General features: G+C 45.9%; 1 protein-coding gene across 1 annotated transcript; it reads left to right on the top strand.

Annotated features, from left to right (window-relative positions):
- Positions 1 to 23,575: 23,575 nt before the first annotated feature.
- Positions 23,576 to 68,880, top strand: CLDN15 (claudin 15). Its single transcript, XM_072149987.1, has 5 exons — positions 23,576 to 24,210; positions 65,036 to 65,200; positions 65,396 to 65,477; positions 65,779 to 65,886; positions 66,402 to 68,880. Exons 1-5 carry the CDS (start codon positions 23,994 to 23,996, stop codon positions 66,526 to 66,528), a joined length of 699 nt encoding a protein of 232 aa, XP_072006088.1. The 5' UTR covers positions 23,576 to 23,993; the 3' UTR covers positions 66,529 to 68,880.
- The last annotated feature ends 3,209 nt before the right edge of the window (positions 68,881 to 72,089 follow it).

Below are 72,089 nucleotides of genomic sequence, written 5' to 3'. Positions count from 1 at the left end.
CCTGAATGTCCTCCAGCCCAAGTACATATGGAGAGGGTTGGCTGATGTATAGTTGGTCCTAAATGAGGTACCTAAGCCTGTATCTGCACAGAACAAGTGCAAGGTTCTTGTTGGTTATGAGCCTAGTTTTTAATTTTATAACAAATAAAGATTGATATTTTAATGTTCCTATTTACAGGCAGTAAAGATGTCAGCAATTTAAACATCAGGAATCCTTCAACTTTTCTTTGAAGTAGCATTAGATCAGTGTATGGTGAAGCTACAGAGAAATCTGCAGCTGCAAGAGTTACATTGTTCTCCTTTTACTCCATTCCCAATACATTCAGATGCTCATCCTGCATCAAGGGATCATGTGAGTTGCATAAAGGTTCCTCAATGGAGAGATGACGATTTCTGTGGGGGACAAAAGCAAAACATTTGAGTCTTAAAGGAAATCTACCACTTCATATAACCTCCATAAAGTACCACAATTGCTTTGTGGAGGTTAAAAAGCTTAATGCTGACATACCATTATCAAGGATAATAGCTGTCTAATTCTTTGTAAAATAGACTTTGATATTTATGTTAATTAGGCTGACGGGCTCTAGGGGGGTGTAACCAGAGCTTTTCTACTCTGTGGCTGCACAATACCAGAGCAATTTTAATTTGCCGGCTGCCTCCTCCAGTCCTCCCCTCCCAATGATGTCAGATTATTGAAGCAAACTGCAGGAATATGGAGAGGGAAGAGGAGGCAGTGGGCAGGCTAGAAGCACTATGGGGGACGCCTTTGAGAGTCCTTCAGCATAATTTACAAAAACAGTCTATTTTTGTAAAGTCTATTTTGCAAAGAATCAGCCATCTATTTTCAGGTTAGATGAATAAAAGTCACTGCAAAAGACAATTAAAAAAAAAAAAAAAACATCTCTCCGAAAGGCACAAAATACTCCATAGTCATTAACGGGTTAAAATGAAAATTGGTGAAAGCAACACAAAGAAATGTAATAACTTAAAAAGTGAAAGGCTTGTCTATACATACCCAGAACTAATCTAAAAAGTACAACATGTGACAAAAAAAATAAGAAAGCAACCTGTTAAAAACCAGGGTGACAATAAAGGCAGCAGTAAATCTTGGAGTGTACGTGAGGCAACATGACGCATGACTCAAGACTTCAGATCCAACACCCTGCGCGTGAGTGCAGCCTCCCCACTTCAATTGAAGCTCCACTGAAGAAGCCTTCTTGGCTCAGCCCCGCTCCTGACGATGGACATCCACGGCTTTCCGTTTGTGTTGGCCTGACAACCCTACACTCACACTTAAGTCTTAAGAGATTCTCCACAACCACAAAAGAGGTTTTGCAATCGCATCAATCCTGGGCTCTCCTCCAGACATGAGAACAATGGAATGGACAGGAGCCGGTGACATTGACGTTGATTTACTAGACAGTGAATGGGGCTATTTATAGGGGAGGAAGATGGATTTCACAACATGTGCGTCAACACTAGATGGGAAAACTACTGAAATCTACTTATGGTTCTACAAATACTTAATTTGTCTATCCTCCCGTTGAGATGTTCATCTAAAAGCCATGTGAGATGAGATATATACACGTATTGGCAACGTGCTTCATCTTGGCCACTAATGAGAAGATCCATTGTGCAAACAGTGTCACACCAGCCTAATCTCTTGGCCGGAGAATCTCTGGAGGATCTGCCCTGGCTTACTTCATACAGACAACATACAGAGATGAATAGGCAATGTGCCCAATGGTGGCACCGGGTACAGCTTATACACTTATTACCAAGTTTTCTACTAATAAAAGGTGGAAACACCTTATCAAGGGACAATGACTACACATAATATTTGTCTTAAGGGTATTCCGGAAATATGAACCTCTGATGCAAAAATCTATAATGCTATAAATAAATGACACAAAATCAAAGCTTAAATAGTTTGTGATTCACAAAATTTTCTGGCATTTCTAAAGTAGGGAGAGTTTTATGCAAGATGCCCACCAAGGAATACTACATGTCCCATGATCCCTCAGTTATCAGTGACAGCTCCTTCCTCTTGCTCTTTTACCGTAGTAATGATGTATGTAACTGCCATCACTTCACATCGGTGTCTCACCACAACGCCCACCATACTGGATGCAGTGCAAGCAACTCACCACGGCTAAACATAGTGATGACCACTTGACCTGCCATGGCATGTGATGTGGACAGGTGACCAGCGGCATCTTTGGTCTGCTCTCTCCTCTACAGGGACAAAGTCACAGGACTGATTAAAGTGCCAGTAACTTTTTAATTCTTCATTGTAGTGGATGTCCACAACAGGGGAATATAAATGATGCTTATTCCTGGAATATCCCTTTAAGCAGAGAACCTTTTTGTCCTTGCCAAAAGCAGGACTGAAAAGTATAGACCTCACTTCCAGCCTTCAGTGGGAGCAGTGGAATAAGGTGAATGTACCTACACTAGGTGGACGTCAGCCTCGTAGACCAATGTTGGGGAGGTTCCTTCTGATGGTTGGTGTGGACAATCATAAAATAGGCTGGGAATGTTATGTGAGATATTACGGGCAGTATACAATCACTTTGTACTATTTCTTACATAATCTTTATATAGTGCCATAATATTCCGCTGCACTTTACAGATCATTGAGTTCATATACAAATGAAATAAGACGGTAATATCTGTGCCGGCATCATCCTTGGTCAACAGGGTGCAGCAGAGGAGGTGCCGATAAACATTGTTCTCTCCTTGTTAGTGTGAACACTGCTCGGTTTCTTCAGTCTTGATTAATTGGGCACCACACCCAGCAATGTCCTTTTTGGTTGACTAATAGTTAACCTGCTGTGATGGACAGAATCCTTATCCTACCTGCGTGTGAACCACAATTCTTACATTACATGAAAGATCCTGGGAATTCAACCTCGGTGCTTGTTATAGTTGACCAAGCTCGTGCTTGTGACCTGCCGATATCTGGCACATTCTGACTCCTTGGCTTATCTTTATGGTATTCCCTGTTCTCTACTGATTTGGTACTTTGCTGTCCTCTTGGTTTCTGACTCGGCTCTGGCAACTTTTCTTATTCGTTTGTCCTCATCTTGTCGTTATGATTTAGTTAATCAGTGACTGTCACCCATTTACTGGCACAGGGTGAGTAAGTAGGTAGGGACTGGTTGGTGGGTTCAGTTTTTGGGCTCATGGTCTGTGCCCTTTTTTCTGTCCCCTGTCTACTTTGTTACAAAGACATTACAGATTTTCAGGTGAAACAATAGGAATGGGGGTCCTGCTTGCAAGAGCCAACAGTCTATAATCTGGGAGGTAAGGCGTAGAAAAAAAATCAGGGGTTCAGGGGCCAGGACGGGTTGTATCCAAAGTAGAGGAGCAGAAATGTATCCAAGAAATGCATTTTTCAAATTTGAATTACTTTTTTAGGAAATCACAAGACAATGCATTTTGGGGGTGCTGATCACATCACTGTTTTCCTGCAGTTATTTTTGGCAAGATGAAGAGGACAATCTGACATCAAGCCATGTAGCCTTGTGATTCTCAATGTATTCACCTGCTTCTACTTCCGGTTACATAACCCTATGGCTTGTCCATTTTGTTAAAGCAATTGAAATGCTGAGAATTGTGCGTCTTTCTATTTGTAATGGTCAAAAAGTCCTCTATCAACAAAAAAGTTTAAAAAAAAATTATGGGTGTCACAATATTTAGCACACGCCCCCTTTCCTTCCCCATGTAACTCTTTTGGTTCTAAAAAACATAAATATATATTTACAAAAGTCGGAGGGAGGTGTTTGGGGGACATGTAATAGGTAACTGTTTCGGGGATCCTGTGTAAATATGGGGAGTTCAGGATTGATCCTGTGGGAAACTGAACAATCCCACTTATCAGGGAGATAACGTTGTCTAAGCGCTGACGCTCATGTAAAAAATCAATAGTTAGAGACCTTGGCACAGCAATAAGTTATTTAGGAACATGTCCCAGGATGAATAGAGAAGGTAATACTGTAACATACAGAGAGTATATGGTGACTATAAATGGTAAACTACCGGGGGGGGGGGGGGGGGGGGGGCTGTCGGTGGACCTAGTACAATTGTTTTTTGCCAGACTTTTTGCTTGTTTTTCCAATGAATCACTTGTGTATTTAAGTAAATTATCTACTTTAGCAACTATGTCAACCTTTTTTTTTGGATTGTGATCTAATACTGGGAATGGTTGATTTTGATTTACGACAAATTCTCTGATGGGTCGGTCCATCCTGAAAAGCCTCCACTTTATGCAGAAACCTCTTTGTGGCCCCTTTTTTAAGTTTGGGTAGTATAACAAATGGCATGTGGACCGATTTGGGCACTTTTACTTACCTGTCCAAGTCGTGATCCCCAAGGTGCATTCACCGACAATGATGTACTGTGCCGCGATTCACGTAGATTCTGTGCCCGATATCCTGCATGTGTCTCTCCCCGCTCAGGTCCGCCGGAGTTCACCTTCTTCTTCCTGGTGCATGTAAGTGCTTGGCTTGCAACACAAATTTGAATGTTAAATCCCGCGCTTAGTCTGACGGCCCGCCCCCCGATTTGTGTTGTGTGAAAGTCAGCGCAATTGCGACCCTGCAATCCGATCCCATGCGACATAATCTCCGGCGCAATCCCCAAAAAATCGGGAAACCCGGCGAAAATGCGACCACGTGACCCTTAGTAAATACTTCCCATTGTGTCAGCAAACTGGTTTGATCGTAGGCTTGTCAAATGTAGATAAGCGGGTATGAGCTCTAGACTCACCTACAACCCCTGCCACCTACCTAACAAGCCTTGAAAACCCAATGGGTTAGAGAATTCTGGTCGACAATCCCTACACTGACTAAGTGCACAGGAAAGAGGACCAAACACAAAGGGACAGATAACAGACAGACAAGTGAAGTCTGACAGAACTTGGTCAAATCCAAGATGGTGGTAAAGCATAGAATGGAGTAACAAGAGAATGGTCACATAACAAAGCAGAGGTCAGATACATATGGGCAGATTTACTTACCCGGCCCATTCGCGATCCAGCGGCGCGTTCTGTGCCGTGGATTCGGGTCTTCCGGCGATTCACTAAGGCAGTTCCTCCGACGTCCACCAGATGTCGCTGCTGCGCTGAAGTTCCCCGAGGTCCGCCGGAATGCACGAGTCTATACCTGGTGAAGGTAAGCGCGAGTCCTGCAACACTTTTTTTTTTTAAATGTGGCGGTTTTTCCGAATCCGTCAGGTTTTCGTTCGGCCATGCCCCCCCGATTTCCGTCTCGTGCATGCCAGCGCCGATGCACCACAATCCGATCGCGTGCGCTAAAATCCCGGGGCAATTCAGGGAAAATCGGCGCAAATCGGAATTATTGGGGTAACACGTCGGGAAAACGCGAATCGAGCCCTTGGTAAATGACCCCCATTGTATTGCAAAGTGATAGCAGGCTGAAATAGAGAAATTAATCAGAAGACTAGTAAAACTAGCAAAACTGGGCAGATATATAAAGGACTTCCTGGACGCCTCCCCTTACAACTGACTGGACTGGCCCAATACAGCAAAAACCTTAAGGAAATGAACAGCTTCTTTGTGACAGAAGATGATGCTGGATATAACAAGGCTACTCCCACAAGGATTACAAAGCACTTTACCAATGGTATCTTATCATTTTTAGTCCATTTTAACCACTTTGTTACAATTCATCTTCAAAGAAAGTATCGTAATGTACCTGGTACCGGATCCTTTTTTAGTACCTACTTCAGAATATGTACAAAGTTATACATAACAGGAGGCAAGAACACCACTGCAATGGTGAGATTAGGGTAGGAACCTTCATTTCTCAGACACCTACCTATGGCGCCTTATCTAACCAGGGTTCACCAACAATATTCTGGCACATTTCAGAGACATGTAGTGTGTGTCCCCTACAGGGGAAGCAGACAACAAGAGAAGAGTATTGCCCAAGGAAGGAGGAAGATTCCCAGATGGAATGAGTAACCCAGTGGGTTTCACCATTGGGGGGGGGGGGAGGATTCCCACTGCCCTAGTCCCTAGTGGCACTTGTACTACTTTTGGACCATTTCCATGGTCCAAATGGGGTATTTTTTGGCCCAGAAGTAGAATGAGAACTTAGGCATAGAGGAAATGGTCTTCAAATTGATTTTCAGTAATTCGACATTTATGGCATGGTAGGTTACTTGAGAAATGACCCAAATAAAGTAAAAATAAGATTGTCTACTGTATGGGCAGCTTCCAATGAGGTTTTCGGAAATTTGACAAAGTGGAACATACTGTAGGCATTGTCTTTGCGTTAATTGAAGATGTAAATCATATTGTCAGGTTGTAATAGTAGGTGGACTACCATGACCCTTACTCCACATTCGAGTCTATGAGATGAATTACACATTGTGACCAGTCGCTTGCAAATTACACTAGAATTAAGGAGGCTCGGAAAACCTGATCTGTAAAGAACATTTGCCAGCTGCCATCACTCCCCTACAAGCCGTGGCATCGAATACAATGTTTCCATCCAATTAATTAATGGATTTCACAATAGGCGGCTGTGTGTGCCCGGGAAACCTAGAACGAGCATATCCCTCACTGTCACATCTCCACATCTATCTGTCCATGAGGCTACTGCGGAGACAGTGGGATACCCGGCTATCCCGTATGATGAGGAGAAAAGGGGCGTAACTACAGCGGTAGCAGCCATAGCAGCCGCTATGGGGCCCTCAGTGTCAAGGGGCCCCGTCATCTGACCTGACACAATAAAGAATGGAGGATGTGCACCATTATATCTATATTGTACTGCACATTGTCCAGCATAATATGTATATAACATACTGTGCTGTATATATGCAGTATCTGTGATGTGTATATGGTGTCTGTATACACTGTATGTGTGTGTATATGCTGTGTGTGGACATGAGTGTATTTATATGTGATTGTAACTCTCGTGTGTGAGTATACTAATATGTATATTTTTTAAGTGGGAAGGGGGACCCCATGCAGTAGCCTGCTAGGGGGCCCTGTCTCTCCTAGTTACGCCACTGGAGGAGAATCTGAAATTATGTTTAAATATTGGTTGAACATCTCCACATACAACAAATATGTCATAATTGGGAGCACACAAGTCGTAGTCAGGACCATCTTTACGTTGGGTGATGGCCAGTGCAATATATTTTGTTTCTGCCACCAATTTAGGGTAATGCCATAATAATAAGGAGAGTTGAGCGGTGCCGGGCTCCGGGTGTACACAGAGAGACACAAGTGCGCCCACGATTCGAGACGTGAATCCGTGACAGTACCCCCCCCCCCCCCTTCGGCCTCCCCCTCTTCTTCTTGGTCCAAAGAAATCTCTGGAGGAGAGTCCGATGTTCTCCTCAGGCTCCCAGGATCTCTCCTCAGGCCTGAACCTCTTCCAGTCTACCAGAAAGAACCACTTACCCCTTACGATCTTCATGTCCAGAACCTCATTAACTTCATAGATGTCTGGGGAATCCGCCTCAGGAGCAGGAGGACGGGATTGCTGGGAGAAGCGGTTCAGGATGACAGGTTTCAGGAGGGAATTATAATAATTCTTTACCAAATTCTTGCCAAATTGGCCCCTAATGTCATATTGGGGCAAATTTACTTACCCGGTCCATTCGCGTTCCAGCGGCGGCTTCTCTGAAGAGCATTCGGGTCTTCCGGCGATTCATCAAGGTCCTGCGCCCGATGTCCACCAGGTGGGGCTGCTGCGCCGATGTCCGCCGAGATGCCCGGGAGTTCATCCTCTTCATCGTGGTGCATGTGAGTATGGGTCGTGCGACCATTTTTTTTTTTTAAATGCGGCGGTTTTTCCGAATCCTTCGGGTTACCGTTCGGCCACGCCCCCCGATTTCCGTCGCGTGCATGCCAGCGCCGATGCGCCACAATCCGATCGCGTGCGCCAAAATCCCGGGGCAATTCAAGTACAATCGGCGCAAATCGGAAATATTCGGGTAACACGTCGGGAAAACGCGAATCGGGCCCTTAGTAAATGACCCCCATTATGTCCATATTGTGGTGCTATACAGAGGATAACTATAAGTGCCATTCTGTGTCGCACTCTGAATTTTGTAAAGTATTAATACTACCAAACAGTGCCCAAAAATATCAACAAATGTAAGAACAGCCACAACATTCTCATCCCATCATTCATGAGCTCCGAGGTCAAAATCTATTCATGGCCCATCCATTCAAATGCCCGAGAGCACCGGACGGGGGCAGATATGATAAGGTCATTGATAGAATCCCTTTAATCGATGGCTACAACATTGGCATCTGTGAAGTTTCGGAAGGGGCCCATAAACCATATGGCATTGAAAGTTATGCATATAGAGCCAGAACATGTTTTATCTTAATAAGGTTGTCCACAAATACAAAAATTTACAGGCTAAGTATAAGGGTCACTTATCCTGGTACACATCCTGTGTAGTCCCTGGAAGCCACTGTTGATGTGACTAGGACTAGGGACTGCCTATGAAACCCTGTGTCAGATGAAGGGGGTTGTGCAGTCACTACTGTATCCAGAAATGAACCTGAACTTTCTGCTACCTGCGGCGAGCTATAGAGCGGCGTCCCCTCCACCCCATCCAATAGTCATATATCAGGTTCTATTTTTTAAGCACATGGGTTTTCCATGCAGTATCTCGCACTCATGCTGGCATCTGTTATGAAGAAACGCTAATTTTAAAGAGAACCTGTCACCACATTTTTCACAAATACAGCTAGTGTAAAGCCCTACTAACTATCTGACCCCCTTCTTTTAGCTAAAAATTGTTTTACTCAGAACCCCCCAAATCAGAGTTGAAAACTTGGCTGGTATCTAGGAATCTATAGAGCAAGTCAGGGGCGTGGCCTAATGTCATGTGACCAGGGTGACATCATCAGTTCTTTTAACCTCTTAACATTAGCAAACTGCACCCCATCTACATAAAACAGCAGCCTCCATGGATTTCTACTCCTCTCCATGCATGCTGTTGTGATTTTATGAGATATATGCTTGATGTAAAGTTTGATAATGTTAGGAGGCTAAAGGACCTATGAAGTTGACACCCTGGTCACATGCCATTACTGCTGCATACAGAGAAAGCATGGGGAGGAGCTGCTGGATTCGGCCCAAGGAGGTCATGCCCACCTCGACTCGCTATAGACATCCTTGGATACCAGTTAAAATTATAAAGTCGAATATATGGGAATTTGAGGGGAACAATTTTTAGCTGAAAGAAGGGGGTCAGTTAGTTACTAGGGGTCTATGGGAACCTGCCACTGTATTTGTGAACTGTATTTGTGAATAATGTGGTGACAGGTTCCCTTTAAGTGTCAAGTTCAGCTAACTGCTCTCCTGAGGGTGCCCTCATCTTGATGGTGGTCCTAAGACATGAGGCTCATCTCGCTTCCACGCTCCCTCCATGGTAACCTCTTCCATAGGAGTGGTTGGAGAGGCTTGCAGATACGATCCTATTAGGGCCTCATACTTTGGTAATCGTTATTTTTTTTAGTCAAACGGTTTCATAATAATTGTCTCCTAATCAGTTCTACTAAATACATGTTCTATGTGGAGTGGATTCTAGATATCTAATCATAAAAATTCTTGAGAGTGGATTCTGGAGAACACATTTTATTAAGAGGATTTTAATTCCAAATAAAGGTGTTTGCAAGACCTTTAATTGTAGAGAGAGAATACTGTGTATACTTGAGTATAAGCCGAGTTTTTCAGTTTTTAAAAGTGTACTCACCTTCCGACACCCTCCTGGTAGGTCCTTTTCTAGCCATCGATGTTCCGGCTCCCTTTCTGCCGCCGCTCTAGCCCTGACGTCAGCGACTCGCTGACATTCTAGTGTGTGCGCCACCATCGGCACACACATTGATTTCAGCGAGCCGCTGACGTCAGGGCTAGAGCGACGGCAGAGAGGGAGCCGGAACATCGATGGCTAGAAAAGGACCTACCAGGAGGCCGTCGGAAGATGAGTACACTTTTTTTTTCTTATAGGTGAGGGGCTGTATACTAGGGACAGAGGGCTGCAAGCTATATACTGGGGGGCAGGGGCTGCAGGCTGTATACTGAAGAGCAGGGTGCTGCAGGCTGTACACTAGAGGACAGGGGGCTTCTGGCTTTATACTAGGGACAGGGGGCTGCTGGCTGTATACTGGGGACAGGGGGCTGCTGGCTGTATACTGGGGACAGGGGGCTGCTGGCTGTATACTGGGGACAGGGGGCTGCTGGCTGTATACTGGGGACAGGGGGCTGATGGCTGTATACTGGGGACAGGGGGCTGCTGGCTGTATACTGGGGCCAGAGAGCTGCAGGCTATATACTGGGGGGCAGGGGTTGCAGGCTGTATACTAGGGGGCAGGGGTTGCAGGCTGTATACTAGGGGGCAGGGGCTCCAGGTTGTATACTGGGGGCAGAGGCTGCAGGCTGTATACTGGGGGGCAGGGGTTGCAGGCTGTATACTAGGGGGCAGGGGCTCCAGGCTGTATACTGGGGGACAGGGGGGCTGCAGGCTGTATTCCGGGGGGCGGGGGCTGCAGGCCGTATTCCAGGGGGGGGGGGCAGGGGCTGCAGGCTGTATACTGGGCGCAGGGACTTCAGGCTATATACTGGGGGTTAGAGGCTGCAGGCTCTATACTAGGGACAAGGCGCTTCTGACTATATACTGATGGGGCATGCGCCAGCAGGCTGTATACTGGGGGCAGGCTTCCCTCGGCTTATACTCGAGTCAATAGTTTTATTTTCAATTTTTTTTGTGTTAAAATTAGGGGCCTCGGCTTATACTCGAGAATATACAGTAAGTTCCACTTCGCTCATTGTGAAGCAGCTGGAATTTTTTCCTCTGCATTTCAGAGCAATCAGTGCCATTAGTTTTGTCTCCAAATATGATAATTATTGTATTATCAGTGGGACGTTCCTGTGCCGTCTCCTCAGCCCACCACTAGTAGGGGGACTAATTAGGATACAGGAGCCCTGATTGCTTGGAAATGATGGAGGCTCAAAAGCGAAATCCAACTTCACCGGAATCAGTAGAGGAGCATCTCTTACAGGATGCAAGGAGTCGGTGGAGGTTGGGGTTCTCTGTTTAGGATGTGAGAAAGTAACTGTATTCAGTAAATTGGGAACCACAGTAACCTCCTGTCTATTGTGATTGCCAGGTGAGCATTGCACAAGGAATAGATGTGACTACGTGATGGCCTCCGGCACGTCTCATCGTTGAGGAGCCTCTTTGTTTTCCCATTTAAGAAAGAAAACAACACAGAAAAAATTGCTCAATTAGCCAAAAAAAAAACATCCTGAAGTGGTGCAGCTAAACCTCTCACTGAAGGAGATGCCTCCCGACAAGTCCTCCGACAGGTGCTTTATTTATTGGGTTGGGGAGATTAGATTCTTGGCCGGCGTGACTTCTCGGAGATAACCTCTATCATATGCCAGCGTTGTGCAGAATGAAATGATGCCTTTCACTGTCTGCCATTCTAATCTTAGTAAAGTTGCACAACTGAGATTCTGCCACGACAGCTTCCTGGATTAGACGAGAGAAGGATAAGTCATGTTGGCCGTAGCACAGGATAATCAGAGCGGGGTGGTAGGTACTAGATGAAACCTCACATAACACCTTTAGCTGTACTGAAGGCAAAGGGTTAAATAAAAAAATTCAGTTTTAGTTTTTATGTTTCTTCTGAAGATTCTAGGATGCAAATGCACATTAGATAAACTCCCACAGTGTCCAACAGATGGTGGAAACGGCATTAAGCTTATAGGATTGTAACAGGTCCAGTCCTTTGATCAGTAGGAGATAAGACCGTGCGGAAGCGATTTTGTCTACTTCACCTGTTTCTGCTTGTAGTTGTTTTTCCAAATCCTTATCTTAGATGTAAAATCATCTTGTGATGCTGCTGTTTAGGAACAGACAAAAAGATGGATTAGGAAAGACAGACATAGACAGCTCTAAAGCGAGAACCACTCTCCCTACCTATTAGCTGATCCTACCCTAAACAGTAGGTGACAACTGTTCAACATTCTCTTCTTGCGCCGTAGTGAAAACACTTAAACACATGAGGACCCGTGTCACAGCAGGGTTATTCAATAAGGTATTCACCACAGGTAAGTTACAAATCCCATATCCAGACAATAATCGATAAAACGTAAAATGTTGTGGTATCAATAAATACAAATAAAATTGTGCGGGTTTTTTTTTGTGCGCTGAAGTTTATTAAAAATACAGATACTTATGTTACTTGTCAACCAAAATAGTATAATGAGTTGACTCCATACAATTGAGTATTGGACTGTATATGTTTAAGACTAACTAGAGGAGGAATGTGAGTGGAGGAGGCATCTGTCCATCACCACTAGCTTAACAGTCTGTAGCCCAGAACATAGTCAACAGGTGACAGTAGGTTGTGATGGAAATCAATGAATACAGACAGGAATGAAATCCAGAGATCTTTCACTTCATATAGGTCATGTGATCTCATAGTGACCCCTGTGCATTTGTACGTTTTATTATGCGCAGTCACTATCGCAGTCTCTAGGGTTTCTGGATTATTGTATTGGATTATTTTGCATTGATTTTACCACATAGAATCTCCTCTTCGTAGTAACTATGAATGATTAGACAGGCTAGAGACACTACATCCTCCCTGAGTGTATACTTATGGTTTTTTAGGAAGATATAGGCAAAATTATAATCAACCTCTTCTCCGAGCGGGCGGAGATAGTATAGATGGCATGTGATGTTGTGCTGTGACATCATGGGATTGATAACAGACTGCACAGAGAAAGAGACAACAAGAAACCTGACAGCGGATGTGGTATCTGATCAGAGTAACACGAGGCTCGACTGCCCCCCCCCCCCCACCCACTCACTTCTGTCATGTGCACTCCATGAATTTCCCTCAGTTTTTATAACCAGATGCAAAATGGACAACCTAAAACTCTGCAACGCCTACAAGGCTAGAGATGAACGTGAGGCGGCAGGGAGATTGTTCTCCAGCAGAATACACTCTTTCTTTTCCTCTTATGCTATTTTTATGTTGTTGTGAAACTCATTGAGTGTGGACAAAGAAAGCCTCAAGACACCAAAAGTGTTTCTCAGGTCACAGTGAAAGGAGGTTCTGTATAGATTATTACTTCAATCCCTGAGGGCAATCATTAGCCAAAGGCGAAGACTCAATGCATGTTATGAGCCTTCATCTCCGGCGTCATCTCTGCTTACTAGACACTACATCTCAATTAAGCAGCAGTTTGTACTCCAGAGCTGCTCTTCCAAGAATCAGCCATTCTGGAATTTTTTTCCTGGTCAACTACCTCTTGCTTCAGTCTGAGTCAATGGAGTCTGATCCAACGTTCATATCATAAATATGTATAAATACCCTGTGGTTATCCACCATGACTTATGGGTGGAGAGTGTAAATTCTACCACAAGCCTCCCCTAAGCACTCGATGGGGTTGTTTTGGCACACTTAAAGGGCATCTACCACCAGGATGAAGGACTGTATGCAAATGAGGCTGAGGGGCTCCAGGCTCTGTAGGTGTTAATGGAGCCTGGAGTCCCTCAGGCTCATTTGCATACAGTCCTTCATCCTAGTGGTAGATGTCTTTAAGCTTGGTGGCCATGCATGCTATCAAAAAGATTGAAACTCTTTCATCTAACAGTGGCTCATATTTTCAGCTCACATTAGTGCAAGATATACACAAAATGACTTTACAGAGCTGGATTTCAAGGAAATCTATGACATGGATGTAGTATTGTTCTCCGCTGGATTTCAAGTAAATCTACCACATGGATGGAGTATTGTACTCCAAGCACACTTACCAGCTGGTTTGTCCCCACTGAAACAGGATCTGTGCCTCCATTATCTTCTAATGGTCTGGTTTTGATGAAAATCAACTATTAAAACTATGCAAATGAGCTGCGGTGGTTCCTGTCTACATCATCGAAGCTCCTTCTGGCTCTGTAGTCTGTTATTTATCCACAACGGCTGACATCACCTGCCCTCGGGCTGGGGAGGGGAGGAAGGAGGTGGGCGGTAATGCCGAACAAAGGCATATGAATAATAAGCAGAAGACGGAGCAAGAAGGGGCTTCTGTGACATAGACATAAACCCCTGTGGCTCATTTGCATAGTTTAAAAAAATAAATTTTCTCCAAAACTAGGAGAGACACAACAGCGAGTAAGTATCCTTGTTGTACAACGTTGCATCCGTGTGCTGGATTTCCTCGAATGAGCTACCAAACATCTCCTACTGGTTCTTGTTTGCTCCCACGTTCTATTCCTCAGAACCACCGGCCCGGAATAGCGGTGTATTGTGATGCACCATACACCAATGTTCCTGAACCAATGGTTACAATAAAACCAATAAAAGATGTTGCTTATTTTTTCGGATAGCACAGAAGCACAGGATGCACTTGAGTGGTTAATAGACATGTACAGGGGGTTGTCTTTAGCTTTGCCTTTGGGTATTCTTGTATTGTTAGTAGGCCACCTCATACGAGCAGAACAATGTGTGCCGACACCAATCATGTCATCCAGTCAACGCCTTTATACCTTCTCATAATGTAGAAACAATTAAGCATGTGAACAATTTCACACCTCCTCCATTGTCAGACACATGATGTATTTATTACCCGGACACATTCTCGTCATGCTTCCGATACTTCTCTACCTCTAAGGGGGTTGGATTCATCTGTAAACAGCTGAGAAGGAGCCACGGCTCGTAAAGTCAACGCTCACGTTTTATTCCTGAAACTCTTTGCCGATCTTGCGTTTTCCATCGCCTCTCACTTCCTGGAATCTATTTATAGAGTTCTTGGTTAATGGAGTGGAGATAGCTCCACTTCAGATGTAAATAATGCACTTCTTACCCTGGAGAGCACTATTTTGGTTTGTCTTTGTTTGCTCTGAGCAAACCTTCTGAAACTTTCTACAAAACTTCCAAGTCCTGAGTCAATATTATTATCACCCAAGTAATTATTCATTAAACATCTAGAAGGCATTACTAAACTTGAAACAACCGGGAGTAACTCGGTAGTCGTGAGGGTAACATCCACCGGCTCAAAATATTTACTTTTACAATTTAAGTTAATTGTAAAATTTAAGATTTGAAATTTGTAAAATTTGAAATCTTATTTTGTTTCAGAATTTTTTTTAGTTAGGTCAACATTTCATATGATATAAGGGATGTTTTGTGTGTGTATATCTCTATCCTGTCCAATGCTTTACTTCTATGATACTTCAGATTTCTGTCTTTAAAGAGTGGCACATTGGGGCATTCGCAACATGGTTTTATCAATAGACTCCCCCTAGTGGTGACAGCTAACAGCTCTCGTTCTGTCATTTAACTCTGAGTTATTTGGAGCATAGTAAAAGAAAACATTTTAAAGATGTAGAGCTACACATCAGCAATAATTCTAGGATCTACTGTATTTCGACTATGGAAAAAAGCGTAAAAATACTTTAAATCAGCTCCTACTACATTGATACTTCTATGAGGCGACCTAAAGTTGCAGAGATTTAACTTTATTTAACAAAACGGGGCAGATTTACTTACCCGGTCCTGTCGCGATCCAGCGGCGGGTTCTCTGTGGAGGATTTGGGTCTTCCGGCGATTCACTAAGGTAGTGCGCCCGATGTCCACCAGGTGTCGCTGCTGCGCTGAAGTCCGTTGCAGTTCACTGGAGTTCACGATCCGTTGCTGGGTGCAGGTAAGTGCGTGTCAAATGACACTTTAAAAAAAAAAAAATCTGTGTTTTTTTCCGAATCCGTCGGGTTTTCTGACGGCCACGCCCCCCTATTTCCGTGCATGCCGGCACCGATGCGCCACAATCCAATCGCGTGCGCCAAAAACCCAGGGCACTTCAGGGAAAATCTGTGAAAAACGATAATATTCGGGTAACCCGCGGTAAAAGGGGTCAGAAGGGATCTCCCAACCCCTCGACTACCTCTAAAATTTAAGGCAACGACTAAGGATGTGAATCATCTGAAACGCATCAGACCAAGTACCTCTAGTGGTGCCACCTTGTGTGTTATCTAAACAAAAGTTTGTTTCAACTGCCCGGATACTAGATACATTTTAGCAATTGAGGAACAAAGTGATATTTATGGAAGCCAAAATCCCCATCAAAGCAACTTGGATAGAAGCGGGTTTGAAGCTCTGGCTTTCTTCTGGCTCACATATGATACGATATGATGGTACTTTATTGATCCCCCCGGGGGGTATTTTGTACACAGTGTTCTGGCAATTGTTACACAGTTAAGGAGAGGCTTAACGTTACAGTTACACAAATTCACCGCAAGAGGCTCAGGGTGAGGGGGGGGGGGTCAAAAGCCAGAGCGGGCAGCCACCTACAGAGGAGCCATCTTGACAGTGCATCTTTCTAAGTGCCACTACACGTCATCAAGATTTGGAATGGGTAGGCGATGGAGGAAAGAGGTAACAGCATGACTTTGCTTTTCAAAAAACATTTCAGAAGAGAAGTGTTAGACAAGTTCTTACAGAAAAAGTGCCTTTGTTCTCTTCTGGTTCAATTCTGGCATGATCCAGTTTGTGCACTTAAATAGCTGCACTTAGAAAGATGCACTGGGTGGTCACCAGTGGTCAGGTATGACTTGTAATCGGAAATGTATACTTTACACCCAAGACAAATTAGTTAAAACTAGCAAGTGTTAATCAAGAGGGCGGAGAGACAGAGAAACGAGTCAGGAGGTCTCCAGGGAACAGCAGGGACATAGATATGCATTCAGATATACCAATCAACATGAAAGATGCAGAGAAAAACAATGCTGCAAGAGATGCTGGGACTTTTGATGGCAAATTAAGTAGACATACTTGAGGATGAGAGAAATGAGTAAAGGTGAGATCTGGCGATGACATTATGATGATGATGATGGAGAGCAGGGTCATATTCTGTAATACTACATTTTGGTGTAGTTCAGTTTGTGCACTTAAATAGCTGCACTTAGAAAGATGCACTGGGTAAGACCATAGTCATGCACTGGGTAAGACCATAGTCATGCACTGGGTAAGACCATAGTCATGCACTGGGTAAGACCATGAGTGCCTTCACATTTCTTCACCCCGTCCATCAAGTTGAGCTATAATACAATGTAGCCAACACTGTTTACAGATGGTGGCATTACATAAAAGATAAGATATTAATTGTTACATTGTTGAATAAATATCTATTTTCCGCCAATTTGTCCCGTGAGATTGTGACCCAGGTCATGGAACCAGCTGAGGGATTGTTTTACTTTCACAGGATTGTTTGCTCGTGTGCTGCCATGTTTTGGCAGAGCCGCACGTGTGAGCGGTTTGCAAATTCTGTAGCACTTAACTCATAAGGCAAATTTCCTTTGTCCAAGTGTCGAAAAAATGCAGGAAGTGAAGAGTGGAAATTATTACCAGTAATACTTAAGAATACAAAGGCCAATGAGCATTCTCCAACATGGCAGAGAGGCCATTGGTATGTACTTCCATGTGGAAGAAAGGCGGCAATCTGGCCTTCACTGGCATAGGCAACTACATTTGTCTTTCCTTACTATAGTTATCTTATCCAAAACCTACCATTCGTGAGGGCATCAAGCATAAATGGGCCAGCTGACAACTTTGTAGAAATTAAAGTTCTATTATGTGAAGCTTTGCTTTTTTCATTGACTATACAGCTGGCCTAAATAGTCACCAAACCTGGTGCTGTGACTACTCCTCTAAGCACCTTCATTGCTTTTTAATCTATCCTGATGATTCTTTGCTAAAATGGCCGTTGTCTTCTGGATTGAAGCTGCCTTTAAGCCACCGATAAGCTCCATTATCTCAATTATGGTTGGTTGTTTAAGGGGGGAAAGGCATCTTTGACTTTAGTCAACTTTTCTGAAGAAGTCAGTAGACATTTTAGGACAGACCTAAGAACCGAGAAAACTAAGGTACCTGGAATAGAGAAGAGGACACCAGATATGTTGACTATTCATGCTTATAGTCAAGCTTGGTTATTGGTTGGAAATTTTTTTTAGAAATTGTCTGACCATAAAAATTACTAGTAAATTGCAGCCAAGAAGAAAAGCTGGCCTAGCAGTCAAGGTCTTCGAATAACCGATTGACAGCAAAGATGTCTTATACTTGTCTCGCACCAAGACCCTCTGCCATTTGTACTTACTTTAGTTACCCACCATTGTCTGATGATACCTTTAAATACAACCACACCAATAAATTAGTGGTCAACTTGTGGATGGCTTCTCAATGAAGAGAATGCGAACTTATGATTTGTCCTTCCTAGGGGCTCATTTGGTCGTTGCTTAGGGACTCTTCTCATCCTGGTTGGTAGTTCTTTTCCAAGTTCCATTCTTGGTTTCCACTTCATAGTCTCAAGCTCCGGTACAATTTTCCGATTCCAGTTCTGGTTAATTTACAAGGATTCTACCCTTGTAATGAATCTAGAGAAATTATTTCTTGGGTCCGTTTTTTGGTCTCCATGTACACAAGTCAAAGGCTACGGAACTTCTATGGCCATTCTTTTGTCTAATTGTGCCAAGGTGATGGTAGAATTGACTCCCACTTCCTTTACCGTATTTATGGCACTGCCCCTTTGTATCAGTTCTGAGACATTGATTTGATGTGTGTTGAATAGGGGCCAGTCACTGTGACTCATGATTTTAAGCTCTCCAGGTCTTGGTTGGGTAGTGACCAGACACAATGCTTCCTTCCACCTGTGACAACAGCTGCTTCAGAATTTAGTTACAAATCTCTTTGCCTTGTGAAAGAGCCAAATATTTCTTAAACTTCTATTCATAGATTAAATTACCAGCTGTTCCTGGAACAATGGGTATGAAGATTAATTGTGACATCTATATGTACCAAAGGTCCCATTGTCCAACCCATGATTCGGCTCCTGCCTAGTTACTTTAAGAATACAGCTATGTAACAATTTGGTTTGATCAACCGCGGCCAAACATTTTGAACGAATGAACTAATGAGGTGGCTTTGGACCAGATACAATCTTTGTTTCTCTACCGACAAGCATCTCATATTATAGTGTCATACTATGGAATAGCAATGGCAGAAATTATCCCAACAGCCAATTCAGATGTACTGAAGAGTGGTCGTGATGGATGGACCAAGATGTATGAAGAAACAGATTAATGTCCATAATGGAAGAGAGTTTATGTTTTTAAAGGGCTCAAACCTGGTTTGGTCCCATCATGTGACTTCATCTGTCTTATTTCAGAAGTTTCATTCTGCTGGAGAAGACTCTAGATCCGATGGCAGGCTTCTTTACTCTGCCCCAGGCGTATGTTTTTTTGTTTAGACTTTTACTTTAAGAAGAACCTTGTAAAAATGTTTTCTTTTATATATGAAAATTTTCTCTAGAGGCGACTGGGACGGGAGCTACGAAAACTCCATGCCCCAGTAGCCTCCCTCAATCCCCCCAACCAGAGAGAAGCTTTCAGAGCTTTTTTTCGTCAATTTGACTGCATTTGGAATTTTTTTTCTCCAGATTCCCCGTACATGACATGGAATATTAAATACAGACACTAGCAAGTACAGAAAACAAGACCTCACACAGCTCAATGCACAAAAAAAATCTGTTAAGAATTTTTGAAGGTGTGGAGCGAAAAATAGAAATGCAAAGGGGAAATAGGGAATCGGCGGGAAGGGGGTCGATAAAAGTCACGTTCAGCACAACTGTCCGGATTTTATTACATTGTATTTGCCTTGATTTGTAACTTGATAACAATCAGATTTTATCGTGATCATTACAGAAAATAGATGAAGTTTATTGCACGTGTCGCGCTGATGACACCTCTCTGCCGCCACTCACAGATAAACATTATTACTACTCGCACTTTGAACTATGATCTCAATACTAAGAGCTGTCTTGTCTTTACTTCTAACTGTTGTTATCTCATGGATTCCTCATCTTCCGATAGAAGAGTCCAACGACATGGAAAGGAGATCATCATTTCCAAGAACACGTAACGTAACGTGATGATAACTTAGTAGCTGTAATAACTGCATCATTAGGGGCGTCATAAACTCTTATGACATCTTGTTTTCTATTGGTTGAATTATTGGCTGTATCCTAGAAAGTCAGTTCCAGGCTAATAGTATTAATAAAATCCATAGAATATGTCCTCAGTATCAGATTGGTGAAAAAAAATCTTCCTTATGGTGTAGAGGTTATCTCAAAGGGTGTAGACAAAAAATGCAATTCCCTAATACCAAGCATGACTTCCATGAAGCCTAATGACATGATGTGGGATTAAGCCAAAGCAGTACCATATATACTCGAGTATAAGCCGACCCGAGTATAACCCGAGGTACCTAATTTTAACACAAAAAACTGGGAAAATATATTGACTTGAGTATAAGCTGAGGGTGGGAAATGCATTGCTCACAGCCTCCCAGTATATAGCCATCCAGCAAGCCCCCAGTAGTATACAGCCAGCCAGCCCCCTTAAGTATACAGCCATCCCCTGGTAGTATATAGTCTGCCAGTTCCCTGTAGTATATAGCCTGCCAGCCCCTGTAATATGTAGCCGGCCAGCCCCTCTAGTATATAGCTTGCCAGCCCCTCTTTGATATAGCCTGCCAGCCCCTCTAGCATATAGCCTGCCAGAACCTGAAGTATATACCCTTCCAGCCCCTATAGTATATAGCCTGCCAGCTTCCTGTAGTATATATCCTGCCCCCCTGTAGTAAAAAAAAAAAATATAACTTTACTCACCTTTAAGACGTCCCCCGAAGGTCCTCTTCTCCTTCTGATACTCCGGTGTCTCCTTGGGTCCTCTTTGGGTCGTTCCGCTCTTCTTTGGGTCATTCCTCTCCTCTTCGGGTCTTTGAACTTGGCCGGCACACAGAATGACGTTAGCCGCTTGCCGACAACATTATTTGGGAGCCGTCTGCATTGTGAGGGACCCAAAGAGGATTGGAATGACTCTAAGAGGAGCCGAAGAGGAGAGGAAGAACCCGAAGAGGAGCCGAGGAGGCACCGGAGCATCGTAAGCAGGATCTACAGGGGGTGTCGGAAAGGGAAGAATAGTGTTAATTTTTTTATAGACTCGAATATAAGCCGAGATAAGGTTTTTCAGCAGAAATTTTGTGCTACACAACTCGGCTTACACTCGAGTATATGCGGTATATCTATTCCAGAAGGAAAACATATTTGCATATTTCCCAGAATGCATATTTAACATCAATGGCTATAAGTCTCCACATGCCTTTAAGATGGCTTTTTCCTTTCCTGACCCTAGTCAATAGCCTCTCGCTGTACTGAGGAGACCCAACCAGGTTGAAATATTGTACAGCGCTGTCTACAGCTGGGAATCTGGAATATATATAGTGGTCTGGCTTAATCCCACATCACGTAAAGGAAACCTGAAAAGGCGCAAAACCAAGGTTGAGCCACAGGATTAAAATTTTAAGAAAGAAATAATGGGCAGAGAGGGAGACACAGACAATTTCATTCTGTGTCTTGAGAATGGGAGTGTCAGGTGGCCAAGGCTTGGCTTGATGCTTAGGTTGAGCTATAAACCCTCATCTATAACAGAAGATTGAAAATATAATAAAGTCTCCATCCATAACTCTCACATGACTGTTTAATATCCCTATGGAATTTTTGACAATTTTTTCACAGCTATTGAAACTGGAAAGGGAAAACATTATCCATCCAGGTGTTTACGTGTTCAGTCGAAACTATACTATCTCTAAAAGTTCTATAAATAGGACAGATGCCCGGCCGAATGTGCTGTGAAGATATAGACTTTGTACACCTGCCGGACTAATATTTGCAGAACACGGCGTATTTACCGTTATATTCTATAGGGTCACGGAGCCATAAGCTGATGATGAGTTGGTGAGATGTGAAGATCTTCTGAAGACCCGTCTTTCTGACCTATAACGAGACTTCATAATCATGAATATCGGACAGTCCAACCATACTCAACGCTACATCCAATGCAAATAAAAGGCAATAATGACACAATTGACTTTATCAAATGTATGTAATGTATTAGTTATAAGGTACCGTAGTTACTACTGGACACATCAACATTGGTAGACATCTCCATCACCAAGGGTTGTCCGGATAGGGAGGGACTTACCCGGGCTGTCCAGATACGGAAGGCTTTCTTACAACTTAACAATCAGCAGAATTCACCAGGATTTTATGGATTTTGGGTTTTGAGGGCATTGGTAAAGCAAGGAAGCTTCATGTTCCCACTTCTTCACTGATCCTCTGTCGTCGCTTTGTGTAGAGTTGTGCTTTGGACTGTGCCCGTTGAGACATGAATGGGTGCAGGATATAATTAGTTTATAGGTCCTCACCGCCACCCAGCACAGACTCCTCCACGTCCCCTTGGCATTGAGGTGGCATGAGGGGGAAATAATCACAGCTCCTAGCAGTTTGCAAGGAATTGCAATTATTTCAATGCTTGTATGTCAAAAAACGAGTGTACAAGCTTTGAGTATAATAAACAGTGGCACTCGAGAAACGGGGAAAGAGTAGGAGGGCTAAATATATTATTAGTGGGGGAAAAAGTAGGGCTATTATGAGTAAAGGGCTACTGTAAAGGAATTATTAGGTGGTGGGTCACATAAGGGGGTATTACACAGTGTGGGGACCAAAGGGAGGGGGTATTATACAGTATGGGGGTAACAAGAAGTTAGCATTAGTGATGGTAAGTATTGTACATAGGGAATATTCAAGCAGCCGGCTACCCTTCCCTACACCACTCTAACCTAAATTTTTGGTTTTAAAGGGACATGATAAAAAAATAAGAGGCGTGGCTACTTGTTTTTCAAACGAACTATCACTATTTGCCATTATACAATGTTGGGCCACAAACAGTGAGCATTATACAATTTGATTGTAATGAGGCAATTATATATACATATTGGAATATCAACCATGTGAGGTGGTTTACAGGATTACTGTGTATATATATATATGAGAGAGAGTAATAAAGCACATGTGATTTAGTTTCTACCGTGTAGATAGACTATAATATTGTATATAAGAAGTAGCGCCCCCCATATTATACCTATATTTTGTATAATGTACTGATAAGGTAGGTATATATAATAAGTACTGATGTATATGAGGCATATTATCGCCCCACATTTCATGTAGATTGTGTGTAAGGCATCTATCCATAATGATGCATAAAGTATGGGCCACAGGATTTTGGGCATTGGGTCATCTAGCAACGCTTGCCCCTCTTTCGATGTCGGAAGACTTAGGGAAGATTTGGAATTGTAAGGAATTGTTTGTTAAAATCCAACATGTCCAGTTCTCCCATTTCTTCTTACCCTACAATGGGGGTTACAGCAGGCAGCTATATACACCCCCACAGTAACAAACCACTGTATTAACTGTTACATAGTGTTATTTGGACGGGTCAGGGGTGTCATCTAATGCTGGGGACAGAGTTACTAAATGAAAGTGTATTGGTACATAGTGCCTAAGGGGGATGAGAACAGAGTATACAGACTTGTACATTCCTACAATGTGATTGCTCTGCACCTGTAAGTCGTATGCAGCTCGGGTACAATGTACCAGTGTCCTGCGGAGCCTCCTGTATCAGCTGTTGTCTCCTATAGGTGTGGTGTGAGAGAATGCTGAGGAGGAGCTCCAGGTTTACACACCTTCACATAGCTGTTCTGTGCATGTACAAGACAGAACATAACATCTCTTCTCGTTCTGCATGACAGCAGCTAGGGAGTCAATGACGAGACTGAGAGCTGGAGGTCTGAGGGACAGAGGAGGCAAAAAAATAGGTCTACAGGGGTAAAGGGGTCAGTGTTACAGGACTAAGAGGTTATTGACAGGCTGAAGAAAAGGTCATAAAAGCAGATAACAGATCAACAGAGGTCAGAGAAGCAGGTCAGACCTGCGGTGGTCAACATCTGAGAACTTGGATGGTAGCTCTACAACAGAGGCACCAACGATAAGACTTATTCCACTTCTGCTTCATCTTACCAACCACCTGCAGACATGTCTGCCGTTTTGGAGGCAGTAGGGTTCTTCTTTGGAGTCATAGGCTCCACTATGTTGGGGATTACTCTCTTCAATGCCAACTGGAGAGTGTCAACGGTGGATGGAAATGTCATCACGACGTCCACCTTGTTTGAAAACCTGTGGATGAGCTGCGCCACCGACTCCACAGGAGTGTACAACTGTCGAGACTTTCCATCTTTGCTGGCTTTGTCTGGTGAGTTATTATGAGGGCTTCTGGGGGGGGGGGGTTATACAGTATGGATGGGTAGTTGGCTCATGTATGGTTGAAGACTTTGAAGAGATGAGTCATGGTTGAGGGTTTTGGAGTCATGCATGGTTGGGGCTATAGATGGTTGACAATTATTGGTGTAACAATAGTTTATGAATTAAAGGGAGTGACTGGAGATTGAAAAACATGACTCCTTTCTTCCAAAAATAGCCCCTCTCCTGACCATGGGTAATGTGTGGTATTGGAACTAAGCTCAGAGTCAAGCAATCCTAGCACTTACCATGGTCATGGTGGCACCACTTTGGCACCACTTTGGACTTCATGGGATTTCATGAATAAGTCAGATGAGTAGAGTTAGAATGTAAAGAAGAAATGGACTAGAATGATACAATAGAAAGTGTGAAAAACATTGAAGTCAATGGGCGACCATATGGATGGTGAAGACCAGGGAGACAGAGGGGATCTGAATATTGGGCTGCAATAAGAAAACTTAGACCTAATGAAGGTTCTAGTTTATAATATTACGGAATGAGGACATAGTAGGGAAGGTTTCCAGTCTATATTGTAGCTATTGTTATACGGCACCCGTGAGCTTCTCTCTCCATATGGTTAATATATGGTGTAATATGAGGGAGGGGACATCTTCCCCGGGTATGGATTGTGTAGTGAGGCACTTATAAGGTAGGAGACCTCTCACATCACGGCATAAGAACGTGTCACATTAAGGCACCAATAGGACACGTTACCTCTCCATAGTGTCTGGATAGTGTAATGGGGCAATTATATATACATAGTGTAATATGGACCATATGAAGTGGATTACAGTATATATATATATATATATATATATATATATATATATATATATATATAGAGAGAGAGAGAGAGAGAGAGAGAGAGAGAGAGAGAGAGACAGAGAGAGAGAGAGAGAGAGAGACAGTAATAAAGCACATGTGATTTAGGTTCTACTGTGTAGATAGAGTATAATATTGTACATAAGTACAATATCACCTGCATATTATACCCATATTGTGTATAATGTACTAATAAGGTAGGTATATATAATAGGTACTGATGTATATGAGGTATTGTATCCCACACATTTCATGTAGATTGTGTATGAGGTACCTATCCATAATTATGCATAAAGTATTATGGAGCTGATGAGGTAGGTGACCCTCGTATACTGTATATATAGTGTAGTAGGGCACTTCCGAAGGAGGCAGTGTAACCAAAATGTAAGTGTGGGGTAATAAGACGCTGTGTTGGGTGGGTTCCTCCCTGTTGTGGGACACGTCATGGTATTGCCGGAGCTGTGGGCACTCCATAACTTACTGTAGACCCTCCTATGGATGTTATCTGTGTTTAAAAGTTCCATTGATCGGACATCCCAGAATGCTTTGCACTTCTTTACATCTGACCTTGGCTCCTTGTGGTTATCTAAACCTGAGTGTGACTATTTAATTCATTGCACTTTTCTGACCTCCTGTAACTGGATGACATTTTGCAGGATGTAGTTGTGGTGGGAGATGTTGACTATTCCATATGGGGGCATCGGGGGAGTCGGGGGGGGGGGTCTTTTATGTGATTACAAAGTTATATAAAGTTATATTTCTTATAGACCTTGTTGTTTTACATAGGACCTTTTGCTTCTTCCAACAAACTCCAACTTTTCACAAAGTCTAAAAGATGCCATTCCACTTATATCGGGGTAGTTGGGATTTTTCCTGTAACGCACGCCATTCCCGAGATATCATTGTTGTTATTATTAAACATCCAATATGCTAATTAGGTTCTATACTGTCAGGTCCTAGGGGAAAGGTTGTCAGGACCTCCCAATTGACAATAGAGAGCCTTAATGAAGAGCAAGGGTTTCTCTGGAATGGTGAGGACTGGAGGAAAAATTCCAACTGGGATGGAATTTGGATCTTGGCCTTCTAAAGGATGTAAACCTTATGGAAGTAGTAGGATTTTCTCTTTAAATTCGGCTTCAATCGCAATAGTAACTGATCCTCAGCTGTAAGAGGACTGGGTCACGATGGTTTTGAGTATTAAAGACCTCAGGGAACGGCTGGCTCTCATCCTTGGGTTGGCAGAACTCGTATGGCCAAACCTTGGTCTCCTTGAAGAGACTGCAGTTCTGCTACTAATCACTGGAATGGGAGCAGACGTTTCATGGAAAGGTCACCATACAGTGAACAGAGCTACCTAATAGGTTCTGGCACCAGGTGCAGTCCACAACAGCCAAACTTTTAGTGTCCAAGTGCCAAGCACCCAGCAATCTGATGAGAACTTCTGGAGATATTAAAATGGCCAATGACGAGACAACCCCTTTAACCATTCAAACACCAGATGTGGTATATATGAAATACATGAGAATGACTTTGGTTATTTAAGTCTGGGTTTAAGTATGATAATAGAAGACGGGTTTCCATCCTTATATTGGTTGTGATAGGGACTGGCCACGATCATTAATGGTCCACACATGGTTTGGTGTTTTGAAGTGGTCGATGTACTTCTGGTTGAGAAAGGTAGACCTCTTTTTGTCTTACCAGAGCTCCTCAATATGACAACTCGGATTCTTCATACTCCACCCTGTGTTTGACACCTGTCTCTTTGATTTTGACATCTGATGCCTCTTTGGGCATCAGCCAGAACAGGTACATTATATACATTTTAGTCAAACCAAACAATATCAACAGAATCCGCCAAACCTCTTCTGTCTATTTCTGAGGAACCTTTACCCCCACCAGGTATCATGAGTGTGAGGACACAACCTTGTTCTATACAAGTGTTCTTCATGTCTTGGAGCAGAAATACAAATATATCCCAGTGTCATGTGATTGCTCCAATAGAGTTTGGCTTGACCTTGATAATACGTGTCAGAGCCTGGGTCTACTGGAGGATCCTCTTATACTTTGGTCGGCAAGTCCCATCCTACAAGTCCAACCTCTTCCCTGATCTCAGGCATTGGGGGAGCAGTTGGGCAATAGCATGCTGATCCTTTGCTGAGATTAGTTACAATCAGCGGCAGCTACTTACCACACTTGCAGGGGTATGGGTGCCTCAGGAAGTACAGCTGTTTGCTGACATTGATAACTCCCTCAATAAGAACCTTACGACCGAGACCCAGTATAGTCATCGCAATTAAATAAGGCATGTGATGCACCAACATCTCCATATGGTTTGCCCCTTTATTTCTGCAGCTCGGGGCAGTGAATTTTTGCCAATGGAAAACTCCACTAATGTCTTGTCTTGGCCTGGAGCTGGTTTTGTGGTCAGAGAAAACATCACTTGTCAGAGACCAAATTCCTCTTCTACATGTCATACGTAATTACCCAGAGACAATTAGTCACTGGCGTTGCTTAGTTCGGAGAAATCACCCTGCAATGGGTTTAATTAGCTATAAAGTCTATTACCGGGAATTTACGTAAGACAACCTGACAAGCTCAGTGTGGAAGAATACAATGTATTAGATTGTTTGTAGCCTTTGCGCCCACACAGTATAACTATCAGGGGTCACATCCAATACTGGTGCCACTGGAGAGGTAACCCTGTTTTGATTTTATTGGTTTTTCGTTGGTTTGATACATTAAACACTCCTTTGGAGGCAATAAATATTTGTATATTCCTCCATGACATTAATCCAAGGTGGAGTGATGCCATAAAATCATTAAATAAATGAATAAGTTGAGGTGTGAATGTAAAGCAAGATCTTGCTAAAAACATTTTGATAAAAACTCAACATTAATGACCTGCTGTGAGTTTGATGTTTGTGGGGACCAACTTTTACTTGAGATGATGTTCAACAAAAATCCTTTATGATATAATGGGACACATTTACTTACCCGGTCCCTGCGCGATCCCCGATCCGGACTGTCCGACGAGGATGAAGTCTGTCGCGATTCACTAAGATCGTGTGCCCAATATCCTGCATGTGTCACATCCCCGCTCAGGTCTGCCGGAGTTCACCTTCTTCTTCCCAGTGTATGTAAATGCATTGTCTTGCGACACACTTGTAAAGTTAAATCCCGCGCTCAGTCCGAATCCGTCAGATCATCCGACGTGCCCCCCCCCCATTTCTGTTGCATGAAAGCCGTCGCAATTGCACCAAAATGCGAAAAAACCAAAAACGCGTGCCACACAATCTAAATACCTGTCACAGCGGCGCAAATCCGAAATTCGACGTTTGCATTCCGCGGACCCTTATGTCTGAGATTTTCCATCGGATTATTACCATCATCCTCTTGCTTATTTCCTCTAAAATTTCCAAGCAAATTTGTCTTATCCGGTTGGTCATTTGAGCATCAATTGGAAGTGCTGGCATGAGGAATCCATTTTACTTTGCTTTGAAACGTCTAAACAGAAGGCTCCTCTGCTTATTCTTCCCACAGTTACCACTGGAAATCCAGCATCACATGGAAGCCATCTGTATGAATTAGCTTCAATGTAATGCTCGGATGACCAAAGTCCACTAGAGAAGATGAAGAGCATCTTTTTATGATGGATCCCGGCATAAATGGAGGTTTTCGACATTGAAGCCCACTCCATGATGTCCGTATGCACTTATAGAGATGACATTACTCTATAGGAGTCATGGTGCACCTCATGGTTATCAAGAAGCCCTACTTTATCTTAAAGTCCTACTTTGTCTTACAGACTAACTAAGGATAATGTTCCATATGACTCCCGGGGGGAGGGGGGATTTATCATGTACGTGGCACTGACCCACTTTGCAGCTTGGTACGGCCACTTCATATCCCTTCACATGACTTAACGCGGAGTTGGTGCAAAGGGAAAAATAATTGCTACTCCTGGCCGTGCACCAGGAATTTTTATTATTTCAGTATACCAGAAAATGGTTGTCCTAACTTTACCATGCAGAACGCAAATGTCTCAACCCTACCTCTGGTGGGTGGGAGGATACAAGAGTATCTAGAAAGCCACACAAACAATGTAAGAATGAACAAGCTCCAAGCAGAGGTGGCCCTTGGATTTGACTTCAAACTAAGGCAATCAGTTTCTTAAAACTAATGTGCCCCATTGAGCAGATGTTGGCGCTAGATGTGTCTATGGAGATCCCTGTCACTGAGATCACTGGTACTCATCTGGACGGTAGCCGGGACGTAGAATCACGTGAGGTTTAGTCACGATAGGAAGCTTTGTATCACCAGTTGGTTTTCCTTCCGGAGCTTCTTCTTCTTATAGTCTAGCCATTGTACTAAATCTAGTAATGTTCTCCTATCTATGATGTCCACATCTAATGCCTGTGGTCCTGCAGATAATCAGTGTAGATTGTGTCTATCTTTATGTTGCTCGTCGAGTTCCCGTTGGCCCTTCCCTCTCGTTTGACCGGTCAAGCAGATGGCCAATGTGACAAAACCAAATCAAAGTCCTCAATGATAAGGATGTATACATAAAAGCCAGGTGTAAACATACAGTAGATATGCAATTACGCAACCAGAACGGTGATGTTACATGAAGAATTTACTGAACATTTCCGTGATGTAGTTTGTTATCAGTTATGAAATGCCTTGACGTAATGAGAAGAGACGATGGTCATGACCAGCGCCGGCCATACATTCCATAGTATGAGATAGTCGGCTGAAGCGGAAGAGCAATGATTGGTTTCAACTATGGAGTATTATTATTACCTATAGAGTCTTTCATTAATACGTCTTCACCTTCTAAATCCTGGCAACATGGTGAAGGCATCTGTCGGGGGTTTACAAAGGACTACTTCACTACTTCTATTACTTTTTTAGTACTTCCGACTTACCGTACTCTGTAGACTCCGCCTGTATACATCATTACCTGAGAGTCAATTAGAAATTCTGTCTAACTTATACATTAGAAGGATATCCAGATGAGTTTGACCAATGGGAACATAGTCTTACCACTGCCCCTCTGACTACTTCTTCTCCTGACTGCCCATGACCAGTAGACAGCCGATGAGCAGAACACATGTCCAGCTGATGCCAAGTGGTAGATTCAGTAGACCTTGGAGCCTTGACTCAAAACGCACCCAACTTAAACCTACTAAATAGAGGCCCGGACCCAAACAGAAAACTAAACAAGACCCCTACATACAGACCAATGGCCGAACAGACACAAGACCCTCTCTGTACAGATAAAGACTAAGCCTCCAAACATATTCAGACATTGAACCACCTAAACTCAAAGCCCAGATCAGATTCCGTGTACTTACTGTAAGCAGGTCACACTCCTCTGCTCAGTCTGGAGGACCTGCATTGGTCATGTGACCATGTACAGGTCCTTCTAAAGAGATTTTATATCATTACATATAGAAACTTAGTCACAATTTTAAAGAAATTTGCAGGAAATACCACAAGAAATCTTCTTGAGGCCACAGCTCCTTCACCAGTTATACTTTGGATCCCTCGTGGTACATATTTAGGATCACTATATATTTGGTAGCAGTGTTTCCCTCCATCTGTAAATTCCTGGGCTGTTCATAAAAATACACCACGACATACTCAGTATCACTATGGGGTGTCAGCCGCTCTCCTATCTCTCTTATTATTTTCCCAGCTGCTACATTTAGCGAGAGGACCTTGACACAGGGAATGTGCGGAGCTCAGCGATACTCCCCCCCCCCTCCCCACACCATAAATCTTTCCATTATACACTAGAAGTTATAACCAGCCATAAAATAATTGCTTTTATTGACTGCTATAAGTTCATTGTCTGGTGTCATATTCTTGCAGGGAGCCAGGAACCTACTAGAAGCCCCATACCCTGCTAGTATACGCAGTACATCTCCTATCCCTCCAACATGTATAGCTAACAACCCACAGTACTGCTTCTCCTATCCCTCCAACGTGTATAGCTAACAACCCACAGTACTGCTTCTCCTATCCCTCCGACATCTATAGCTAAAAACCCACAGTACTGCTACTGCTATCCCTCCGACATGTATAGCTAACAACCCACAGTACTGCTTCTCCTATCCCATCCGACATGTATAGCTAACAACCCACAGTACTGCTTCTCCTATCCCATCCGACATGTATAGCTAACAACCCACAGTACTGCTTCTCCTATCCCTCCGACTTCTATAGCTAACAACCCACAGTACCGCTCCTCCTATCCCTCCGACATGTACAGCTAACAACCCACAGTACTGCTTCTCCTATACCTCCGACATGTATAGCTAACATCCCACAGTACTGCTTCTCCTATCCCTCCGACATGTATATCTAACAACCCACAGCACTGCTTCTCCTATCCTGCCGACATGTATAGCTAACAACCCACAGCACTGCTTCTCCTATCCCGCCGACATGTACAGCTAACACCCCACAGTACTGCTTCTCCAATACCTCTGACATGTATAGCTAACAACCCACAGTACTGCTTCTTCTATCCCTCCGACATGTATATCTAACAACCCACAGTACTGCTTCTCCTATCCCTCCGACATGTATAGCTAACAATCCACAGTGCTGCTTCTCCTATCCCCCCGACATGTATATCCAACCACCCACAATACTGCTTCTCCTATCCCTCCGACATGTATAACTAACAACCCACAGCACTGCTTCTCCTATTCCTCCGACATGTATATCTAACCATCCACAATACTGCTTCTCCTATCCCTCCGACATGTATACCTAACATCCCACAGCACTGCTTCTCCTATTCCTCCGACATGTATACCTAACAACCCACAGCACTGCTTCTCCTATCCCTCCGACATGTATACCTAACATCCCACAGCACTGCTTCTCCTATTCCTCCGACATGTATACCTAACAACCCACAGCACTGCTTCTCCTATCCCTCCGACATGTATACCTAACATCCCACAGTACTGCTTCTCCTATCCCTCCGACATGTCCTCCGCTCTCTGGGAATGACCTCTTAGGGTTTCGGCGCTCGGAGTATTCTCATGAGTCCACATTGTAAATTGTAACAAGGAAAGTGTTCGTGTTGTGTGAGGGCGATCGCCTCGTGTAATAGCGATGGTGACCTGGAGGCGTGACCCCTGGGAGAGTCTGGGGCCTCGCGTTTACGTTCTGTGTACTCAGCGCTCGGCTTTATGGTGTCATTGTCTGCGTCTGACTACGAGGAGATACAAGGTTTATAACCGGACGTCACAGATTTACACAGGAAGAAATAACGGAACGCAGAGAAAACCGCTCAGAGACACTGCACACACATCTGTAGGGGGGTGTGCATTTCTGTGTGTTACTGTAGATGTAGGTGTAGAGGATGCCCCATGTCTATGGTGATGGTAGAACCTCCTCTCCTCTAGGTGTAGAGGATGCCTCATGTCTATGGTGATGGTAGAACCTCCTCTCCTCTAGGTGTAGAGGATGCCCCCTGTCTATGGTGATGGTAGAACCTCCTCTCCTCTAGGTGTAGAGGATGCCCCCTGTCTATGGTGATGGTAGAACCTCCTCTTCTCTAGGTGTAGAGGATGCCCCCTGTCTATGGTGATGGTAGAACCTCCTCTCCTCTAGGTGTAGAGGATGTCCCCTGTCTATGGTGATGGTAGAACCTCCTCTCCTCTAGGTGTAGAGGATGCCCCCTGTCTATGGTGATCATAGAACCTCCCCTCCTCTAGGTTTAGAGAATGCCCCTCTCTATGGTGATGGTAGAGCCCCCTCTCCCCTAGGTGTAGAGGATGCCCCCTGTCTATGGTGATGGTAGAACCTCCTCTCCTCTAGGTGTAGAGGATGTCCCCTGTCTATGGTGATGGTAGAACCTCCTCTCCTCTAGGTGTAGAGGATACCCCCTGTCTATGGTGATGGTAGAACCTCCTCTCCTCTAGGTGTAAAAGATGCCTCCTGTCTATGGATGGTAGAACCTCCTCTCCTCTAGGTGTTAAGGATGCCCCCTGTCTATGGTGATGGTAGAACCTCCTCTCCTCTGGGTGTAGAGGATGCCCCCTGTCTATGTTGATGGTAGAACCTTCTCTCCTCTAGGTGTAGAGGATGTCCCCTGTCTATTGTGATGGTAGATCCTCCTCTCCTCTAGGTGTAGAGGATGCCTCCTGTCTATGGTGATGGTAGAACCTCCTCTCCTCTAGGTGTAGAGGATGTCCCCTGTCTGTGGTAATGGTAGAACCTCCTCTCCTCTAGGTGTAGAGGATGCCCGGTGTCTATGGTGATGGTAGAACCTCATCTCCTCTAGGTGTAGAGGATGCCCGGTGTCTATGGTGATGGTAGAACCTCCTCTCCTCTAGGTGTAGAGGATGTCCGGTGTCTATGGTGATGGTAGAACCTTCTCTCCTCTAGGTGTAGAGGATGCCCCCTGTCTATGGTGATGGTAGAACCTCCTCTCCTCTAGGTGTAGAGGATGCCCCCTGTCTATGGATGGTAGAACCTCCTCTCCTCTAGGTGTAGAGGATGTCCCCTGTCTATTGTGATGGTAGATCCTCCTCTCCTCTAGGTGTAGAAGATGCCTCCTGTCTATGGTGATGGTAGAACCTCCTCTCCTCTAGGTGTAGAGGATGTCCCCTGTCTGTGATAATGGTAGAACCTCCTCTCCTCTAGGTGTAGAGGATGCCCGGTGTCTATGGTGATGGTAGAACCTCCTCTCCTCTAGGTGTAGAGGATGCCCGGTGTCTATGGTGATGGTAGAACCTCCTCTCCACTAGGTGTAGAGGGACCCCCTGTCTATGGTGATGGTAGATCCTCCTCTCCTCTAGGTGTAGGGGATACCCCCTGTCTATGGTGATGGTAGAACCTCGTCTCCTCTAGGTGTAGAAGATGCCTCCTTTCTATGGTGATGGTAGAACCGCCTCTCCTCTAGGTGTAGAAGATGCCTCCTGTCTATGGTGATGGTAGAATCACCTGTCCTCTAGGTGTAGAGGATGCTCCCTGTCTATGAATGATAGAACCACCTTTCCTCTAGGTGTAGAGGATGCCCCCTTTCTATGGTGATGGTAGAACCTCCTCTCCTCTAGGTGTATAAGATGCCCCCTGTCTATGGTGATGGTAGAACCTCCTCACCTCTAGGTGTAGAGGATACCCCCTGTCTATGGTGATGGTAGAACATCCTCTCCTCTAGGTGTAGAGGATACCCCCTGTCTATGGTGATGGTAGAACCTCCTCTCCTCTAGGCGTAGAGGATACCCCCTGTCTATGGCGATGGTAGAACCCCCTCTCCTCTAGGTGTAAAGGATGCCCCGTGTCTATGGTGATGGTAGAATCTCCTATCCTCTAGGTGTAGAGGATGCTCCCTGTCTATGGTGATGGTAGAACCGCCTCTCCTCTAGGTGTATAAGATGCCCCCTGTCTATGGTGATGGTAGAACCTCCTCTCCTCTAGGTGTAGAGGATGCCCCCCGTCTATGGTGATGGTAGAACCTCCTCTCCTCTAGGTGTAGAGGATGCCCCCTGTCTATGGTGATGGTAGAACTGCCTCCCTTCTAGGTGTAGAGGATGTCTCCTCTCTATGGTGATGGTAGAACCTCCCCTCTAGGTGTAGAGGATGCCCCCTGTCTATAATGATGGTAGAACCACCTGTCCTCTAGGTGGAGAGGATGTGCCCTGTCTATGGTGATGGTAGAACCACCTGTCCTCTAGGTGTAGAGGATGTCCCCTGTCTATGGTGATGGTAGAACCACCTGTCCTCTAGGTGTAGAGGATTCCCCTGTCTATGGTGATGGTAGAACCTCCTCTCCTCTAGGTGTAGAGGATACCCCCTGTCTATGGTGATGGTAGAATCGCCTTTCCTCTTGGTGTAGAGGATGCCCCCTGTCTATGGTGATGGTAGAACCTCCTCTCCTCTAGGTGTAGAGGATACCCCCTGTCTATGGTGATGGTAGAATCGCCTCTCCTCTAGGTGTAGAGGATGCCCCCTGTCTATGGTGATGGTAGGTCCTCCTCTCCTCTAGGTGTAGAGGATGTCCCCTGTCTATGGTGATGGTAGAACCGCCTCTCCTCTAGGTGTAGAGGATGCCCCCTGTCTATGGTGATGGTAGAACCGCCTCTCCTCTAGGTGTAAAGGATGTCCCCTGTCTATGGTGATGGTAGAACCTCCTCTCCTCTAGGTGTAGAGGATGTCCACTGTCTATGGTGATGGTAGAACCTCCCCTCCTCTAGGTGTAGAGGATGTCCCCTGTCTATGGTGATGGTAGAACCTCCTCTACTTTAGGTGTAGAGGATGCCCCCTGTCTATGGTGATGGTAGAATCTCCTCTCCTCTAGGTGTAGAGGATGCCCCCTGTCTATGGTGATGGTAGAATCTCCTCTCCTCTAGGTGTAGAGGATGCCCCCTGTCTATGGTGATGGTAGATCCACCACTCCTCTAGGTGTAGAGGATGCTCCCTGTCTATGGTGATGGTAGAACCACCTGTCCTCTAGGTGTAGAGGATTCCCCTGTCTATGGTGATGGTAGAACCTCCTCTCCTCTAGGTGTAGAGGATACCCCCTGTCTATGGTGATGGTAGAATCGCCTTTCCTCTTGGTGTAGAGGATGCCCCCTGTCTATGGTGATGGTAGAACCTCCTCTCCTCTAGGTGTAGAGGATACCCCCTGTCTATGGTGATGGTAGAATCGCCTCTCCTCTAGGTGTAGAGGATGCCCCCTGTCTATGGTGATGGTAGGTCCTCCTCTCCTCTAGGTGTAGAGGATGTCCCCTGTCTATGGTGATGGTAGAACTGCCTCTCCTCTAGGTGTAGAGGATGCCCCTTGTCTATGGTGATGGTAGAACCTCCTCTCCTCTAGGTGTAGAGGATGCCCCCTGTCTATGGTGATGGTAGAACCTCCTCTCCTCTAGGTGTAGAGGATGCCCCCTGTCTATGGTGATGGTAGAACCTCCTCTCCTCTAGGTGTAGAGGATGCCCCCTGTCTATGGTGATCATAGAACCTCCCCTCCTCTAGGTTTAGAGAATGCCCCTCTCTATGGTGATGGTAGAGCCCCCTCTCCCCTAGGTGTAGAGGATGCCCCCTGTCTATGGTGATGGTAGAACCTCCTCTCCTCTAGGTGTAGAGGATGTCCCCTGTCTATGGTGATGGTAGAACCTCCTCTCCTCTAGGTGTAGAGGATACCCCCTGTCTATGGTGATGGTAGAACCTCCTCTCCTCTAGGTGTAAAAGATGCCTCCTGTCTATGGATGGTAGAACCTCCTCTCCTCTAGGTGTTAAGGATGCCCCCTGTCTATGGTGATGGTAGAACCTCCTCTCCTCTGGGTGTAGAGGATGCCCCCTGTCTATGTTGATGGTAGAACCTTCTCTCCTCTAGGTGTAGAGGATGTCCCCTGTCTATTGTGATGGTAGATCCTCCTCTCCTCTAGGTGTAGAGGATGCCTCCTGTCTATGGTGATGGTAGAACCTCCTCTCCTCTAGGTGTAGAGGATGTCCCCTGTCTGTGGTAATGGTAGAACCTCCTCTCCTCTAGGTGTAGAGGATGCCCAGTGTCTATGGTGATGGTAGAACCTCATCTCCTCTAGGTGTAGAGGATGCCCGGTGTCTATGGTGATGGTAGAACCTCCTCTCCTCTAGGTGTAGAGGATGCCTCATGTCTATGGTGATGGTAGAACCTTCTCTCCTCTAGGTGTAGAGGATGCCCCCTGTCTATGGTGATGGTAGAACCTCCTCTCCTCTAGGTGTAGAGGATGCCCCCTGTCTATGGTGATGGTAGAACCTCCTCTTCTCTAGGTGTAGAGGATGCCCCCTGTCTATGGTGATGGTAGAACCTCCTCTCCTCTAGGTGTAGAGGATGTCCCCTGTCTATGGTGATGGTAGAACCTCCTCTCCTCTAGGTGTAGAGGATGCCCCCTGTCTATGGTGATCATAGAACCTCCCCTCCTCTAGGTTTAGAGAATGCCCCTCTCTATGGTGATGGTAGAGCCCCCTCTCCCCTAGGTGTAGAGGATGCCCCCTGTCTATGGTGATGGTAGAACCTCCTCTCCTCTAGGTGTAGAGGATGTCCCCTGTCTATGGTGATGGTAGAACCTCCTCTCCTCTAGGTGTAGAGGATACCCCCTGTCTATGGTGATGGTAGAACCTCCTCTCCTCTAGGTGTAAAAGATGCCTCCTGTCTATGGATGGTAGAACCTCCTCTCCTCTAGGTGTTAAGGATGCCCCCTGTCTATGGTGATGGTAGAACCTCCTCTCCTCTGGGTGTAGAGGATGCCCCCTGTCTATGTTGATGGTAGAACCTTCTCTCCTCTAGGTGTAGAGGATGTCCCCTGTCTATTGTGATGGTAGATCCTCCTCTCCTCTAGGTGTAGAGGATGCCTCCTGTCTATGGTGATGGTAGAACCTCCTCTCCTCTAGGTGTAGAGGATGTCCCCTGTCTGTGGTAATGGTAGAACCTCCTCTCCTCTAGGTGTAGAGGATGCCCGGTGTCTATGGTGATGGTAGAACCTCATCTCCTCTAGGTGTAGAGGATGCCCGGTGTCTATGGTGATGGTAGAACCTCCTCTCCTCTAGGTGTAGAGGATGTCCGGTGTCTATGGTGATGGTAGAACCTTCTCTCCTCTAGGTGTAGAGGATGCCCCCTGTCTATGGTGATGGTAGAACCTCCTCTCCTCTAGGTGTAGAGGATGCCCCCTGTCTATGGATGGTAGAACCTCCTCTCCTCTAGGTGTAGAGGATGTCCCCTGTCTATTGTGATGGTAGATCCTCCTCTCCTCTAGGTGTAGAAGATGCCTCCTGTCTATGGTGATGGTAGAACCTCCTCTCCTCTAGGTGTAGAGGATGTCCCCTGTCTGTGATAATGGTAGAACCTCCTCTCCTCTAGGTGTAGAGGATGCCCGGTGTCTATGGTGATGGTAGAACCTCCTCTCCTCTAGGTGTAGAGGATGCCCGGTGTCTATGGTGATGGTAGAACCTCCTCTCCACTAGGTGTAGAGGGACCCCCTGTCTATGGTGATGGTAGATCCTCCTCTCCTCTAGGTGTAGGGGATACCCCCTGTCTATGGTGATGGTAGAACCTCGTCTCCTCTAGGTGTAGAAGATGCCTCCTTTCTATGGTGATGGTAGAACCGCCTCTCCTCTAGGTGTAGAAGATGCCTCCTGTCTATGGTGATGGTAGAATCACCTGTCCTCTAGGTGTAGAGGATGCTCCCTGTCTATGAATGATAGAACCACCTTTCCTCTAGGTGTAGAGGATGCCCCCTTTCTATGGTGATGGTAGAACCTCCTCTCCTCTAGGTGTATAAGATGCCCCCTGTCTATGGTGATGGTAGAACCTCCTCACCTCTAGGTGTAGAGGATACCCCCTGTCTATGGTGATGGTAGAACATCCTCTCCTCTAGGTGTAGAGGATACCCCCTGTCTATGGTGATGGTAGAACCTCCTCTCCTCTAGGCGTAGAGGATACCCCCTGTCTATGGCGATGGTAGAACCCCCTCTCCTCTAGGTGTAAAGGATGCCCCGTGTCTATGGTGATGGTAGAATCTCCTATCCTCTAGGTGTAGAGGATGCTCCCTGTCTATGGTGATGGTAGAACCGCCTCTCCTCTAGGTGTATAAGATGCCCCCTGTCTATGGTGATGGTAGAACCTCCTCTCCTCTAGGTGTAGAGGATGCCCCCCGTCTATGGTGATGGTAGAACCTCCTCTCCTCTAGGTGTAGAGGATGCCCCCTGTCTATGGTGATGGTAGAACTGCCTCCCTTCTAGGTGTAGAGGATGTCTCCTCTCTATGGTGATGGTAGAACCTCCCCTCTAGGTGTAGAGGATGCCCCCTGTCTATAATGATGGTAGAACCACCTGTCCTCTAGGTGGAGAGGATGTGCCCTGTCTATGGTGATGGTAGAACCACCTGTCCTCTAGGTGTAGAGGATGTCCCCTGTCTATGGTGATGGTAGAACCACCTGTCCTCTAGGTGTAGAGGATTCCCCTGTCTATGGTGATGGTAGAACCTCCTCTCCTCTAGGTGTAGAGGATACCCCCTGTCTATGGTGATGGTAGAATCGCCTTTCCTCTTGGTGTAGAGGATGCCCCCTGTCTATGGTGATGGTAGAACCTCCTCTCCTCTAGGTGTAGAGGATACCCCCTGTCTATGGTGATGGTAGAATCGCCTCTCCTCTAGGTGTAGAGGATGCCCCCTGTCTATGGTGATGGTAGGTCCTCCTCTCCTCTAGGTGTAGAGGATGTCCCCTGTCTATGGTGATGGTAGAACCGCCTCTCCTCTAGGTGTAGAGGATGCCCCCTGTCTATGGTGATGGTAGAACCGCCTCTCCTCTAGGTGTAAAGGATGTCCCCTGTCTATGGTGATGGTAGAACCTCCTCTCCTCTAGGTGTAGAGGATGTCCCCTGTCTATGGTGATGGTAGAACCTCCCCTCCTCTAGGTGTAGAGGATGTCCCCTGTCTATGGTGATGGTAGAACCTCCTCTACTTTAGGTGTAGAGGATGCCCCCTGTCTATGGTGATGGTAGAATCTCCTCTCCTCTAGGTGTAGAGGATGCCCCCTGTCTATGGTGATGGTAGAATCTCCTCTCCTCTAGGTGTAGAGGATGCCCCCTGTCTATGGTGATGGTAGATCCACCACTCCTCTAGGTGTAGAGGATGCTCCCTGTCTATGGTGATGGTAGAACCACCTGTCCTCTAGGTGTAGAGGATTCCCCTGTCTATGGTGATGGTAGAACCTCCTCTCCTCTAGGTGTAGAGGATACCCCCTGTCTATGGTGATGGTAGAATCGCCTTTCCTCTTGGTGTAGAGGATGCCCCCTGTCTATGGTGATGGTAGAACCTCCTCTCCTCTAGGTGTAGAGGATACCCCCTGTCTATGGTGATGGTAGAATCGCCTCTCCTCTAGGTGTAGAGGATGCCCCCTGTCTATGGTGATGGTAGGTCCTCCTCTCCTCTAGGTGTAGAGGATGTCCCCTGTCTATGGTGATGGTAGAACTGCCTCTCCTCTAGGTGTAGAGGATGCCCCTTGTCTATGGTGATGGTAGAACCTCCTCTCCTCTAGGTGTAGAGGATGCCCCCTGTCTATGGTGATGGTAGAACCTCCTCTCCTCTAGGTGTAGAGGATGCCCCCTGTCTATGGTGATGGTAGAACCTCCTCTCCTCTAGGTGTAGAGGATGCCCCCTGTCTATGGTGATCATAGAACCTCCCCTCCTCTAGGTTTAGAGAATGCCCCTCTCTATGGTGATGGTAGAGCCCCCTCTCCCCTAGGTGTAGAGGATGCCCCCTGTCTATGGTGATGGTAGAACCTCCTCTCCTCTAGGTGTAGAGGATGTCCCCTGTCTATGGTGATGGTAGAACCTCCTCTCCTCTAGGTGTAGAGGATACCCCCTGTCTATGGTGATGGTAGAACCTCCTCTCCTCTAGGTGTAAAAGATGCCTCCTGTCTATGGATGGTAGAACCTCCTCTCCTCTAGGTGTTAAGGATGCCCCCTGTCTATGGTGATGGTAGAACCTCCTCTCCTCTGGGTGTAGAGGATGCCCCCTGTCTATGTTGATGGTAGAACCTTCTCTCCTCTAGGTGTAGAGGATGTCCCCTGTCTATTGTGATGGTAGATCCTCCTCTCCTCTAGGTGTAGAGGATGCCTCCTGTCTATGGTGATGGTAGAACCTCCTCTCCTCTAGGTGTAGAGGATGTCCCCTGTCTGTGGTAATGGTAGAACCTCCTCTCCTCTAGGTGTAGAGGATGCCCAGTGTCTATGGTGATGGTAGAACCTCATCTCCTCTAGGTGTAGAGGATGCCCGGTGTCTATGGTGATGGTAGAACCTCCTCTCCTCTAGGTGTAGAGGATGTCCGGTGTCTATGGTGATGGTAGAACCTTCTCTCCTCTAGGTGTAGAGGATGCCCCCTGTCTATGGTGATGGTAGAACCTCCTCTCCTCTAGGTGTAGAGGATGCCCCCTGTCTATGGATGGTAGAACCTCCTCTCCTCTAGGTGTAGAGGATGTCCCCTGTCTATTGTGATGGTAGATCCTCCTCTCCTCTAGGTGTAGAAGATGCCTCCTGTCTATGGTGATGGTAGAACCTCCTCTCCTCTAGGTGTAGAGGATGTCCCCTGTCTGTGATAATGGTAGAACCTCCTCTCCTCTAGGTGTAGAGGATGCCCGGTGTCTATGGTGATGGTAGAACCTCCTCTCCTCTAGGTGTAGAGGATGCCCGGTGTCTATGGTGATGGTAGAACCTCCTCTCCACTAGGTGTAGAGGGACCCCCTGTCTATGGTGATGGTAGATCCTCCTCTCCTCTAGGTGTAGGGGATACCCCCTGTCTATGGTGATGGTAGAACCTCGTCTCCTCTAGGTGTAGAAGATGCCTCCTTTCTATGGTGATGGTAGAACCGCCTCTCCTCTAGGTGTAGAAGATGCCTCCTGTCTATGGTGATGGTAGAATCACCTGTCCTCTAGGTGTAGAGGATGCTCCCTGTCTATGAATGATGGAACCACCTTTCCTCTAGGTGTAGAGGATGCCCCCTGTCTATGGTGATGGTAGAACCTCCTCTCCTCTAGGTGTATAAGATGCCCCCTGTCTATGGTGATGGTAGAACCTCCTCACCTCTAGGTGTAGAGGATACCCCCTGTCTATGGTGATGGTAGAACATCCTCTCCTCTAGGTGTAGAGGATACCCCCTGTCTATGGTGATGGTAGAACCTCCTCTCCTCTAGGCGTAGAGGATACCCCCTGTCTATGGCGATGGTAGAACCCCCTCTCCTCTAGGTGTAAAGGATGCCCCGTGTCTATGGTGATGGTAGAATCTCCTCTCCTCTAGGTGTAGAGGATGCTCCCTGTCTATGGTGATGGTAGAACCGCCTCTCCTCTAGGTGTATAAGATGCCCCCTGTCTATGGTGATGGTAGAACCTCCTCTCCTCTAGGTGTAGAGGATGCCCCCCGTCTATGGTGATGGTAGAACCTCCTCTCCTCTAGGTGTAGAGGATGCCCCCTGTCTATGGTGATGGTAGAACTGCCTCCCTTCTAGGTGTAGAGGATGTCTCCTCTCTATGGTGATGGTAGAACCTCCCCTCTAGGTGTAGAGGATGCCCCCTGTCTATAATGATGGTAGAACCACCTGTCCTCTAGGTGGAGAGGATGTGCCCTGTCTATGGTGATGGTAGAACCACCTGTCCTCTAGGTGTAGAGGATGTCCCCTGTCTATGGTGATGGTAGAACCACCTGTCCTCTAGGTGTAGAGGATTCCCCTGTCTATGGTGATGGTAGAACCTCCTCTCCTCTAGGTGTAGAGGATACCCCCTGTCTATGGTGATGGTAGAATCGCCTTTCCTCTTGGTGTAGAGGATGCCCCCTGTCTATGGTGATGGTAGAACCTCCTCTCCTCTAGGTGTAGAGGATACCCCCTGTCTATGGTGATGGTAGAATCGCCTCTCCTCTAGGTGTAGAGGATGCCCCCTGTCTATGGTGATGGTAGGTCCTCCTCTCCTCTAGGTGTAGAGGATGTCCCCTGTCTATGGTGATGGTAGAACCGCCTCTCCTCTAGGTGTAGAGGATGCCCCCTGTCTATGGTGATGGTAGAACCGCCTCTCCTCTAGGTGTAAAGGATGTCCCCTGTCTATGGTGATGGTAGAACCTCCTCTCCTCTAGGTGTAGAGGATGTCCCCTGTCTATGGTGATGGTAGAACCTCCCCTACTCTAGGTGTAGAGGATGTCCCCTGTCTATGGTGATGGTAGAACCTCCTCTACTTTAGGTGTAGAGGATGCCCCCTGTCTATGGTGATGGTAGAATCTCCTCTCCTCTAGGTGTAGAGGATGCCCCCTGTCTATGGTGATGGTAGAATCTCCTCTCCTCTAGGTGTAGAGGATGCCCCCTGTCTATGGTGATGGTAGATCCACCACTCCTCTAGGTGTAGAGGATGCTCCCTGTCTATGGTGATGGTAGAACCACCTGTCCTCTAGGTGTAGAGGATTCCCCTGTCTATGGTGATGGTAGAACCTCCTCTCCTCTAGGTGTAGAGGATACCCCCTGTCTATGGTGTTGGTAGAATCGCCTTTCCTCTTGGTGTAGAGGATGCCCCCTGTCTATGGTGATGGTAGAACCTCCTCTCCTCTAGGTGTAGAGGATACCCCCTGTCTATGGTGATGGTAGAATCGCCTCTCCTCTAGGTGTAGAGGATGCCCCCTGTCTATGGTGATGGTAGGTCCTCCTCTCCTCTAGGTGTAGAGGATGTCCCCTGTCTATGGTGATGGTAGAACTGCCTCTCCTCTAGGTGTAGAGGATGCCCCTTGTCTATGGTGATGGTAGAACCTCCTCTCCTCTAGGTGTAGAGGATGTCCCCTGTCTATGGTGATGGTAGAACCGCCTCTCCTCTAGGTGTAGAGGATGCCCCCTGTCTATGGTGATGGTAGAACCGCCACTCCTCTAGGTGTAAAGGATACCCCTGTCTATAGTGATGGTAGAGCCTCCTCTCCTCTAGGTGTAGAGGGTGCCCCCTGTCTATGGTGATGGTAGAACCGCCTCGCCTCTAGGTGTGGAGGATGCCCCCTGTCTATGGTGATGGTAGAACCTCCTCTCCTCTAGGTGTAGAGGATGCCCCCTGTCTATGGTGATGGTAGAACCTCCTCTCCTCTAGGTGTAGAGGATGTCCCCTGTCTATGGTGATGGTAGAACCTCCTCTCCTCTAGGTGTAGAGGATGTCCCCTGTCTATGGTGATGGTAGAACCTCCTCTCCTCTAGGTGTAGAGGATGCCCCCTGTCTATGGTGATGGTAGAATCTCCTCTCCTTTAGGTGTAGAGGATGCCCCCTGTCTATGGTGATGGTAGAATCTCCTCTTCTCTAGGTGTAGAGGATGCCCCCTGTCTATGGTGATGGTAGAACCTCCTCTCCTCTAGGTGTAGAGGATGCCCCCTGTCTATGGTGATGGTAGAACCTCCTCTCCTCTAGGTGTAGAGGATGCCCCCTGTCTATGGTGATCATAGAACCTCCCCTCCTCTAGGTTTAGAGAATGCCCCTCTCTATGGTGATGGTAGAGCCCCCTCTCCCCTAGGTGTAGAGGATGCCCCCTGTCTATGGTGATGGTAGAACCTCCTCTCCTCTAGGTGTAGAGGATACCCCCTGTCTATGGTGATGGTAGAACCTCCTCTCCTCTAGGTGTAAAAGATGCCTCCTGTCTATGGATGGTAGAACCTCCTCTCCTCTAGGTGTTAAGGATGCCCCCTGTCTATGGTGATGGTAGAACCTCCTCTCCTCTGGGTGTAGAGGATGCCCCCTGTCTATGTTGATGGTAGAACCTTCTCTCCTCTAGGTGTAGAGGATGTCCCCTGTCTATTGTGATGGTAGATCCTCCTCTCCTCTAGGTGTAGAGGATTCCCCCTGTCTATGGTGATGGTAGAACCTCCTCTCCTCTAGGTGTAGAGGAGGCCTCCTGTCTATGGTGATGGTAGAACCTCCTCTCCTCTAGGTGTAGAGGATGTCCCCTGTCTGTGGTAATGGTAGAACCTCCTCTCCTCTAGGTGTAGAGGATGCCCGGTGTCTATGGTGATGGTAGAACCTCATCTCCTCTAGGTGTAGAGGATGCCCGGTGTCTATGGTGATGGTAGAACCTCCTCTCCTCTAGGTGTAGAGGATGTCCGGTGTCTATGGTGATGGTAGAACCTTCTCTCCTCTAGGTGTAGAGGATGCCCCCTGTCTATGGTGATGGTAGAACCTCCTCTCCTCTAGGTGTAGAGGATGCCCCCTGTCTATGGATGGTAGAACCTCCTCTCCTCTAGGTGTAGAGGATGTCCCCTGTCTATTGTGATGGTAGATCCTCCTCTCCTCTAGGTGTAGAAGATGCCTCCTGTCTATGGTGATGGTAGAACCTCCTCTCCTCTAGGTGTAGAGGATGTCCCCTGTCTGTGATAATGGTAGAACCTCCTCTCCTCTAGGTGTAGAGGATGCCCGGTGTCTATGGTGATGGTAGAACCTCCTCTCCTCTAGGTGTAGAGGATGCCCGGTGTCTATGGTGATGGTAGAACCTCCTCTCCACTAGGTGTAGAGGGACCCCCTGTCTATGGTGATGGTAGAATCGCCTCTCCTCTAGGTGTAGGGGATACCCCCTGTCTATGGTGATGGTAGAACCTCGTCTCCTTCAGGTGTAGAAGATGCCTCCTGTCTATGGTGATGGTAGAATCGCCTCTCCTCTAGGTGTAGAAGATGCCTCCTGTCTATGGTGATGGTAGAACCGCCTCTCCTCTAGGTGTAGAAGATGCCTCCTGTCTATGGTGATGGTAGAATCACCTGTCCTCTAGGTGTAGAGGATGCTCCCTGTCTATGAATGATAGAACCACCTTTCCTCTAGGTGTAGAGGATGCCCCCTGTCTATGGTGATGGTAGAACCTCCTCTCCTCTAGGTGTATAAGATGCCCCCTGTCTATGGTGATGGTAGAACCTCCTCACCTCTAGGTGTAGAGGATACCCCCTGTCTATGGTGATGGTAGAACATCCTCTCCTCTAGGTGTAGAGGATACCCCCTGTCTATGGTGATGGTAGAACCTCCTCTCCTCTAGGCGTAGAGGATACCCCCTGTCTATGGCGATGGTAGAACCCCCTCTCCTCTAGGTGTAAAGGATGCCCCGTGTCTATGGTGATGGTAGAATCTCCTCTCCTCTAGGTGTAGAGGATGCTCCCTGTCTATGGTGATGGTAGAACCGCCTCTCCTCTAGGTGTATAAGATGCCCCCTGTCTATGGTGATGGTAGAACCTCCTCTCCTCTAGGTGTAGAGGATGCCCCCCGTCTATGGTGATGGTAGAACCTCCTCTCCTCTAGGTGTAGAGGATGCCCCCTGCCTATGGTGATGGTAGAACTGCCTCCCTTCTAGGTGTAGAGGATGTCTCCTCTCTATGGTGATGGTAGAACCTCCCCTCTAGGTGTAGAGGATGCCCCCTGTCTATAATGATGGTAGAACCACCTGTCCTCTAGGTGGAGAGGATGTGCCCTGTCTATGGTGATGGTAGAACCACCTGTCCTCTAGGTGTAGAGGATGTCCCCTGTCTATGGTGATGGTAGAACCACCTGTCCTCTAGGTGTAGAGGATTCCCCTGTCTATGGTGATGGTAGAACCTCCTCTCCTCTAGGTGTAGAGGATACCCCCTGTCTATGGTGATGGTAGAATCGCCTCTCCTCTAGGTGTAGAGGATGCCCCCTGTCTATGGTGATGGTAGGTCCTCCTCTCCTCTAGGTGTAGAGGATGTCCCCTGTCTATGGTGATGGTAGGTCCTCCTCTCCTCTAGGTGTAGAGGATGTCCCCTGTCTATGGTGATGGTAGAACCGCCTCTCCTCTAGGTGTAGAGGATGCCCCCTGTCTATGGTGATGGTAGAACCGCCTCTCCTCTAGGTGTAAAGGATGTCCCCTGTCTATGGTGATGGTAGAACCTCCTCTCCTCTAGGTGTAGAGGATGTCCCCTGTCTATGGTGATGGTAGAACCTCCTCTCCTCTAGGTGTAGAGGATGTCCCCTGTCTATGGTGATGGTAGAACCTCCTCTACTTTAGGTGTAGAGGATGCCCCCTGTCTATGGTGATGGTAGAATCTCCTCTCCTATAGGTGTAGAGGATGCCCCCTGTCTATGGTGATGGTAGAATCTCCTCTCCTCTAGGTGTAGAGGATGCCCCCTGTCTATGGTGATGGTAGATCCACCACTCCTCTAGGTGTAGAGGATGCTCCCTGTCTATGGTGATGGTAGAACCACCTCTCCTCTAGGTGTAGAGGATGCCCCCTTTCTATGGTGATGGTAGAACCTCCTCTCCTCTAGGTGTAGAGGATGCCCCCTGTCTATGGTGATGGTAGGACCTCCTCTCCTCTAGGTGTAGAGGATGTCCCCTGTCTATGGTGATGGTAGAACCTCCTCTCCTCTAGGTGTAGAGGATTCCCCTGTCTATGGTGATGGTAGAACCTCCTCTCCTCTAGGTGTAGAGGATACCCCCTGTCTATGGTGATGGTAGAATCGCCTTTCCTCTTGGTGTAGAGGATGCCCCCTGTCTATGGTGATGGTAGAACCTCCTCTCCTCTAGGTGTAGAGGATACCCCCTGTCTATGGTGATGGTAGAATCGCCTCTCCTCTAGGTGTAGAGGATGCCCCCTGTCTATGGTGATGGTAGGTCCTCCTCTCCTCTAGGTGTAGAGGATGTCCCCTGTCTATGGTGATGGTAGAACTGCCTCTCCTCTAGGTGTAGAGGATGCCCCTTGTCTATGGTGATGGTAGAACCTCCTCTCCTCTAGGTGTAAAGGATACCCCTGTCTATGGTGATGGTAGAGCCTCCTCTCCTCTAGGTGTAGAGGGTGCCCCCTGTCTATGGTGATGGTAGAACCGCCTCTCCTCTAGGTGTGGATGATGCCCCCTGTCTATGGTGATGGTAGAACCTCCTCTCCTCTAGGTGTAGAGGATGTCCCCTGTCTATGGTGATGGTAGAACCTCCTCTCCTCTAGGTGTAGAGGATGTCCCCTGTCTATGGTGATGGTAGAACCTCCTCTCCTCTAGGTGTAGAGGATGTCCCCTGTCTATGGTGATGGTAGAACCTCCTCTACTTTAGGTGTAGAGGATGCCCCCTGTCTATGGTGATGGTAGAATCTCCTCTCCTTTAGGTGTAGAGGATGCCCCCTGTCTATGGTGATGGTAGAATCTCCTCTCCTCTAGGTGTAGAGGATGCCTCCTGTCTATGGTGATGGTAGAACCTCCTCTCCTCTAGGTGTAGAGGATGTCCCCTGTCTATTGTGATGGTAGAACTGCCTCTCCTCTAGGTGTAGAGGATGCCCCCTGTCTATGGTAATGGTAGAACTGCCTCTCCTCTAGGTGTAGAGGATGCCCCCTGTCTATGGTGATGGTAGAACCGCCTCTCCTCTAGGTGTAAAGGATGTCCCCTGTCTATGGTGATGGTAGAACCTCCTCTCCTCTAGGTGTAGAGGATGCCCCTGTCTATGGTGATGGTAGAACCTCCTCTCCTCTAGGTGTAGAGGATGCCCCTGTCTATGGTGATGGTAGAATCGCCTCTCCTCTAGGTGTAGAGGATGTCCCCTGTCTATGGTGATGGTAGAACCGCCTCTCCTCTAGGTGTAGCGGATGTCCCCTGTCTATGGTGATGGTAGAACCTCCTCTCCTCTAGGTGTAGAGGATGTCCCCTGTCTATGGTGATGGTAGAACCTCCTCTACTTTAGGTGTAGAGGATGCCCCCTGTCTATGGTGATGGTAGAATCTCCTCTCCTCTAGGTGTAGAGGATGCCCCCTGTCTATGGTGATGGTAGAACTGCCTCTCCTCTAGGTGTAGAGTATGCCCCCGTCTATGGTGATGATAGAATCTCCTCTACTCTAGGTGTAGAGGATGCCCCATGTCTATGGTGGTGGTAGAACCTCCTCTCCTCTAGGTGTAGAGGATGCCCCATGTCTATGGTGATGGTAGAACCTCCTCTCCTCTAGGTGTAGAGGATGTCCCCTGTCTATGGTGATGGTAGAACCGCCTCTCCTCTAGGTGTAGAGGATGCCCCTTGTCTATGGTGATGGTAAAACCTTCTCTCCTCTAGGTGTAGAGGATGTCCCCTGTCTATGGTGATGGTAGAATCTCCTCTACTTTAGGTGTAGAGGATGCCCCCTGTCTATGGTGGTGGTAGAACCTTCTTTCCTCTAGGTGTAGAGGATGCCCCATGTCTATGGTGATGGTAGAACCTCCTCTCCTCTAGGTGTAGAGGATGTCCCCTGTCTATGGTGATGGTAGAACCGCCTCTCCTCTAGGTGTAGAGGATGCCCCTTGTCTATGGTGATGGTAGAACCTTCTCTCCTCTAGGTGTAGAGGATGTCCCCTGTCTATGGTGATGGTAGAATCTCCTCTACTTTAGGTGTAGAGGATGCCCCCTGTCTATGGTGATGGTAGAACCTCCTCTACTTTAGGTGTAGAGGATGCCCCCTGTCTATGGTGATGGTAGAACCTCCTCTACTTTAGGTGTAGAGGATGCCCCCTGTCTATGGTGATGGTAGAATCTCCTCTCCTCTAGGTGTAGAGGATGCCCCCTGTCTATGGTGATGGTAGAATCTCCTCTCCTCTAGGTGTAGAGGATGCCCCCTGTCTATGGTGATGGTAGATCCACCACTCCTCTAGGTGTAGAGGATGCTCCCTGTCTATGGTGATGGTAGAACCACCTCTCCTCTAGGTGTAGAGGATGCCCCCTTTCTATGGTGATGGTAGAACCTCCTCTCCTCTAGGTGTAGAGGATGCCCCCTGTCTATGGTGATGGTAGGACCTCCTCTCCTCTAGGTGTAGAGGATGTCCCCTGTCTATGGTGATGGTAGAACCTCCTCTCCTCTAGGTGTAGAGGATTCCCCTGTCTATGGTGATGGTAGAACCTCCTCTCCTCTAGGTGTAGAGGATACCCCCTGTCTATGGTGATGGTAGAATCGCCTTTCCTCTTGGTGTAGAGGATGCCCCCTGTCTATGGTGATGGTAGAACCTCCTCTCCTCTAGGTGTAGAGGATACCCCCTGTCTATGGTGATGGTAGAATCGCCTCTCCTCTAGGTGTAGAGGATGCCCCCTGTCTATGGTGATGGTAGGTCCTCCTCTCCTCTAGGTGTAGAGGATGTCCCCTGTCTATGGTGATGGTAGAACTGCCTCTCCTCTAGGTGTAGAGGATGCCCCTTGTCTATGGTGATGGTAGAACCTCCTCTCCTCTAGGTGTAGAGGATGTCCCCTGTCTATGGTGATGGTAGAACCGCCTCTCCTCTAGGTGTAGAGGATGCCCCCTGTCTATGGTGATGGTAGAACCGCCTCTCCTCTAGGTGTAAAGGATACCCCTGTCTATGGTGATGGTAGAGCCTCCTCTCCTCTAGGTGTAGAGGGTGCCCCCTGTCTATGGTGATGGTAGAACCGCCTCTCCTCTAGGTGTGGATGATGCCCCCTGTCTATGGTGATGGTAGAACCTCCTCTCCTCTAGGTGTAGAGGATGTCCCCTGTCTATGGTGATGGTAGAACCTCCTCTCCTCTAGGTGTAGAGGATGTCCCCTGTCTATGGTGATGGTAGAACCTCCTCTCCTCTAGGTGTAGAGGATGTCCCCTGTCTATGGTGATGGTAGAACCTCCTCTACTTTAGGTGTAGAGGATGCCCCCTGTCTATGGTGATGGTAGAATCTCCTCTCCTTTAGGTGTAGAGGATGCCCCCTGTCTATGGTGATGGTAGAATCTCCTCTCCTCTAGGTGTAGAGGATGCCTCCTGTCTATGGTGATGGTAGAACCTCCTCTCCTCTAGGTGTAGAGGATGTCCCCTGTCTATTGTGATGGTAGAACTGCCTCTCCTCTAGGTGTAGAGGATGCCCCCTGTCTATGGTAATGGTAGAACTGCCTCTCCTCTAGGTGTAGAGGATGCCCCCTGTCTATGGTGATGGTAGAACCGCCTCTCCTCTAGGTGTAAAGGATGTCCCCTGTCTATGGTGATGGTAGAACCTCCTCTCCTCTAGGTGTAGAGGATGCCCCTGTCTATGGTGATGGTAGAACCTCCTCTCCTCTAGGTGTAGAGGATGCCCCTGTCTATGGTGATGGTAGAATCGCCTCTCCTCTAGGTGTAGAGGATGTCCCCTGTCTATGGTGATGGTAGAACCGCCTCTCCTCTAGGTGTAGCGGATGTCCCCTGTCTATGGTGATGGTAGAACCTCCTCTCCTCTAGGTGTAGAGGATGTCCCCTGTCTATGGTGATGGTAGAACCTCCTCTACTTTAGGTGTAGAGGATGCCCCCTGTCTATGGTGATGGTAGAATCTCCTCTCCTCTAGGTGTAGAGGATGCCCCCTGTCTATGGTGATGGTAGAACTGCCTCTCCTCTAGGTGTAGAGTATGCCCCCGTCTATGGTGATGATAGAATCTCCTCTACTCTAGGTGTAGAGGATGCCCCATGTCTATGGTGGTGGTAGAACCTCCTCTCCTCTAGGTGTAGAGGATGCCCCATGTCTATGGTGATGGTAGAACCTCCTCTCCTCTAGGTGTAGAGGATGTCCCCTGTCTATGGTGATGGTAGAACCGCCTCTCCTCTAGGTGTAGAGGATGCCCCTTGTCTATGGTGATGGTAGAACCTTCTCTCCTCTAGGTGTAGAGGATGTCCCCTGTCTATGGTGATGGTAGAACCGCCTCTCCTCTAGGTGTAGAGGATGCCCCCTGTCTATGGTGATGGTAGAACCGCCTCTCCTCTAGGTGTAAAGGATACCCCTGTCTATGGTGATGGTAGAGCCTCCTCTCCTCTAGGTGTAGAGGGTGCCCCCTGTCTATGGTGATGGTAGAACCGCCTCTCCTCTAGGTGTGGAGGATGCCCCCTGTCTATGGTGATGGTAGAACCTCCTCTCCTCTAGGTGTAGAGGATGTCCCCTGTCTATGGTGATGGTAGAACCTCCTCTCCTCTAGGTGTAGAGGATGTCCCCTGTCTATGGTGATGGTAGAACCTCCTCTCCTCTAGGTGTAGAGGATGTCCCCTGTCTATGGTGATGCTAGAACCTCCTCTACTTTAGGTGTAGAGGATGCCCCCTGTCTATGGTGATGGTAGAATCTCCTCTCCTTTAGGTGTAGAGGATGCCCCCTGTCTATGGTGATGGTAGAATCTCCTCTCCTCTAGGTGTATAGGATGCCTCCTGTCTATGGTGATGGTAGAACCTCCTCTCCTCTAGGTGTAGAGGATGTCCCCTGTCTATTGTGATGGTAGAACTGCCTCTCCTCTAGGTGTAGAGGATGCCCCCTGTCTATGGTAATGGTAGAACTGCCTCTCCTCTAGGTGTAGAGGATGCCCCCTGTCTATGGTGATGGTAGAACCGCCTCTCCTCTAGGTGTAAAGGATGTCCCCTGTCTATGGTGATGGTAGAACCTCCTCTCCTCTAGGTGTAGAGGATGCCCCTGTCTATGGTGATGGTAGAACCTCCTCTCCTCTAGGTGTAGAGGATGCCCCTGTCTATGGTGATGGTAGAATCGCCTCTCCTCTAGGTGTAGAGGATGTCCCCTGTCTATGGTGATGGTAGAACCGCCTCTCCTCTAGGTGTAGCGGATGTCCCCTGTCTATGGTGATGGTAGAATCTCCTCTCCTCTAGGTGTAGAGGATGCCCCCTGTCTATGGTGATGGTAGAACTGCCTCTCCTCTAGGTGTAGAGTATGCCCCCGTCTATGGTGATGATAGAATCTCCTCTACTCTAGGTGTAGAGGATGCCCCATGTCTATGGTGATGGTAGAACCTCCTCTCATCTAGGTGTAGAGGATGCCCCCTGTCTATGGTGATGGTAGAACCTCCTCTCCTCTAGGTGTAGAGGATGCCCCATGTCTATGGTGATGGTAGAACCTCCTCTCATCTAGGTGTAGAGGATGCCCCCTGTCTATGGTGATGGTAGATCCTCCTCTCCTCTAGGTGTAGAGGATGTCTCCTGTCTATGGTGATGGTAGAACCATCTCTCCTCTAGGTGTAAAGGATGCCCCTGTCTATGGTGATAGTAGAACCTCCTCTCCTCTAGGTGTAGAAGATGCCCCCTGTCTATGGTGATAGTAAGTTATTCCTCATTCTCCTCCACCATGACCCCCGGGTTATTCCTTATTCCCCTCCACCATGACCCCCAGGTTATTCCTCATCCCCCTCCATCCATGACCCCCAGCTTAATCCTCATCCCCCCCTCATTATTCCTCAGAGGGCCCACACAGTACAATACTAGTTACTACATTGGTGTTTTCCTGTTTCTATTATGCTTATTCCCATATGGTATATGTCTTTCACAGGAACTTTTTAGAATATTTTTAAAAACATCCCATTTATTTTTGGTACTTTCATTTTTGAGAATATAACATTGTACATTTACTAAGAGCAACCGCCCCCTTACTTGTGTCGCATGAAGAATAGTGCAGCCGCACCACAAAAGAGTCACATGTGACAGAAATACCTGTGCAGACACCTTAATACCTGTGCAGCAGTGTGCACTAGAAAGAACGTGCAAAGTCCGACAGAAAACTGGCACAAGGAAATGCCCCATTGTCCCAGATTATGATCTTAAGGTCCTTCCATTGAAAATTTTCAATTTTAAAGTTCAGAGTTCCAGTTGCCTCTTTTGAAAGTCACATTGAAAAATAATTTAAAGTTATTGATGTTGGTTGGGATAAGGTCCAGCAATGCCCCCCCCCCCTCTCGTTGGCTCCAGGACTAGTAGTGAAAGGTAATTGTCTTTCGTTAACAAAAAATCTGGGTAATTGAAGTCCCCCATGATAAGTCCTTCCTTGTGCTTTGAAGCCACATTCATCGACTTTTATTATTCTTTTTCCTCCCCTTATCTCCACCCATAGGGACTCCACATTCTGATTTGCGGCACCGATGTCATGTCGCAGGACGGGCTTCATCTCTACCCTCTTTATCATGTTTGTGAGGCCTCTGACATTAGTGTGCATGCACTTTATATGGTTTCCCCTATAGATTTATTTTGTCTACTTGTATTCTTGATTCCTTCCCTTTTTTGCTTGTTTTATCCATTGTTCTGTCTTCTCTATCTGTACAGTCGTCCCACCCCAACCCCCCACATCCTAGTGTAAAAGCTTCTCCAGCCGCCCAGCCATCTTTCCGCCTCCCCACTTAGGTGCAGCCTGTCCCTAGCAAAGAGCCTGTAGCAGACAGTAGCCCAATCCCATCCTTCCTGAACCATTTTTAAGCCACTAATTTAACTCCTTAAGCTCCTGCTGTCTCTCTAGTGACGCTCATGGCAAGGGTAGGATTTCTGGAAACATAACCTTGGAGGTCCGGGATTTGAGCGTTCCCTCAAATTATTCTTAAGCACCTTCCATCTCCCACTGACTTTGCCATTGGTACTGATGTGGACCATGAAAGGTGGATCTTCTCCAGCCTCACCCAGCAGTCTATCCAATCCGCAACATGTTGAACCTGAGCATCCGGAAGACAACATACTTTTCTGCATTCACGGTCCGGGTAACAGATATCCATGCTCCTAATTATAGAATTTCCTACCACCAAGCTCAGGACTAGCCTTCCTGGCACTTTCCCCTCTACTGTTATCCAGCTACCAGCCTGTGAGCCCTGAGCTTGTCCCCCTCCATTCTCCTCATTCTCATTGACCCCGGCCAGTGCCGGCTGTCCCTCTCCACCTTCCTCATCCTCACTGACCCTGGCCAATGCCAGGTGTGCCCCTCCACCCTCATCTTCATTGATCCCGGCCAGTGCAAGCTGTCCCCCTCCACCCGCCTCATCCTCACTGACCCCGACCACTGCCAGCTGTCCCCTATACCCTCTTCATCCTCACTGACCCTGGCCAGTGCCAGCTGTTTTAGATTTAGGCCCTGCTCCTGCAGCTGTTGCCAGTTGACTGTTCAGATCCAGAACCTGGGTTTCCAAATACACAACGTGCATCTGGTGCAAACTTATTCACTCTCAAACAGCTGTCCAAGGCTTATATACATTTCACAAGGCACACACTTGGCAGCCATGTCCATGGAGCGTCTACTCAAATGGGGAAGACCACAGAGAGTACAAAACCCTTAGTAGCAATAAAAACAAAACAAATACAATAATAGTACTGGCCCTATAGGACTAAATGGACTAAGTCTGTTACCCAAACTATGTTTTTTTCTACAAAACTCTGCACTTATCAGCTCTCATGCACCTTGCAGCAGTCTTGCAGTCCTCGCTCTGCTCCGTATCCTCACGTGCAGTCTCTGTGGATTAGAGTAGTAGTACTACTGTGCTGTGCCCATGTATGCCAAATAATAGAGGTAGTAGTACTGTGATCTGCTCATACTGTACATATGATTACACATACTGTCAATCACACCCAGTAAATCACATACTTATGGTACATGACACATATCTATTGTCTCTTCTCTAGTGAAGTGCAGCAGCTTGAGGACCTTTGGAAGATATTTCAAAGGCCTTTGAATGGCTCCTGTATAGATATATAAGTATCTGTTGCACAAATATGAGGAGCGATGAGCTGCCAACCCCTTATAATCTGTAAGGGATAAGCTCTGACCCCTAGTTCCATCTCTATACACCTCAGGGTTACATCCCGCAGCCATTCTGCTGAGTGTGAAGATATCCTAAAGCTTGTAAAGATCCAAGAAAAACCTGCTTCAGACTCCTTTGAAAACCACTATTATATGCCATGAAGTTGAAAGTCCAGGTGGACCATGGTTTGTACCAACTTCTCCTCTTTGTATGGTCTCCATGAAGTAAGGGGCAGCCGAGCAGACAGTCCAGCTCCAGTAGGCACAGAGCACGTTTCGGCAAGCCTGTCCTAGCTCTAGACTCTCTTATTCATGACCTCATTGGAATATTTGTTGCTTGTTATCAGACACTTATGACTCTGTCTACACTAATGGTTTTATGAAGATTAGCTTAATAACTTATTATGACCGGATCATAACATTGGCAGACGACCACTGTCGCTGTGAAAACATTTCCCCAGACCTAGAGCTGGGCCGGTGTTAGGTTTATGTAGAGCCTTGATTTGGCAGAAGGTTGGAAATGTAAATGTCTGCTCTGTAATCCAATCCCTGTGATCTTCTGGCGAAGCTTGGAGACTCGGTCAACAGCGCTCTCCATCCAACTCCCAGAGCTTCTCATATTAACATTCATATTTGTCTAATAAATCTCCCTCCTGCTAATGCTCTTCGGGATTGTCCCTATACACACTACACAAGAGGAGCCGCCGAACCCTTTCCTTCTGGTCTTATATCCAACATCGGGTATAGATGAGGGCCATAAAACATTCCGCCATAACCTCCTCCTGCAGAGTTATATTATATCCAACAAGGTTCCTGATATCCTTTACCTAAAAAGTGCCGTCACTTACTCAACGTTTAGTGATATATCAACCATATGCTTAGAGCCATTAACACTTTATTACATAAGTGGTTGTTCTCGACCTGTGGATTTTATGGACGTGAAATAAAGTGGTGGATTTTTATGGATGTAGGACTTTCTGCTCTGTTGTTTGTGCTTCCTATACTTCCACCTCGGATGAGTTGGATTGCTTGATTAAAGGAGTTTGCCAGGAATAGGCAGACACCTGGCTTCTGCTCCAATCAGATGTTTTGTGCCATACACAGTTTACACTGAGAAATGGAGCCAAGAGTAGTTGGGTCCAAGTCCATGTAATGGTTGTATATCACAACTGCGGCTTCCATTGAAAATGAGTAGGAGTCTTCACTGTAACTAGACCTTGTGCCACGCAAGGAGAAAAGCCAAATGCAGGTCATGGTGTCTATGGTACCAACATGTAGGAACTTGGTGTAGGAGCTTTGGAGTCAAAGGTCACAAAATGTGGAAATGAAAAGTCCCACCATCTTCTTTCTAGATCTGCTCTTTTGGGTCATAATTGCATGATGACACGGATTGTCCACAATCGCTCATTGTAGGTAAAATCTCTCATCGTCCTAATTCCTTAGTCTTAGTGGCATTTATTTGAAGTCCTCTTTGCTCCATCGGTCAATGTAGTGGGCCACACTCGATCTCCATAGTCTGACCCATCATTTTCTTCAGTACATCCAACAACAATGGTTTGGTGTGAGAATATTTTGAAAAAAACATTGTTATTTTCCTGAACATCCACTGTATAGACACTGAACAAAAATGGGGAGAGGACCTCGCCCCGAGGAACATTCAATGAGACTTTGTCTGCCATTGTTGTCCTTAGTTTGACTGATTGGGGCCTATCCACTAGGTGATCCTGCATCCAATTTATTGTCTGCTACATTCATTGATGATAATGTTTTACCTTGGATACATGGACGGACGATGTTGAATGCGTTATTTAGATCGAAAATGGTAATACAAACATTACTATTCTCCGACTCCATGGCCATCACCACCTTACTCAGCAGGTGAATCGTGGCATGTGAATTGTCCTTTCTACATGCAGATTGAAGGGGGTCCATGTGGCTCTACCGCCAAAGATTCGGCACATTCTCTAACAAACAAACTTTGTAAAGTGTATAATTTGTAGAACAAGTACTTCTGTCTGGCTGACACCTGGCCCTGACAAAACCCCTTAACAAATGCTGAACCTCTACTGTCTTGTTCACTATCGGCAAGTTGTGTGGCTCAGCATCTTACAGAGACCATATTTAAACCTGTATCTAGTGCAGCCTCGTCTGTAAAACCCAGCATTAAACCCCGTAAAGAGGTCACCCATATCTCTGCTTGACCTGGCACCTGGTATCTTCTTCATTCCTGCCGTAACCATACATTTCCTGTGTTTCTAATGTATCTTCCAATTTCTATTCCTTTCTCATATTTATTTCTTTTTGCATTCCCTGATCTTAAACTTCTGTTTCCTCTGCGCTACCTTCAACAAAGCGCATCCCCTTTTTAAAAAAAAAAAAAAAAAACAATACTTTGTTTCTCATAAGTTTTTTGAATTTTTTCAGCTCGGCTGTAACCCAAGGCTTGTTATTTGGATGGCACAATACCGATTGTGCGGAAATTCACCAAACTAACTCCAGCATCCAAGTCGGCATCCGCACTCCGCAATTGGTCCCAGTCATTGCAATCAAAGCATCACCATAATATCTCATCCCTTCCCTTCCACCAGCAGTGTCAAAACCAAGGTCTCAAAATCACAGGTCGGTATCTTGCTTCAAGCAAGACAAGAGTATGGCCTGATTTCCCCTGTGGAGTGAATAATACCGATCTTTAAGCAACTCACACGTTTACATAGGATACTTAACATAAGGGTAAGATCTCAGGAAAGAATACTCTTCCTGGCATTGCTGAAATCCCCTGTAAGTATTGGGTGGGCATCTACATATCTGTCCTCGATGGCTCTAACACCGGTCCTGCTGCAGGAAACTGCCTTGGGAAGTAAAACAGCTAAATAACTATATGTCCTGTACTATAGAGTCATGTGACCAAACTGCTCCATTCTGACCCGTCATTAGGGTTGAGTGGAACTGAGCCACAAAGTTTGGTTCCGTATTTCATTTTTGGTGGTTTTAATCACCAAACCACAAAATATGATTATATACAAAAATGGGACTAGCATGTCCAGGATAAAACAAACTCTCAACCGGCTCTGTGGACCAAAAAGGAAATGTGTTCTGCCACCTGGAAAATTGTGATGCAAAAAGGATGGATTGTTTCCAACATGAGGTTTTACTCTACAAAATTAATAAAACTTAAGAAAAGATATATTGAAATTTGGAATCGCCGTAATCTGACTGACCTGTAGATAACATAAAGATAACATATGACTTAGGAAACAAAAAAAAATAAAAAATCAATTACAGAATTTGTTTTCTCTCTTCCCCCCCCCCCTTACAAAAAATAATTTGAATCAATATAGCGCACAAGTGCTTCAATAAGGAGCTCACATGCAGGCACTTTCACATTTTCTGCACCCATTATGGTCTCCTACTGGAGATACTTACCTGCTCCGGCTCTCAGCTTTGCCTCTGGTGTTGATGTTCACAGCTGGGCCGGATGTGTCTGCAGTCATGTGACCACCGATCAGTGGCCTTAGTGGTCACAGAAATGGGAGTGTTGACGTCACAGCTGAACTGGAAAACATTTCCTTTTTTTTCTCTCCAGCTTCCCAATGGTTTTCCATTTCAACTAAAAAATTTTAAATGGAAAAAACACAAACAAAAAAATATATAGATTCTCTTTAGACATATATAAAATGAATAGAAATATTTTCCTAAGTGGCAGCGGGGTCTTTGGGCTTGTTGTCACTTGATACGCTTTAAAGGGGCCGGCCACATTACGTCAAGATCTTGTAATGTGTAAGTGTGTGGGGGGGGGGGGGCAGGATATTAGGTAATTTAGTAATAGTTCCTCTCCGCTTTCTTAATATGTAAAAAGAAGTTACCTAAGAATATTCCCCCAGTTATATCTTATTACCTCCCCCCCCCTACTATAACTAGACTTTCCATTAATCTGGTTGAAGAAAACATTTGGGGATGTTTTTAGATCAACTTTTTCTCTGTTCCCAGATGAATTCCGACTCAACCATGTAGCCTGTTATGTCCAACCCTCTGACGATATATCACATGTCTTCAAGGTTACTATACAGAACACTCCGATCTTCCAGGACTTAATGTCCCTACACATTTTCCTCTCTTCGTGTAGCCATCTATTGTGGTTTTGTAGTCTCGATGAGCGTTATCTGACACTGCTTGGATTTTAGTAACTATACTGTGGTATTAGGAAGGCCTGGACGCAGTTCAGCATCTTGAGGCTGTACATGTACCGGTGGCTCCAGAAGAAACTCTACAAAATCTATTTAAATCATGATCTGGAACAAAACATTTTGCAGTTTGTACAAGAGGAAGAGAAGACCAAGAAAAACTCTACAATTGGACTTTGTAAACTTAGAATACAAACACAAACATAAAATTATAATTCCCCCCCATAAACTTGATTAAGATTTGGTGTCATGGGAAATCTGGCAGTACTTCATCAAAGAAATTCTGTTGGGTTTCCTTGTCATTACCTTGTAAGTGTCAGACGGTTTATGAAATGCTGATGAAGATTAACCTGTTTGCCATATATACACAGAGATTACTAATGATCACTCGGTACTGGACATGTCTGAGGGCAACGTTCCAGCACATTCCAGTGTAGGCCGCAAAAAGATTATCCCCTGAATGCATATCAATCCATTCAGGTGGATATTTGTTAACTGAATGGCAAGAAAGAGTATCGTACCTGGTAACGACACTGCCGGCAACAATAGAGAAAGCTCCTCCATGTAAAATCGGGCAGGTCACCTTATCTGCAGGAGCCTCCGGGAGCAAATTACCTACTGAGAAAGGACTTAACGTGCCTCATAGAAACCTGTTAGATCTATTAAGCTTATTATTGCCATAATTACGTTGTTGTGTGCCAGTGATTCTGTGTCCAAAGTTCTGCCATAATGGGTGATAGGATTTTCAGGTAATTGTGGTGCCCAACCTGTCCATCAAGTTACCGTAGCATATTAAGACTTTATGTAGAGAAAAAAAAGACTTTGGCTCAACCTTCGCTAGAACATGTCAAAGGCTCCAGTACACTAATTAATGGAGCGTAGAGCCGGACTGAAACCAAGTGGAAGAACCATTCACAAAAGTTCATGAAAAAGATCCTACTGACATATTTCGGGAACTGATGGCCTTAGTCCTAGCTCTAAGCTTTGACCTCATGCCGGAAATGGGTCTTTCACGATATGCTTTTAATAGACCTATTCTAAAAAAAGTTTAATATTTCTCATGCTGGAACTTCATTTTTGAAGTTTTGTGAAGAAGAATACATTTCTTAAGACATATTTGCATGAAGACAACATGAGATGGGCATTATGGTATGGTATATCGGGCATTGCCTAGAATGGGGTACAGAGTCTATGGAATACCTACATTTTGCATCCTAAGCTCCCATTAGGTTACGGTAAGAACTTTGTTGTCAGATTCCTAAGTTGCGATCACCAATAGCCATCAACTGGCCCCAAGTAAAGCCATTGGATGGAGATGTAGTTAGTCAAGGGTTGGAAGTAGGAGTAAGTTAACAAATACAAAGTGATAAATCCTTAAAGAGTTGGGACTTACCCATCCCCAATGGCATGGAAGCTCCTTGTGTCATGTGTTATTATCAAGGGGGGAGTGTGTTATTATCAAGGGGAGAAAGAAACGGACAGTCGCCTGATCACTCAAATGTCTGTAAACATTAAGGAAGAATTATGAACCTCCATACAACTGTGCATGTCATGTGACCAGGGTGATATCACCTGAAGTTTCCCCCTCACCCTCGGGAAACAGCTCCATCATGCATCGATTTAACATTAAAAATACCTACTATGTCTCCTCCCAACATCGCTTCCCCCCTCCGGACATCATACATGTCTGCCCCACTGCTTGTTGGTCACTCCCATGGGACTAGGGACATAGCTCTTACATTTCCATGTTGGCACTTTGTGATAAATTAATGGGTTTTAGTTGTAGTTTTGGCACTCAACCTCAAAAGGTCAAACATCACTGCTCCATGGATCTGAGGTCTTCCAATGGCATTGATCACTGGAATGGGAAGAGATGAGAGATGACCTTCTGGACAGATCACCGTACTAAACTCTCATGTCCTAAATGAGAAGTGGTACCACAATACCTTGGAGAGAATGGTGGAAAGCATCACTAGTCTTGACTCCATGCAGCTAAATAGACTTCAGTCTATATTCTGGTTGACACAGAACCTTTCCGATGTAGACCCAAAGCTTGAATGGACAAACTAAATAAAACAAACATAAGTTCTAGCTCTGAACCAATATGACTAATGAGGACGAAAGCCCAGGTCACCCTCATATCCCAATCCAAAGCCAGTGACAACCCAGCCTGGGAAATCGATAGAGGTTACATTGGCCATGGAGGTCACATCTGGTCCTCCTTGGGAAGTATATTTTATCAAATATCAAACACCAACTTAAAGGGAACCTACCACCACAAATCTACCTATAAAGGTAGATCGGGTGGTAGGTGGATCAATGGGACGTGAGGATAGCCCTTTTAAGGGCTAATCCTCACGTACCCACACTTTTTTGTTAACTTTTATTAAACTTGTATGCAAATTTACTTATGCGGCTGCTGGGGCATGGAGTAGCCACATCTGAGGTTACATGGCGCGGCTACTCCACGCCCCGGTAGCCTCTTTTCCGCTCCTACTCACCATCTTCGGCGCCTGCGCGGTCACTGCTCCGAAACAGGCGCGGGCCTGCTCTTCTGCGCATGCGCAGACGGCAGGAATGCCGGACGAGGGCGCGCAGCTCCGCGTAGCTGCGCGCTGAAGATGGCGAGTAGGAGGGGAAAAGAGGCTACCGGGGCATGGAGTAGCCGCCTCGTGTAACCTCAGATGCGGCTACTCCACGCCCCAGTAGCTGCATAAGTAAATTTGCATACAAGTTTAATAAAAATGAACAAAAAAGTGTGGGGACGTGAGGATTAGCCCTTAAAAGGGCTATCCTCACGTCCCATTGATCCACCTACCACCCGATCTACCTTTATAGGTAGATTTGTGGTGGTGGGTTCCCTTTAAACCATATTAATTTATTAATTCAGCAATTGGGTTTATTAGGTAACCATAATGACCTATGTGACCGGTTATGCCAACCTTCACAGCATACCTGATGCTTCATAGCAAAGGCACAGAACCAGGTCCTGCCTCGTCATGTTTAGTAGGTTGACCTTATCTTATCATCCAGGTAGCTAGAAGGGAATATTGGTCTTATAGTTCATAAAATATTACTCAAATATTATCATGCCATAAAAATTGTGATATCGCCGAGGTATCTGCTGATAGGCAAACCTCTGACCCGAGACACTTTATGTCTATTGGCAATAAGTAATAACGGGTAAATTTTTCCATCATGGCACAATACTCCGGATACAACCAGAGCTGCGTTCTCTGTTCTGATGTTTATTTTCGAGAATCAGAACCTGACACCTCACTATTGCCTCCTGCTGGTTGGGTGTCCATGCGGACAATGATCTGCTGGTGATCTGTGTTGAGGATCTGGATCACAACCTTTCATAGTTTGCCGGTGTGGAGCACCAGGGGTCGGGGAACTTATATGAGTAGATATACACGGACACTGGAAGTCATGAGACCTTATCGATGGTTTGGGTTATGGATCAAGCTCAGCTGTGCTGTTATATAGAAGAGTCCTGTGAACTATCGTTGTGAAGTGGTTCCGGGAGGTAACTCTTAATACTGATCATTGGTGGCAACGTGATATAACGGGGGGAGGAGGTTATATGTTTCCAGCTCATTACCTCTGAAGTTTTCAGGGCTGAAAGTGGAGAAGTTTTCAATGAGGCCATTAATCAGAATAATTGCGGCTTAATCCTTCTTTTAAAGCACATCACGTACTGTGTGAACGGCAGCTGTGCCAACACTGTATAATGCAGCATCGATGACCCAAGTCTCAGGCAAGCCTGCTTAGAGGGAATCTGTCAGCAGTGTTATAGTACTGACCATGCAAAGTTTCTCGTAAAATAAGACAGCTGTATAATCATATCTTTGCTTTATTTTTGGTAGTAGCAGCAATTTTATATTCCAGGATTGTAGCCTACACAGCTTTGCGCTTGGCTCTCTCCAATGCTCTGCTTTAGAGTTCCACCCATTGCTCTGAGTAAAAGTTGTAGCAGGGTTCTGGCTTATGGCTACAGAAGTGCAGAGGTCTCAGATCACAGCAATGTGAGGACACGCCACTAGTGCATTTGGAGAAGCTACAATCCTGGAATAAAACTACATTTTTCATAGTTCAGCTGCTACTAATAACATACAAAAAAATATGATTTTATACATCTCCAAGGACAATACCTAACACTGTCTGCTGTCTGCAAGGTCACACCTGATGATACATTCCCGTGTGTAAGAACTTTAACATAGACTGGACAGTGAGATCTCACTATAGTAACACTGGCCTCAGATCTCATCTGAGAACTTTGTATGATTCCATGTGACATCATGCTGGACTCTACTAGTTCCATTACGAAGCAAGATGGAACAAGCCCACTCTTGTAATTCCCATCCATTGTAGAGGGGAAGGGTGCTAGGGCTCTCTGACTGGTTTGCCATTTTCAAACCCTCTTTAATTGACCTTTAGGAAAGTGAAGCTGAATTGAGCTGTGGTCCAGCCTTCCCATGAGATTCAAAGTAATCTTTACGTTCCTTCAAGGGAACATGTCACCAAATTTTCACCAACAAACCATAGCCCTATACTTGTATCCACACTGATTTTAGCTAAAAATACATAGTTCCTATCCCCAGAAAATGAACTTTGTAAGCCTACCTGCCAAAAGGAGCTTCATCAAAAGTCCTTCCTTTTGGCAGAGCAGAGGATGACTCACTGAGCAGAAGGGAGAGGGGATGAGGGACATGTCAGGAGACATGAGCTGAGAGAGACACTACCCAGCATGAATAACTCATGCAGGGTACCAGGTAGGCTTACAAAGCTAATTGTATGGGGATAGGAACTATGCAGTGTTGGCCAGAGTTAATAAAGTACATTAGATTTATTAGTGAAAATCTTATGATAGGTTCCCTTTCAATTTTCCACATCCCACAGGGGATGTATAGGACAATCATGGAGCATCATAACATACCTAAACGAAGGTGATACGAACAACCCGCACAAGTGTGAAAGCAGGTGTTTGGATGAAGGCCAAGATATGAGAGTGTTTCGACATCAGTGCAATTTGTAGATTTTCCAATAAAGGAGCCAATGATCACAATCAGGAATGATAGTCAGGAGGCAATGTGTCACATTACACTACTAAGCTGCGGCTCTATCTTTGTGAGGTAGTCAGTGGAATAGCACTTTAAAGTGAAATTACTGTGATACATCACTAATTAACTGTAAGCCTTTGGTCTTTACGTCTTGGAAGGTCCCATGATGGGTGGAATAAAGAATAAAGTCTCGAGATTTAGCATCCTAAAGCCTTCAAATGCTCGTCCAGGATCTCTGTAACTTTTAAGTGTTATTTAAGTAGTGACGGTCATATATTTTGTGAAAGAAAGACAGGGGTTGAGTTTTCAGGCTGCTTTTGGGTAGAGTTAACTCCAGAAGACAAAAAAGGGGTGATGTAGACATTTGGAGGTCCCTATTCGACTTTGTTATCGACATTGAGTGAAGACATTTTAAGAGACTTCTTCGGAATTCTTTGGGGACACTTGAGAAGTTCATGGTTTAGGTTTTGAGGAGACCACTTTCACATTGTGAAGCCTACGGGCCTCTGTCATGGATGATACCATCATAACTTTAGGTGTATAGTTTCGTTCTCTACTTAAAATCTCCTTAGTTCTCATCAACTTTTCCTGCGAGTAGGAGTGGCAAAACAAGGAAGAAAAAACAATGTTCTTCAAAAGTCCATCAACCTTCTATGGACGATAGGAGGTCATCGTGATGTTATACAGTAATGATCTTTATATGGAGAATTATTGGTGGAATCTCTTAAGGATCCTTCTGATTGCCTTCACAGGATACATTCAGGCTTCCAGGGCTCTGATGATTACCGCATTGGTCTTTGGTTTCTTTGCATGCTTGTTGGGGATGCTTGGGCTTCAGTGCACGAAGGTTGCAGAAGGTAACATAGCACTGAAAGGAAAACTTTCAACTGCGTCTGGAGCCATCTCGATATTTGCAGGTGAGATAATTTACAATTTTCCAAAATGATTTCTGTAAATTCCAAAGAAATACAAGTGACCAACAAGAAAACCCATCCATGATTGCCTCCATATGTCATGCTCCTGGTATAAATGGGTCTTGGTTCTGCCAAGGAGCTTCACTTTTCGATAGATTTCTAATATAATTTTCAATTCACTCAATGTTTTTTCTTCAGGTATCTGTGCCGGGATCTCTGTCTCGTGGTATGCCTTCAACATTACCAAAGATTTCTTCAACCCCTTGTTCCCTGGCACCAAGTATGTACTGATTATCTATAGGCTATTTAGCCCTCCTATAAGTTAACCTACATCAATAAAACAAACTGATCCAACAAAATGGCTTTTGGCCTTGGCAGTAGTTTCCAAGTGTTCTGTCCGATTATGTCCTGACCTGGCCCTCGGTATAGGCTTCACAGCTTATTATCAAAGCCAAGTTGGCCCACCAGCTGGTCTTCATACTAGACAAGATATAGTCCTGACCCCCATTTTGAAAGGACATTTATTGGTGCTCCATCCTGCTTTCTTCCACCGTTGAGATGTGGGTTTTCTTTTTTTACAGATATGAGATTGGTCCAGCACTTTATCTCGGCTGGTCAGGTGCCCTTCTGGACGTTGTTGGTGGAGGAGTGATGTGCTGCTCATACAAACAAGTGGCCAAAGCCAACAAGTAAGTACAAAGATGCAGCTCTCTCCTCTCTCAAGGAGATACAGCAAGCCATGGAAGTTTAATAGAGAGTCACCATAATTCTTAAATAAAGGGGTTTTCGCACTAAACAAGTTAGTTTCTATGCACAGGATAGGACCTAATTTGCTGATCGTGGGGGTCTCAGTGATAAGACCCCCACAGATCGCTATGTCCAATGTACCCCAGTCTGATCCCTTGTCGCTCCTTGAGATGTCCGGCTGCGCGTGTCAGGGTTGCCCCATTCACTTCTATGGAGCTAAGAGAGATTGCAGAGTGCGCAGCTGCTCCGGTCATCTCAAGGGGTGACTGGGGGTACAAAAATTCCCTGTTCTCATTATCTGTGGGGGTCTCATCACTGTCCTGTGGATAGGGCCTAACTTGTTTTGTGGGAAAACCCCTTTAAAATAGAAATATTCTCCAGCACACATAATTGTCTACATACAACCCAAGCTTAGGTCAGGCTGAGTATTATAATATTATGCTATATGTTTCTGCAGGAAATACACCTACAACTACCGTCCAGCAAATGCCCAATCCTCATCTAAGGCTGCCCCTCAAGCTGCGCTGCCTCGATATGAATCCAGCAACAGTATCTCCAAGTATGGGAAGAACGCATATGTATAGATCTACAGATAGGTGAGAACTATCTCAGAAGCTTTAGATAGTCTCACAAGAACATGACTTTTATTGCCCATACAAGTCAAGCTCAACTGTCTCCATCATGGTCCGTCTGCATTTTCAGTCATCCAAACTTCACGCGTTGCTGCTCTCCTTGATATTCCTGGTGTGGACATGTTGATGTTAGTATCAAAAAGTTGAATTATATTCTGTTGCTAAATTGTTCTCCGAAGGCCTACATCAAAATAATTGATGCCAAACTAAAGAGATGACAATCAATCCTCACAGCTGCTTATTTCCCCGATAATTATAGTCAAATCATTTTTGTAAATCAACTTTTTTTTAGTCCTGTTCTCCAAAGTTTTTGATTTGTCTTTTTGTAAATATTCACAAGTCTTTGATGTTTTTTGTACTCAAATATTATCGAATTTTGCTACCAAAGAAAAATCTTTCACTTATGGACTTAATCACATCAGCCCCAAATTGTTAAGGAACGTATGAATAGTCATGTAGATTTGATTTAAAGGTTCATTTTAAAGGAAGGTGGTGGATCTGACCACGAGGCTTGAGAAGGACCACCTGGAAAAAAATGTCATCTTTGGAACTGAGGAAGAAGGTTTGAAGAGGCTAAATGATGACTTCCCTTTTGTAACCAAAATCTGGACAACTGTGAAGACTTATTTGAGTTGAATTCTAAATATTAATGGTGTCCATCACATCAAACCACACCAAAACCTCAACCAACCGTCCGAATGTTTGACTTGTCTTGCTGAAAACATCCTAAAATTGTAAAATGTTTCTTTTTTAGTCTTATTTTATACCTTCATCAATTTCAATAGTCAACAATACTTGACACATCTCCGATGTTTGACTTTTTGAGGACCTTGATCTCCGGAATGATTGATGATTTTTACATCTTGCACCGGTCATGACGGCTTCAAGGGTAGATGATCGATGTTAGTTGCCATTTTGATCTTGTAGATCTCTGGAAGGATTGAAAATTTCACAATCTGAACAGGTCATAGTGGGTAGTTGTTGAATCTTGGTCTTTGTCGTGTTGATGACCAAAATATTCAGAATGATTGAAAATGTCTCACAGGTCATGATGGGTTTCTGGAAGTTGATCTTGGTGAATTTCACCTTTGCTCTTCGCCGTTTATTGTGGTGTTGGTGAACCAATTCTACTGCCTCTGATGACAATTCCAGACCATCTAAAAACCATCTGATGAATCAAACACTCAACCTCCCTTCGACACTCATGACCTCATCCTAATGCTTTTTCATGCATAATTTTGGTACCAAATATGACATCGTAAGACTTGGCCGTGTCTTTACCAGTTTGATCTACAGGACTCTTCAGATCTTCAGAAGAGTCTTTCAAAATAAGGTCAAGTCAAGTCAATCGAGCTTTGCCTTATAATGTCTCATAACTGGCCGGGGAGTGTGTATGTAAAGGGCTTGTCACTATGGATGAGTGGAACTGTTGAGGTTTGGGTTCATCTGAACGCTAACCCACACTGATGTTACCGGTGCGTTTTTTAACCCTTTAAAGGCTGCTTGCACAGCACTTAGGAACACTTAAAGAGTTAGCACCCATGATCGGGACTCGAAGCCACAATGTTTGTCACGGACCCAAACATTGCGGTTGTCACGGCACACAAAAATCGAAAGGTCCATCAGCATCAGGCAAGGGGTTGGTAAAATCAGGAAAAAAATTTTATTGAAAAAACATCAAAGTTAAAAGTGATCACAGGGAAAAACACAGGTTGCGCGTTTCAGACCCCATCCGTGGGTCCTTAGTCATACCTCACTTCCGGTTGTCACACTTCCGTTGAAGAAGATTAAAACATTGAAGAGTTTCTCTTCTGGTAAGAAAAACGAGTCGTCAACTTTTAGAACTTTTATTTTTGTTTTTTAGTTATGATCTTAAAAAAAAAAAAACAGTGTTTTACAATGCACCAAATTACAGCTTTGATATCCAGAAGTAATATTTGCTGCCACTAGTGATCAATCAGTAGTACTACAAGTATAAAATGATCTTCCAAAATTTACTACGAATCCTACAATTATTAGCAACAAAAACAACAACAACACTCCAATAGAAAAATACATTATATACTTTGACTTACAAAAATTATTTTATTTTTTTGGAGATTTTTACTACATTTATCTGCAAAGTAGTTTTACCCGATGTTATCGAATTTTTTTTATGGAAAAGTTAACGAAAGTTTGTGCCAGTAGTTTTATATCGTTGTCCGCGGCTCAGAATTTTTTGCATTTGTAATAAATCTAGAGAATAAAAGTGTATATTTCTGTTTAATTTGATGTAATTTGTAATAAAAAATATTTTTTACATAGGCTGAGACTATAATGTGGATTTATCCATTACTTTTCACACGATAGTCCCTGAGTGGGAGGTAGGTACTGGAACACTACTGCCCAGGTGTTGCCTTGGTTATATATAGAGTATAGTTTCAAATATTTAGACCTTCTAATATCAAATTCACAACCAGGGCTGGATTGTGGGGGGAGGGCAAACTGGGCAATTGCCCAGGGCCCCCATTACCATGAGGGCCCCCTACCACTCACATCACTTGGCAGAAGGCAGAACAGGAGGCCCCTGAAGCACCTCAATAAGTAGATAGGAGGTCAGGTAGTCAGGGCTGCAGCTTCTCTCTCCTCCTTCCTGATTCTCTTCTCGGACAGAGGCAGGGGGTGCTGTGTGTCTCCAGCTTCTGGGCTGTAGGAATATTATCGCCCCTACAAGTCAGAAATCACTTCCTACATCTGGTACTAGAATCAGCTTCTTGGGGAATGGAGGATGCGTCCCTTCTGCCTTATTTCAATCTGTGGTTTCAGGACCTTTGGAAGAATGAAGGTTCTGAAATGGCCCAGACCACACCCCTCCATGAATATCAGACCCCAGACCTGACTCCTGTATGAATATCAGACCCCAGCCCTGACCTCTGTATGAATATCAGACCCCAGACCTGACCCCTATATGAATATCAGACCCCAGACCTGACCCCTGTATGAATATCAGACCCCAGACATGACCCCTGTATGAATATCAGACCCCAGACCAGAACCCTGTATGAATATCAGACCCCAGACCTGACCCCTATATGAATATCAGACCCCAGACATGACCCCTCCATGAATATCAGACCCCCAGACCTGACCCCTGTATGAATATCAGACCCCAGACCTGACCCCTATATGAATATCAGACCCCAGACTGGACCCCTGTATGAATATCAGACCCCAGACCAGACCCCTATATAAACACCAGACCCCAGACCTGACCCCTATATGAATATCAGACCCCAGACCTGACCCCTATATGAATATCAGACCCCAGACCTGACCCCTGTATGAATATCAGACCCCAGACCTGACCCCTGTATGAACATCAGACCCCAGACCTGACCCCTATATGAATATCAGACCCCAGACCTGACCCCTATATGAATACCAGACCCCAGACCTGACCCCTGTATGAATATCAGACCTCAGACCTGACCCCTGCATGAATATCAGACCCCAGACCTGACCCCTATATAAACACCAGACCCCAGACCTGACCCCTGTATGAATATCAGACCCCAGACCTGACCCCTATATAAACACCAGACCCCAGACCTGACCCCTATATGAATATCAGACCCCAGACCTGACCCCTATATGAATATCAGACCCCAGACCTGACCCCTATATGAATATCAGACCCCAGACCTGACCCCTGTATGAATATCAGACCTCAGACCTGACCCCTGCATGAATATCAGACCCCAGACCTGACCCCTATATGAATATCAGACCCCAGACCTGACCCCTATATGAATATCAGACCCCAGACCTGACCCCTGTATGAATATCAGACCCCAGACCTGACCCCTGTATGAATATCAGACCTCAGACCTGACCCCTGCATGAATATCAGACCCCAGACCGCACCCCTGTATGAATATCAGACCTCAGACCTGACCGCTATATAAACACCAGACCCCAGACCTGACCCCTATATGAATATCAGACCCCAGACCTGACCCCTGTATGAATATCAGACCTCAGACCTGACCCCTGCATGAATATCAGACCCCAGACCGCACCCCTATATGAATATCAGACCCCAGACATGACCCCTATATAAACACCAGACCCCAGACCTGACCCCTGTATGAATATCAGACCCCAGACCTGACCCTATATAAACACCAGACCCCAGACCTGACCCTATATGAATATCAGACCCCAGACCTCACCCCTGTATGAATATCAGACCCCAGACCGCACCCCTGTATGAATATCAGACCCCAGACCGCACCCCTGTATGAATATCAGACCCCAGCCCTGACCCCTGCATGAATATCAGACCCCAGACCGCACCCCTGTATGAATATCAGACCCCAGACCAGACTCCTGTATTAATATCAGACCCCAGACCGCACCCCTGTATGAATATCAGACCCCAGACCGCACCCCTGTATGAATATCAGACCCCAGACCAGACTCCTGTATGAATATCAGACCCCCAGACCTGACCCCTATATGAATATCAGACCCCAGACCGCACCCCTGTATGAATATCAGACCCCAGACCAGACTCCTGTATTAATATCAGACCCCAGACCGCACCCCTGTATGAATATCAGACCCCAGACCTGACCCCTGTATGAATATCAGACCCCAGACCTGACCCCTATATGAATATCAGACCCCAGACATGACCCCTCCATGAATATCAGACCCCCAGACCTGACCCCTGTATGAATATCAGACCCCAGACCTGACCCCTATATGAATATCAGACCCCAGACTGGACCCCTGTATGAATATCAGACTCCCAGACCTGACCCCTGTATGAATATCAGACCCCAGACCTGACCCCTATATAAAAACCACACCCCAGACCTGACCCCTATATGAATATCAGACCCCAGACCTGACCCCTGTATGAATATCAGACCCCAGACCTGACCCCTGTATGAACATCAGACCCCAGACCTGACCCCTATATGAATATCAGACCCCAGACCTGACCCCTATATGAATACCAGACCCCAGACCTGACCCCTGTATGAATATCAGACCCCAGACCGCACCCCTGTATGAATATCAGACCCCAGACCTGACCCCTATATAAACACCAGAACCCAGACCTGACCCCTATATAAACACCAGACCCCAGACCTGACCCCTGTATGAATATCAGACCCCAGACCTGACCCCTATATAAACACCAGACCCCAGACCTGACCCCTATATGAATATCAGACCCCAGACCTGACCCCTATATGAATATCAGACCCCAGACCGCACCCCTATATGAATATCAGACCCCAGACCTGACCCCTGTATGAATATCAGACCTCAGACCTGACCCCTGTATGAATATCAGACCCCAGACCTGACCCCTATAAAAACACCAGACCCCAGACCTGACCCCTATATGAATATCAGACCCCAGACCTGACCCCTGTATGAATATCAGACCCCAAACCTGACCCCTGTATGAATATCAGACCTCAGACCTGACCCCTGCATGAATATCAGACCCCAGACCG

Source organism: Engystomops pustulosus, chromosome 4 (assembly GCF_040894005.1).
Source record: "Engystomops pustulosus chromosome 4, aEngPut4.maternal, whole genome shotgun sequence".
Taxonomy (NCBI): Eukaryota; Metazoa; Chordata; class Amphibia; order Anura; family Leptodactylidae; genus Engystomops; species Engystomops pustulosus.
Note: the sequence above shows the minus strand (reverse complement) of the source record. Positions and strands in the feature narration are given on the sequence as shown.

What these genes read in the sequence shown, in the direction of transcription:
- CLDN15 (XM_072149987.1), top strand. Translation starts at nt 23,994, where the DNA reads ATGTCTGCCGTTTTGGAGGCAGTAGGGTTCTTCTTTGGAGTCATAGGC. An exon ending in AGCCATCTCGATATTTGCAG is followed by an intron (nt 65,201 to 65,395) that starts GTGAGATAATTT and finishes TTTTTTCTTCAG; the next exon opens with GTATCTGTGCCGGGATCTCT. An exon ending in CCCTTGTTCCCTGGCACCAA is followed by an intron (nt 65,478 to 65,778) that starts GTATGTACTGAT and finishes CTTTTTTTACAG; the next exon opens with ATATGAGATTGGTCCAGCAC.